This window comes from Malus sylvestris, chromosome 15, assembly GCF_916048215.2.
Source record: "Malus sylvestris chromosome 15, drMalSylv7.2, whole genome shotgun sequence".
NCBI classification, from domain to species: domain Eukaryota; kingdom Viridiplantae; phylum Streptophyta; class Magnoliopsida; order Rosales; family Rosaceae; genus Malus; species Malus sylvestris.
In genome coordinates this window covers 19,520,296-19,588,972 of record NC_062274.1, presented here as the reverse complement: position 1 = coordinate 19,588,972, position 68,677 = coordinate 19,520,296, and the positions used below count along the sequence as shown (strand labels likewise).

The 68,677-nt window shown below is 38.5% G+C and overlaps 3 protein-coding genes and 2 pseudogenes across 3 annotated transcripts; 1 reads left to right on the top strand and 4 right to left on the bottom strand.

Moving 5' to 3' along the window:
- Positions 1 to 19,419: 19,419 nt before the first annotated feature.
- Positions 19,420 to 25,575, bottom strand: LOC126604898 (la-related protein 1C). Its single transcript, XM_050272222.1, has 6 exons — positions 24,713 to 25,575; positions 23,749 to 24,262; positions 23,521 to 23,671; positions 23,320 to 23,410; positions 20,786 to 20,857; positions 19,420 to 20,578 (listed from the first exon to the last, which is right to left on the bottom strand). The coding sequence occupies exons 1-6, from the start codon at positions 25,247 to 25,249 to the stop codon at positions 20,354 to 20,356; spliced, it is 1,590 nt and encodes a 529-aa protein (XP_050128179.1). The 5' UTR covers positions 25,250 to 25,575; the 3' UTR covers positions 19,420 to 20,353.
- Positions 25,576 to 43,573: 17,998 nt separating this feature from the next.
- LOC126604904 (uncharacterized) lies at positions 43,574 to 52,443 on the bottom strand (annotated as a pseudogene).
- A 462-nt stretch (positions 52,444 to 52,905) lies between these two features.
- LOC126604903 (uncharacterized) lies at positions 52,906 to 54,727 on the top strand. Its single transcript, XM_050272228.1, has 6 exons — positions 52,906 to 53,224; positions 53,292 to 53,378; positions 53,842 to 53,892; positions 53,982 to 54,075; positions 54,199 to 54,283; positions 54,415 to 54,727. Exons 1-6 carry the CDS (start codon positions 53,024 to 53,026, stop codon positions 54,584 to 54,586), a joined length of 690 nt encoding a protein of 229 aa, XP_050128185.1. The 5' UTR covers positions 52,906 to 53,023; the 3' UTR covers positions 54,587 to 54,727.
- Positions 54,728 to 54,769: 42 nt separating this feature from the next.
- Positions 54,770 to 56,644, bottom strand: LOC126604902 (peroxidase 64-like). The gene is made up of 4 exons (XM_050272227.1): positions 56,338 to 56,644; positions 56,053 to 56,241; positions 55,464 to 55,626; positions 54,770 to 55,391 (listed from the first exon to the last, which is right to left on the bottom strand). The coding sequence occupies exons 1-4, from the start codon at positions 56,545 to 56,547 to the stop codon at positions 54,997 to 54,999; spliced, it is 957 nt and encodes a 318-aa protein (XP_050128184.1). The 5' UTR covers positions 56,548 to 56,644; the 3' UTR covers positions 54,770 to 54,996.
- A 3,259-nt stretch (positions 56,645 to 59,903) lies between these two features.
- LOC126602773 (uncharacterized) lies at positions 59,904 to 63,128 on the bottom strand (annotated as a pseudogene).
- Between the last annotated feature and the right edge of the window lie 5,549 nt (positions 63,129 to 68,677).

Sequence of the window (68,677 nt, the reverse complement as noted above, 5' to 3'; positions counted from 1 at the left end):
ATTCCCGAGTCGATTTCATCCTAAAAACCTTGCAAAAAGACGACATAGAACTTCAATTTCACATCTAAGCTTCGATCTAGAACATAAAAAGAAAAACCCGAAGCTTACCTAACCGGAGAAATTGAAGGAACTCACCGGAGCAGGTGCGATGGTGTGCGTGTGGGTCTCGGTGCAGAGAGAAAAGAGAGGTGTATGTGGGTCTCAGTGCAGAGAGAAAGGAGAGGGAGGAGCAGAAGGCCGTGGTGTGTGTGTGGGTCTCGGTGCAGAGAGAAATGAGAGGGATGAGCAGAAGGCCGTGGTGTGTGTGTGTGGGAGAAAGGAGAAGAGAGATCGAGAGATCTGTGTGTGTGTGTGTGTGGGAGAAGGGAGAAGAGAGATTGGAGAAGGGATAAGAGAGATCGAGATATCTGTGTGTGTGTGTGTGGGAGAAGGGAGAAGAGAGATCGAGAAGGATCGAGAGAGAGAGAGACAGGGGTCGTGTCTGCGTGTGTGATGTTTGTGTGCGTGTGTGGTTGCGTGCGTTGTGTGTGTGTGTGGGTTCCTCCTGTCAGGAGGACACATGACTCACTCAGGATTCCCGACAACTTTTACAATTATTTTGACAATTTCAGACCACTTTTACACTTATAACTTGTGTTCTTTTCAGACCATGGATGGTGGTTTCATTCAAAACAGTGTGCCGATATTCTTTCAAAAGGTGGAGTATCAAAGCCATTCAGAGCATTTTCGTTTCTTCTTCTTCCCTTACCCCTTTCAAAGCTGCCACTGTGATATTCTTTCAAGAGGTGGAGTATCAGAGCCGTTCAGAGCATTTTCGTTTCTTCTTCTTCCCTTACCCCTATCAAAGTCATTCCAGATCCATTCCAGAGCTTGAACACAAAGGGTTCCATATTTAAAGTAAGTTTACAAACTTATATTTATATTATTGTAATTTATACAACAACAAAAAAAATTTGTGTGGACTCGTATGTTATTTTTTTTAAGTAATTAATACTTGCATGTTAGTTTTTGTAAGTAATTAAGTAATGTTAACAATTACATGTTAATTTTTTTAAGTAATTAAGTAATGTTGTATAATTATTCCCTAGGATAATTTTAATATGTTTAATGTTATTTATTATTTTATTTCCCTTACCATTTTCAAAGCCATTCCAGATCCATTCCAAAGCTTGAACACAAAGGGTTCCATATTTAAGGTAAGTTTACAAACTTATATTTATATTATTATAATTTATACAACAACAAATAAATTTGTGTGGACTCGTATGTTAATTTTTTTAAGTAATTAATACTTGCATGTTAATTTTTGTAAGTAATTAAGTAATGTTAACAATTACATGTTAATTTTTTTAAGTAATTAAGTAATGTTGTATAATTATTCCCTAGGATAATTTTAATATGTTTAATGTTATTTATTATTTTATTAATATTAGGTTTTATTATCAAATTGGATTATTATTCATTAATATTAGGTTTTTTTATTATCAAATTGGATTATTATTCATTAAATTAGATTATTATCAAATTGGATTATTATTCATTAAATTGGATTATTCATTAAATTGGCTTATTATCAAATTGGACTATTCATTAAATTGGATTATTATTCATCACTATGTTTTATATTAGGATTATTTTTTTTATCAAATTGGATTATTATTCATTAATATTAGGTTTTTTTATTATCAAATTGGATTATTCATTAAATTGGATTATTATTAAATTGGATTATTATCAAATTGGATTATTATTCATTAATATTAGGTTTTTTTTATTATCAAATTGGATTATTCATTAAATTGGATTATTATTAAATTGGATTATTATCAAATTGGATTATTATTCATCACTATGTTTTATATTAGGATTATTTTTTTATCAAATTGGATTATTATTCATTAATATTAGGTTTTTTTTATTATCAAATTGGATTATTCATTAAATTGGATTATTATTAAATTGGATTATTATTAAATTGGATTATTATCAAATTGGATTATTATTCATCACTATGTTTTATATTAGGATTATTTTTTTATCAAATTGGATTATTATTCATTAATATTAGGTTTTATTATTCCACATTATTTTTTTAATTACTTAAATTTTTACAATCATTTTCTTTACTTCGTATTTAATTCTTCTGTAGAATAACTTTATTATTTAGGTTCTCTTATATAACCGTTATCACTACTATATTTTTTGGCCAAAAAATATTTGTCTAATTTTCATGAAAAATAAATGTAGGTACGTTTACGATGTCCAGTGGAGCTACTAAACGTGATCCAGCTTGGGAACATGGAGACCCAATAGACGGAAACAAACATGGCACAATTTGCAAATATTGTGGTCGGGTAATGAAGAGTGGCGGAGTGACACGACTTAAGTACCATCTTAATGGATTAGATCTAGCAAAAAATGTCCAACGATGCGATAATGTCCCCCCAGAAGTGAAGGCATTCATCAGCACATTATTAAAAAATAAAAAACAGCAGAAAGAAAAGATAACACAGGGAATGGAAAATATTCGAGCTAGGCTACGGGGAGAAGTCTATGGCCAAGCGATTGACAGTGATGATGATGGCGATGAGGACGAATGTGATGATGACATGGGACCTGAAGAACGACGCAGTTTGAAACAAGCATTACGTGCCTCCAAACAGTCAGCATGGGAAAGAGAACACCTTCATAAAATTCCTAATAGAGCACAAGGTTCCGGGACAAGTGGTCGTGCACAAATGAGACGGGGAGGCAGTCTTAGAGAATCACAACCAAGACCACCAATAGCCCCAAGTTTATATAAGTCATCCAAAGCACGTCAAAAGAGTGTTTGGAGTTATTTCACTGGAGGTAATGTGAAGGAGGGAATGGGGCGTCTAATTAGCAAGTTCTTTATCTATGAAAATGTCCCTGCTGCGAAGGCATCATCACATTATTTCAAAAATATGGTAGTGGGATGTCAACAGGCCGGTGTTGGAGTACAACCTCCCACTCCTTATGGGATAAGAAACAAATATTTGGATATGGAGTATAAAGACATTGGCGAGTATGTTAACAAGTTGAGGTCCAAGTGGGAAACTAATGGTTGCACAATCATGTGTGACGGATGGACCGGCCTGACCAGATTGTCTATTATAAACTTCATGGTATACTCCAAGGGAAAGACAATTTTTTTGAAGTCTGTTGATGCTTCAGACCATATAAAGAACTACAAGTATATTTACAAATTATTGAGGGATGTAATCATGGAGGTGGGAGAGCATAATGTTGTCCAAGTCGTGACCGACAACGGTTCTGCATTTGTCAAAGCTGGAAAAAAGTTAATGAAGCATCATAATGTGTTTTGGACATCATGTGCAGCACATTGTATTGATCTCATGTTTGAGGCAATGGGGAAGAGAGAGAATGTTGCTACTGTGGTCAAAAGAGCTAGAACAATCACAAATTATATTTACAATCACGGTTGGTTGTTGGCAAAGATGCGTGAATTTTGCAAAGGAGAAATTATTCGTCCAGCTACCACTCGATTCGCCACCAACTATATTGCATTAGACAGCCTACTTAAGAAGAAAGCAGGGTTGAAACAACTATTCACTAGTGACGATTGGGCCAACCACAATTTGAGCCGCTCAAATACAGGTCGTATGGTGGAAAGTATAGTGCTTGATCATGCTTTTTGGACTCAATTAGAACATGTGTGCCAAATGTTTGAACCTCTTTACAAAGTTTTACGAATCGTTGACACAGAAGTGTATCATACTATGGGGACAGTATATGAGTTGATGCGTGTAGTGAAGGATGAATTGGAAAGAAAACATGGTGCAAGGTGGGTCATAAAGATAATTGAAGACCGATGGTATAAAACATTATACCACGATTTGCATGCAGCAGGTATAAATTATGTCATAATTTGCAATTCATTTCTTTAGTTGCATAAGTATTATTTCTCTTATTAGAGTATGTGTTTCTTTGAACAACATATTATTTGAATCCCCGATACCAATACAGACCCGGTGTTGGAGATGATGGTAACCTTATACGTGCTGTACATAATGTATACTCTAAATTAGACCCTGCATCACCAGCAGTTGGCCAATTTGGAAATGAGGTATACAATTACTTAAATTATAATAATTACTTTGTTGGATTAAACTAACATGATTTATTGAATTCAGCTAACATGGTTTAAAGATGCAAGAAGAACTTTTGGAGAACCAACATCAGTTGCTGCTCAAACAAATATGTCTCCTAGTGAGTATAAACATATTTCACTATAAGTTTATAATAGAATTTGTTGGAGTTATTAGGCTTATCAACATTGTTTTTCATTGTAGCTGAATGGTGGATCATGTATGGGATCGATGCACCAACTGTGAGAAAGTTAGCAATCAAAGTATTATCACAAACAGCTTCCTCATCTGTTTGTGAAAGAAATTGGAGCACATTTGCACTCATACACACAAAGCAAAGAAATAAGTTGGCTCATAGTAGCTTGGAAAAATTAGTTTATTGCTACTACAACATGAAGCTTCAAATTCGAGATAAGGAAGCAGAAATAGATCATGTCGACCGTGGTGACCCACTAGATGTGTTTGATATTGTTGGTGAAAATGATGATACATGTGGATGCAAATTTCTTCCTCCTCGATCTTGGACGATTTTGCACCTACAAAACAATTAACACCTTAGGTTAAGGCCAAGAGCCTCACGCGTCCACGATGAATGGGGGGGGCTTTGGCCGAAGAACCTCTGATGCCAAAGTTAGAATTTAGAGAGAAAGAGTGTTTAGAGAATTTTGGGATTTTTGCCAAAGTGTTGGAATTGGTTTTTTGGTAAGAATGAGAGTATATTTATAGGGATAGGGGTGGCTAGGGTTTTTTGGGTTTAATTTAGGTTTAATTAGGAGTTACCAAATAATTAAAAAGGGAAAATGGTGGAAAAGGTAGAGAATATGATAGGCTCTTTTTGGATGGGAATGGCCGACCCTTGGTGTGGGTATAATGGGTGATTAAATTAGCCTTTAATATATTGATTATATTAATTGGTTGAGGATGTTATGGAATGTTTGAAATAAATGGCTAATTGAATAAGGAAAAAATGAGGTAAAAACATATATGGAATGAAATAGGTTTTGAATTGTTACCCATTTTGGGTACTCCTGACTTGGTTGATGGATGATTCTCCACTGCTCGCGTGTAGGAAACTCGGTATGCCTCGAGGGTATTTTTGTCCTCTTTTGTCCAAAAGTCCACGTGTCGCCTAGTGAATATTTTTGGCTCCACAAATGCCCTCACACCTGTTGGGTTGCTCGCGGAAAAGGGCAGCAGGTGTAGAGATCTTCTTGCTTTAGGAAACTTAAGAATGCTTCCTATTTTGATATTGATTCTCTCTTTAATAGGAAATTAGATCCTTCTAGGAAAAGGAAATAAATTTCTCTCAAAGCCTATTTAAGTCCACCTTAAGTGGGTTATTAAATCAACTTTGGAGAGCGATTTATTCTACCCTACAAGAGAGAGATAGCTTAGAGGATATTTGTTCCCCCTCCTCTAGCAATCTTCTACATCTTGCCCGTGCAAAGGACCGTCTTTCGTTGCTTTCTTCGTCTTCTTCGTGCTGCACCAATGTAAGAAAAATTTAATTTTTCTTGCCTTATTCTTGGATAGTGCTATTGCGGGGTAGCCGTCGGGGTGGTGCGGCAAGTCAGCTGGTAGGGGCCAGGAGCTGGCTCGGCATGGGTTGAGGAGATGTCGTGGCAGGGACCACTGCTTGGGTAGCTTGGCTTGGCTTGAGCCAAGGGCAGCTTGTGCAGCTGGGGTCGAGGATTGTGGCGCTGGGGCGCAGTGCTAGGCGAGCCGCATGGCTCATGTCCTTTGGGCTCTTGGACCTGACTCGGGCCAGGCTGGCGATTGAGAGAAATAAGGAGATTGCGGGTCTCATGGGCTGCTGGAATGTTGGGCATGCAGGCCTCTTGCCTGCTAGAATGCTGGGTTGAGCTCCCCTGCTGATTACCATGAATGTCGTTGGCTGCTTAGTCCTCTTTGTTGAAAGAAAGGTGGGCTGTTCCAGAAAGATGAGGTAAAGAGGATCAAGGCGGATGCATTGGCTCGTCTGATCGCTGTCGTGGAGCTTACTATGAATGAAGATGGAAAGCAGAGATCTTCCCCGCCTACTCATGAGATGCCAATTAAGAAAAAACTGAAGACTTTTTCTGCTGCTCATGAGGGTCCGCTTGATACCGAGAAGTATGTGATTGACATGACTTCTTCCAAAGGGAAGAAAAATAAGGCTGCTAGATCTGAGCATGTGGCGTCTTCCATGTTGAGAATGGCTAGTACAATTGTGGATAAGATTGCTCAGCGTAAAGGTTTTATCATGCCCCCAGTGCCGAAGTCTGTACCAAGACGTTCTTTGGGAGCCAAGTCCGGTTCACCTTTGTAGAGACTTGCTATTATGAAGAGTGGTAAGGTGGACTCTGCTGCTAAAGTGGCGCCAAAGCCTGCTCCCTTTGCTGCTAAGATTGATTCGCCTCAGATTCAAGATCTTAAGCTTGCAATTTTTTAGCTTCGTTTTGCTACTTATGCTAAGAAGGGAGTGGATGAGCTTCTCTATTTCTCCGGAAGACTTGCTTGCTTTTACTTTTAAGGCTTCCATTGGTGAAGTAGTTGGAGAAGTTAGTGCCCAGACTGGGGCAGCTGGGGGTGAAGCGCCGGATGATGCCGCTGCTAAGAGCGTTACGGCTGTTGAAGGTGTGGCGACCGAGTAGTCGTGGGATGTCCAAGCTACTGTAGTGTAGTATTTTAGGTAGCCTTTAGGATTTTCTTTGTTTTTCCTTGTAGCTTTTGTTTTGCTTGAACTCCTTCGGCCTTTGCTAGTTGTTTATAAACATGTTTTCCTTCGTTTTTCTTCATCTTCACTTCTTTTGTTCATGCCTTAACCTTTAGACTTGATAGACCAGTGGCAGGCATGCTACTTTTTTATAAGCAGACAAACTCGCGTAGCCTATGCAGCCGTAGGTGTTGGTGTAGAACTTTGCAAAGTTGTTAACCATAGGGTTGGCAGCCGGATGCCTTACTTACAGAAGCAGACAAGTCCGCGTAACCACTAGGCTGTTAACCTTGACTTTCTTCAATTCCGTAGGTTGCGTAGCAAGTATCACAACACTTTAGGACTTGGTGTAGGTTGTTCCGCGCTTGGCAGAGGTGAAGCTTATCGACTACGTAGCATGTCGGCAGTGGATAAAACTTCGTATATGCGCGCTAGCTTGTTTAACCTTTCACAAGAATGTGCGGTTGTATAAGTCTAGTGCGGCTTCACTGCTCGAAGGGCAAGCCGTAGGCAGTCTTCCGGAATCCGTAGGCTACCTTAGTGCACTCGGTAGCAGCTTTAGGATTCCAGGGCAGCCGTCCATCGGATGTACTGCGTAATGTGCCATCTCCGTCTCTAGGGCCCGGTTCCCCACGGATTAGGCCAAGAGACCCAAAATCCTTCAGTTAGCTAAGCCTTGAAAAAGACCATTGCAACTACTTCTAGGAATCCCGGCGTAAGCCATCGTGCATCTAGTTATACTAGGGCAGCCAGGCTCATCCACGTCTGGATATTCGGAGTGTAAAGTTTATCCTCCCGTCTTGGAGAGCTGACCCATATGGGTGTCGGAAAATTGGTTTACCCTCTCGCACTGGAGAGCATGGTTGGTCCCTCGGAGGGCGCAATTCCTGCGATGAGTCTCTAAGAAGGGCGCAGTCTTCTTTTGAAGTGCATGAGTGATTAGTTGTTGTAAGCATGCAGCTAAGCCAAGTTGTGATTACTTCTAAATTCCTCATTGAAAAACGAGTGAAACGAACGAGAACTTTAACTGTAAGGTAGGAACTGTATAACAACTGGATAGTCCTCAGCTTGTGAGGTGGTGCCCGTCGAGCTTATTGAGTCTTCGGGTTTTGATGTAACGGGAGGTCACACATGGTACTTCTTCAGATTGTAGGCCATCCATTTCTTTTCAATCTTTTTGCCGCTTCATGGTGGTGAGGGTGTAATTACTCTTGCCCCCTACTCTGCTGATCTTGTACGGACCTTCCCAGATGGGATCCATCTTTTTGGAGCCTTCTCTGCCGGCAGTGATGAAGGCTTTTCTGCATCGTCGACATGCAAATGCCAGAAGTCTCCATCAGGTGGAGTAGGCGCAGCTAGAGTGTGCTCGGCTACTTCTGAGGCATCGTTGGGCCGCTCTGTTGCGTCACCTAGGCTAGGCGTGAAGACGCAGTAGGGAGCTGTGGAGATGGGGCCATGTCATACGCAACAGGAGATGCTCAACTGCCGGTATTGGGCCACTCTAGAGTTGAATCATTGAGCAAGGGTCGGCTAGGGCCGTGTGATGCGCAACAAGAAATGGTACTCAACTGCCGGTACATGTTGCTCCTATGTAGAATCTTTTAGGGTGACGAGGACAAAACTTGCTTTCGAGTGTGTCCTTCCAGTGTTGCGTTCGTCAGAAAACTTTACATCCGCCAGGGTCTACGCCTTTATCGTCGCGCGTCTGGATTGGGCAGAATAGTACGTCATTAGGATGATTGCATGCGTTTGAAAGTAAAACTTGTGCTTCTGGGTTGCAACAACTATCGCCAAAGTTAGCTTTTGAATTTTTAATAACATCGAGGAGACCTTTTGAACTGTAGAATACAGGTAACTGTGGAATACAGGTAGTCGGGCCCCCATCTCTTCTCGCATGATGGTAGAGCTTATTGCTACTTTAGATACCGTCAAACATGTGAATAAGTCATCTGCTGCTTCTAGGGAGGTGATGTTGGGTACTTCTTCAAGTCCTTGAATGTGCATTGGCGAGCCTCATCCCAAAGTGCATACTTCTCTGCCAAAGTAAAAGAGTCTACCAGAGTTAGATCTTCTTTCATGATCAATTTTCCGAATAGCGGGTGGTCTGCTGGAAGTCCTTTTTGGAAGGCTGCTCTAGCTATCGAGTCGTTGCATCCGACTATTTTTGCCTTCTCTACTTTGAACCTTCTCACATAGTCGCGAAGTGACTCCTTTGGGTTCTTCTTGACGTTGAACAAATGATCAGATTTCTTTTTGATCGAGCGATAGGATGAATATTCTTTGGTGAAAACCAAAGAAAGTTCATAGAAATTCCGGATGGATTGTGGCGGCAGGGTGTAGAACCAATCTTGCGCCTCGCCTTGTAGAGTGGTGGCGAATATCTTGCACATAAGCTCATCGTTGTTTCGATAAAGGATCATTGTGCTTCGGTAGCGCTTTAAGTGTCTCTCCGGGTCTTCATCCCCTTTGAAAGATGTGAAATGTGGCATGCTGAACTCTCGTGGAGGCTCTGCCTGCTCGATCTCGTCCGTGAAGGGTGACCTGTTTATGTTGGTCATGTTCCGTCGTAGTGCCTCATCGGTGACCTCGTTGCGTTGGAAATCATGCAATCGCTTGGTCAAGAGTCTCTCTACTTCTTCCTGAATTTGCCTTTGTTGGGGTAGCAGAGCTCTCGGCTGCCCCCAGCCATGACTTGCTGGTCTAGGCTGCTCTTCCATGTGTTTGGCTCGTCTACGCCGCAGATGCAGTGCATGTGGTGCGTTCCTAGCAGGCGAGCGAGTTCTTCGCAGGCTGCTGGTTGAACTTGAGCTGGATTGAGTGACTGCTTATCTCCGTCCGTCGTGCTGCCTACTCTGATGTGAGGTGGATGATGCTCCTTGTGGGCTTAGCCGCGAATGAACACTTTGTCCGGAAGGTTGCTCATGTTGACTATCGGAGTGTGACCCCAACCGTGAATGTATGCTCATCCGTGGGCCTAGTCTAGAGTACACGCTCCTCCGCGCGCTAAGACGGGAGTATACGCTATCTCGAGGGCCCAATCGGGAATGTACACTGCCTGAACGTTCGGCTCGTGGTTGGTCGAATGGCTACTTACCGGGATGCTGCTGGAAAGGTTCGTCTGCCCTTGTCCTACTTCGGGATACCTCGTCCGGGGCACGTTGGATCCCGATGCGTTGCAAAAGTTGATTCACCAAAGTTGTCTGTTGTGCAAGGGCGCTCGTCAACTCTATGACTTGTCGAGACAAGTGTTGTTCGCCATTTGGATTGGAAGAGCTTAGAAGGAATGCGCCTCCTTGGGCAGTGGAAATGTGGTAGACTCCGGGCACGAGATTTGAATTGGGAAATGTCAAATCCGCGAAAAAATATGGTGAGAATGCCCCCGGCTCGATGGTAGGTCCGGATGGTTGAGATAGTCTTGGGTCGACTTGGGCTGCTTGGAAAACCACTGGAGCATGATGGGCCGTGAGAGTGGGCTGCTCGTCGGGAACAAGCTGGGTCACGAGAGCAGGCTGCTCGGCAGGAGCAAGTTGGGCCGTGAGAGTGGGCTGCTCGACGGAAGCAGGCTGGACCACGGGAGTGAGCTGCTCGTCGGGAGCAGGCTGGGTCACGAGAGCAGGCTGCTTGGCAGGAGCAGGCTGGGCCACAGGAGTGGGCTGCTCGACGGAAGCAGGCTGGACCACGGGAGTGGGCTGCTCGTCGGGAGCAGGCTGGGTCACGAGAGCAGGCTGGGCCACGGGAGTGGGCTGCTCGACGGAAGCAGGCTGGACCACGGGAGTGGGCTGCTCGTTGGGAGCAGGCTGGGTCACGAGAGCAGGCTGCTTGGCAGGAGCAGGCTGGGCTACGGGAGTGGGCTGCTCGACGGAAGCAGGCTGCTCAACGCGCGATGCATGTGAATGCGAGGCTTGGGCTTGGGTCCATGTAAACTTGGATGGCACGGCTTGGGTCGTGGTCTTGGTACCGTGAGCCTTGGATGGCTCGGCTCGGGCCGTGGTGAAAGCTCCATGGACCTCGCCACGAATGGCTACCGAAGTAGCCACCGCGGTGGTTCCCATGGTGGCCGTGGTGAAGGCACCATGGACCTCGCCGTGGGTGGCTACCGAGGTAGCCACCGCGGTGGTTCCCATGGTGGAAACTCGTGGTGGTGATGCTGCTCCCCTTATTGTCGCATTTTGCCTCACGGATCTCCGCACTCCCATTTCTTAAACACTAGAATTTTCACTTATGGAATTTTCTAAATTTCTAGCCATTATATTTTGCTTATACGTTTTATCAAAGAACCTTTGCAAATAAAAAATTCTAATAATAATAACGTATGAAAAATATTCAAATGGACTAGAAAATAAAGAAAAAACCTTTTTTGTGCGAGAGTCTTCTACGAGTATGGATTTCAACTCTCAATGAAAGCACCAATTTGTGGATGCAAATTTCTTCCTCCTCGATCTTGGACGATTTTGCACCTACAAAACAATTAACACCTTAGGTTAAGGCCAAGAGCCTCACGCGCCCACGATGAATGGGGGGGCTTTGGCCGAAGAACCTCCGATGCCAAAGTTAGAATTTAGAGAGAAAGAGTGTTTAGAGAAATTTGGGATTTTTGCCAAAGTGTTAGAATTGGTTTTTTGGTGAGAATGAGAGTATATTTATAGGGATAGGGGTGGCTAGGGTTTTTTGGGTTTAATTTAGGTTTAATTAGGAGTTACCAAATAATTAAAAAGGGAAAATGGTGGAAAAGGTAGAGAATATGATAGGCTCTTTTTGGATGGGAATGGCCGGCCCTTGGTGTGGGTATAATGGGTGATTAAATTAGCCTTTAATATATTGATTATATTAATTGGTTGAGGATGTTATGGAATGTTTGAAATAAATGGCTAATTGAATAAGGAAAAAATGAGGTAAAAACATATATGGAATGAAATAGGTTTTGAATTGTTACCCATTTTGGGTACTCCTGACTTGGTTGATGGATGATTCTCCATTGCTCGCGTGTAAGAAACTCGGTATGCCTCGAGGGTATTTTTGTCCTCTTTTGTCCAAAAGTCCACGTGTTGCCTAGTGAATATTTTTGGCTCCACAATACAGAGGGTAACCAACTTTTTCAATGGATTAGACCTCTTCATTTAGATGATGATGAAGGTAACCCAGCTCCCAGAGTTGCTGAAGAAGCACGTAATGAAGGGATAAATGTAGAAAGAGTATTAGAGGAGGAGGTGGGATCTAGCAACGCTAACTCCTTGGAAGAACTTTTGCGCCCAAGACCAAGAAACACTGGAATTCCACCTTCTTCCAATCCTACACAACCACAACATCGTGCTGATACTAATGATAGCTCTAATACAAGATCAGGAGACTCACCTACCACCGGAGGTGGGAATGATGAAGGGCATAATGGAGCTGGAGGTAGTGGTGGTGGATATGGAAACTATTATGGACCACCTCCCAGACTTATGAGCCCCTTCACTGGTGAGGCAAACTTCACGCATGCAACACAGGATGATGACCATGGCAGTAGGCGGGCAGGACCAGGAATTGGTGCCATAGGGAATGACTATACTCGCAGAGAAAGAGGCAATGGGATTTTGTCAAGTCAAGAAGATGACTCGTTATCTAGAACTTTGGATTTTGTTGGAGTGGGAAGTAGTAACTATGGTAATACTCATAACCAACCATTTCCCTACCCTTCATATCCCATTCCTGTTGGGATGGAATCGAGCGACTCATGGAAACAATCCGAGACTCAATCTTCAAATGATTTTGCTTATGGACAAGGTCAACTAATCTCAGATCCAAATGGGTGGCATGTTAACAATTACATGCAAAACTATTTTGGGGATTTATCATTTGATAACTACTCTTCACAATACACTCACTCTACACATAGAGATGATGAAGATAGTGAAACTTTTGAACCTCATAGGAACTCTATGTGGTACTAAGTCACTCATGTATCTTACCATGCAATGTATAAAGTGTAAAATATTGTACTAATTCATTATATATAAATAATTATGGTGTGTTTAGACTTCTTTCATTAATTACTACATATTTTCTACACTCACAATGTTTGTCAGCTTGCTATATAATCAACTTGATAATGTTAAATTCATCATGCAATGTATTTCCTTCCAATTTTTTGTGATAAACTAATAGATAATTGACTAAATAAACATCCTGCAAAGTTTCAATAAAAATTTCCAAGTTTTTCTTACAATTTCCGTAGTTTCCATGTAATTTTTATCGATATCGATATTATCCCGATATTTCCATTGATATTTCCGTGTTTTCGAATTACCGATATTTCCAATATTACCGATATTTTCTTCCTTATCTACAACCGACGTGCTAAAGGATGGGATCATGCACTGTTCACCAGGTACTGGATTTTGAAAATAACAATCTCAACCAACCAAATAAAAACACCAAAACTTTAACCATGTTCCACCCATGCCGAAGTCGGTCAGAGAAGAAAGATTGAGGGATTGATCTGAATTTTTGCAGAGTCTAGTCTTGGAGTTGTAGACATCTGTCACCACAGTATTTGCTCTGCCCCAAACTATTTCACTTCTCTTTTATTTATGGCCACTCTGACCTTACTGTATGTAAATCAGCCCTTCTCCTATCTTCACGACCCACCGCTCTTCGTTTCGGTTTACTCACTCAGTTTTCTGTTTTTTTTTTTTACATTTTTTAAAATTTTTTTTTTTATCATTGAGTGCTCCGGAGTACTGAGGATGTTTTGAATTTTAATTTTATATACTAGATAAATACTCCGAAGTTGCAAAAAATATCCTATTTTGTTATGTCACCCTCTTTCAAAGGTACCTCAGACCATCGGGTAAGACCTTAATTGATTACATAACTATTGTATCTCGTGTAAATAATATAAACGTCGTGACAAGTTTTTTAATAGCATTGTATCGTTAACGTGTAATGTCACGATTACGATATGATTTTGTCATTAAACTCGTTTTCCAGACAATTATACAGACCTTTGGCCCATTCGATTTGAAAGATGGTCTCTTGCAATCAGTGACATCACGTGATAACTATAAACGAACATACAGTATATTTGATACATAATAATCATTGTTGGTGTCACTGGAATAAGATATTAGTATCACGAGAGTTTTTCTCCTTCCCTTTCTCCTCAACATAACCAAAACCAAACTAAAAGGAAAATGGTTGTATACAACTATTCTCTCGTTGATAGAGAAATTCTTATGTCCTCCGGGTGGATCATGTCACCGATTCTGCCACACACACAAAAAGCGGGACTTTCATGTATCAGGATCCCACACGCCGTCCTTCTCATTATGTGTGTGTGGCTAAACAAGTTATTTAGTTCATGTGTCGAAACTCCCAAAATTTTTCCGTGTGATGACTGGTGACATAATTGTTGTGCTTTTATACACAAGTAGAAGCGAATTCTAACAAAATACTATGTCGTAGGTAAAAGTGAAGAATCCAATAATCTCAAAATAAGAACATAAGATATTTAACATGGTTCGGTATAAAAGCCTACCCAAGGGTGAAGCACGGCGAATAATTTCACTAAATAAACGGAGGTTATAAAAATAGTGTTTAACTATCACAACCAAAATCCCACAAATTATAAACTCTAAACGAAACAAATAAAGAATCCAAAACAAACATAGGAGATTCTTCCAAATTGTTCTCTAACTCTCAAACTCACATATTTACTCACTAACTTGCTAACTGAATGAGTCATGGATTTGCCACGCACTCATGATTCCAAAAAGTGATCTCCATCCAAAGTCAAAAGAGAGAAAACTCTTTAAACTAATGTGTGAGACACACAAAATAAACTAACCCTAAGGTCCTTTTTATAGTGCATAAAACTTTGGTAACAATGAGAATCTTAATTCTAATTGGAAGTAAACTAAATCCTAATAAGAAAAATGATTAACAAAATCTATCTACCAAGCAAGAAATTTAACCAATAAGTCAATTTCAAACTTAAATAGGGCACCTAAAAAAAACAGGAAACACAAATCTAATTTCTGTCATTCTAATTTTGAACTGTAAATGACAACAACAATGGAAGAAACAAACTGAAGACTAGTTCCTGCATTGTTCTCTAATTCATCCTATCCTATTATGTGTAAAACTTATTTCTTCTTTTGTTTTGGTAATTGTATAACGTTGAACATCTGCGGCTTTCAATGGTCTTTTTTTCCCTAGCTAGCTAGAAATATGCACGTACCATTACCATTTCCTGCATATGCAAACCCTAACCATATATGTATGACAATTCATTTGATGGAGAAAACGAGGGATCTTTCCCATCAAATTCTAGGGATCCGAAGATCCGAATCCTTGAGATTTAATTCAACAGCTATAATTATTATAAATTTTAAAATAGCCTCTTATTGTAATCGTTGGATCAAATTTTAAAGATCCAAATATCTGAATTCGTAGGATTTAGTAGGAGAGATCTGGATGGATCTGAAAAGGTGGGCGTTGCATGTATTAAGGGAAACCAAGAACTTTCTACGTTATACAACCAATATAAAAAGGACACCTCATTGCTAGGGTTTTGATTTGATGGAGACTAGTGGGCGTTCCATATTTGAGTTTTTTCAGAAAAATATACATGAATAAATATATTCAAGCAAGTTCTGAAGAGATTTTTCAGTATTTCCGTCACACGAAGTAGCACATCATGTGTCCTTATATAAATGTTGGGTTATATGTGTTAAAAGGTTAATAACTTAAAAATTAAAAATTTCCACCACTTACATAAAAACACGTAGTGTACCATCCGTATTCCCGTCACAACAAAAAATTTTCCCAAGTTCTGATATATATTCTGATTCCCTGTTGATATCAATGTGACTGATTTGTCAGCATCTCAGCCTACACTACGTACTCTCATAGGCAGTAGAAGAGGAACAGTCTTTTAACTCCGGGTTTTTGGATGCTGCTTTTGAGCTCAACTGGCACAAACTTCAATTCCAAATTCATATCAGTAGACTGGGAAAAAACGAAGATATGTACTTTCGTTTTTCATTGTTTATGGGCAACTTCCAGTTGTAATTCTACCAGACCAAATCCATGAAAACCGTTGCCCTTCTTTTTGAGTTTAGGGTTTTGGGGGAGGAACTGGAAACTTTATAGCCATTTCGTGCAAAAATGCATGGTTGGTGCTATGATAAACACGCGGGCTAGCACTTGACGGGCTTTCCCCTTTCCATTGTCTTCCACTTTGAGTCAAATGTCCTGGAGATGTGATTGATCCCTAATTATGGCAAAGCAGAAGATATTATCGAGTACGGCCCAAAAATGTCATGAAAACTGTGTAGCACTCGTGCACCAAATATTGTCCGATCATCTATCTTTTATTAATTCGTAATTAAAACATGAGGAGTTAGAATTGGATTCTTGTTGTAATTGTTTACTAAAATTATCTGAAATCAAAGTAAAAATAGTATTGATTTCGTATAAGTTATTTACTAATTTATCGGAATTGGAATACAATCCAATACAATTACTAAAATGCCCTTATTGAAAATAATAAATTGTATTATTATTTATATACTAATTAATTAAAAAAAGGAAAATTTTGAAATATATCTAATTTTATAAGTCTATTTTTGAAATAGATATAATTTTTAGTGACTTTTGACTTTGAAATAGGTTCAATTTTTAATTACTTTGAACCCATATCAAAATACTCCTAAAAAAATTATTTATTAAAAGAGAACAAAAAATTAAATAAAAAATAAAAGAAACCCTAATCAATCTTATCATTTTCTCTTTCATCAAAAAACAAAAAAAAACAAAAAGAATTATATTTCTGTTCATAGAAACCTACTCCACATCGCCACCGTACCGTAACCATCTCTCTCTCTCAATCCATTGCATTATGATTTCAAGATTATCTGTTTCAAGTTCACGGCATCTAATGGCAAGTGGATTTGGATTGGGTTGATTGATGGCTTGGGGTGGTTGCGGTGATCAGGGAAGGAGTGGCACTGGACAAGGGCGCTGGGCAGCAGAGGATGGATCTGCTCTGGTAATGTGAAGGGTAGTGTTGGAATTTTGAAAATGAAGTGAGGGTATAATTGGTTGAAGATTTGGATTCCAGATTCCCCATAACACCTGGAATTGAACTATCACCTACATCTAAGGAATCCAATTCCACCAATACAAGGCGTTGCATTCCAAAATTTGTGTGGGGTCCACTACTTTTTTTATTCCTCAATGTTTAGTAAACACCGGAGTACTTCGTAATCTGAATTCAATTCTATATTTTCATTCTGATTACGGATACGGAAACACATCATAAGTTAGGATCATAGGGAGGGAGCAGAACTCTTAGCCTTAGTCCAGTAGTATATCGCTCTTTTTCGTAGATTTCCGCTACCAAGCATGTCAATATAGTTATATAATCAGATTACCATTATGGTTATAAATATTGAATAATCGAATATGCCACATAATCAAACTTTAAATTTTCTCGTTGAATATTAAGCTGGAATTATTTTCACTTGTGTAGTTTATTAGGCCTTGCACTTGTTACTAACAATGTGCTTTTGCATTATGTATTGAACTCCAACAAGACTAGCTATTTTAACCAATCGTAATATGATATTGTTTTTCAACATGGAATGAAGGGGAAGGCGGGCTAAAAGGAGGGAGGGAGGGAGGGTATAGAATGAGTTAGTTTTTAGTATCTTTAAATTTTAACTTTGGTTAAGCGTCTCTCCTCTTGGCCTCTTGGTACATTTAGACAATATTAGTTTAGCTAAGCTTTCGGCTAGTCTCTTGGAGCAACAATCTCAAGCATTTTGGGTAAAGACATAAGCAATGGTTTAGCTAGTCTGTTGGAGATACTGATGTACTCAAATTTGTTGAGAAATTGTTCACTCCGTATTTAATTTGTCTTTTCTTATCTTCTTCTCTCGTCATTATAATTAAACAGCCCTTGATTGAGATTGCGATTTGTTTTATTATTAATATTCACGTTTGGGTTGCAAATAGACCTATTTACCAAAAACAAAAAGTAGAACCTCAATTATTTATTTCTTACAAGAAAATTTTCAATTAAAATTCTTTTTATCGAAAGACAATCTCTGGCGAAAAGAACTGCAGGCATGATTATGCTCTTAAAGCTTCTTCCTTCATCCAGTCTTTTCAATCCATGAAAGAAACTATTCAGACTCTAATAGACCGTCTCCAGCCTAAAGTTTGAGGACGTTGGGCCCAAAGTCCTGCCTAAAATTTAATACCCAGGCCCGCATTTCTTAAGGGGTGAATGGTAACTTTTGGGGTGTCAAAAAATGGTTTTGTTTTTCTTTTTAACAAACAGTAGGATAACTTAGGTTGAATCCATATAAATTAGAAGGGAGAAAAATTCAAACTTGGGTGCAAATTGAGAAATACATTCCTCTAACTAACTTAGCTACGTCCAGATCGGCGAAGATGAAAAATATTAGTGCATATATCAATCCAACAAAATACCATGAAAAGCAGCTAACTTCTTTTAACATCATGATGATTTGATTAACTGTCCCCAAAGTGCTTTTGTCCACCAAAGGCTTTATGCACAACAAACCTCTTATCACCTTTTTTTTTGGTCAAGGTAAATTTTATTACCAACAAAGTAAATGTACACAAGCAGAGACCCAATTACAAGAACAGTATCAAAAAAAAAAAAAAACAAAAGATCTCCAAAACAAAACAAAACAAAAAAGGCTAAACACAAACCCTAGCAGCTTGCGACCCCCGCCCCGGACGCAGCACCGCAGATCCACCAATATGAACCAGCATGAGATCCAACCAAACGACGCCCCAAAAGTGAAGGGAATGAAAGAAAATAAGGCTCCATCGTTCTCCATTGAGCACCACCACAAAGATTGCAGCCGCAAATCAAAGAAGCATGAGGTAATTCACATTCCGCAAGACACAATGCCGAAAGGCAAACGGGAAGCTGGTGGTGTGAACTCCTGAGTCGGAATTCTACACATCTTCCGATGGACCAGCAACTAATCGCGGTAAAGAGAAGTGGATGCAGAGCAAAATTGATGTTGGATCGAGGAGGCATGGAGGCAAAGGTATGAATCAGATTGATGAAAAACATGGAGGTGAACGGCATCAGGGAGTGGAGGACGGAGTTTGGAGCCAAGGACGGTGAAACCGAAGACGAGCAGTGTAGGACGGGAGATAGGAGAGAGTAGGGTTAAACACAAGCTAAAGCAAAAAGGAAGAGAAGGACCACCGATCCTAGTCATAGACATGGCCGGCAGCTGCAGAGAAGTTACCGGAATGGGAATCACTCAAAAACAAAGGTGAGAAATGCACTCAATGAGAGAGGACTCTAACCAAAACAGGAACCAAGATAAATTGAAATTCTTTGAAAAAATAATTAGAAACCAAATTCTAATTGCTGAAATGATAAAAATCAAACACTGATGACAATCGATTACATATTTGACGAAATAACGAACAAATATAATCAACATACCGAAATTTGATCATTTCAACATAGAAAAAGCTTTTTCAAATTTTTTTTTTCGTGGATAAGAAGCAAACATGAGCTCAAGCAACGGGAATGTAAAAAGGACTACAAAGGAATTAAATAAATACCATCTGGTACATTTAATTAAAAATATAAAATATAATCCAATGATCCAAAGCAGGTCAAAGATCCCACAAGAGCTCCAAAAGTGCAACAAACATGAACAACCAACCCAAATCCAGATCCGACCTGGACAACACTCACCGGTTTGTTCCACCAGGAACTATTTATGCACTAAATCCTCAAATGCTGAAGATTCATAGAAACGTATACATTATGTCAATTTAATTCTAAATATATAATTATATGTGAGAAAATATCAAGAGAGATCCTCTTCCCATCGATAACTAGGCCAAATTTGCTGTAGCACCATCCAGCGGGAATCCGGCAAATGCCACCCTCTCCCCTCATTACGCGGAGGCAAACCCCCAACACCTTCATCCATCCATCCATCCATCACGCTCAAAATCACATATTCTCCTCCAGAAAATGGAGGTTGTCTGACCCCAGAGATTGTAAAAACCAGCTGAGGGGGCAGTATGGGGAAAAGACAGCAAAAATTTCCCCAAAAGAACACCAACCATGCCAACATAAAATTTAACAGGAGTTAAAAAACCGAAACAAAAAAAACAAAAACGTACAGCAATCCCAATAAAACTCATGCTACTAGCTTGAGTTGTCAACGTTTAGCATTTTTTTCCTTCCCCAACTAGTCTTTTGCTTCTGTTCCTAGATGCTTCTCTTTTTCCCCATTTTTGTTTCTTTCTATTTGCCAGGTGAGAAAGCCCGTTTCATCATGCCAAGGCAGCAGTACTATTTTCCAAAAAAAAAGAAAAAGGAAAAAAAAGAAAGAGAAAACTAGATATTCACCAGCGTGTCTTTTAAACCTCTCTTCCCACAAGTTCATTTCTCTCCACGAGTGCGCATCGTCAGTGCACATCCATGCCTCATACTCTAATTTATTGCTGAAATAGAGCGATCAGCACCTGCTTAAACACCGAATTGACCTGTTCCATCACCACTGGATGGCTGCGGCTGATTATTGTTCTCAACATTGTTGTTAGTGGTCTTCTCGTCCAGTGCAATACTTTGGATATGAGCTGACAGCGTATCCGGACCGGAGTTTCCAAGGGCTTGAGAGCCTGAGGCATTTGGAGGCTGAGCGGCTGGCATTACCCATCTCTCCCAATCATTACGCCGCCTTATTTTATCACCCTAAACACCGTCACAGCACACAGCACAAGATTTGGCATCTTATCAGAATGTCATATAACACAAAACAAGTAACACTTTTAACTGTATATTAAGGGCTGGGTTGGACAGAGGGTGCTGGAAATGAAAAGTTGGGGGAGGATATTTAATACCAATACAACGATACTTTTTTCTTTTACATGATTACATAATTATGGGTTCAAGAATTACCTGTATTTCCACAACAGTTGACATTCTCATAGCATCCAGTATAAGCTGAATGTTGTCTGTCAAACTCAGAACCTGAGAAGGAAATAAGAAATTAAAACATTGACATTCTCATAGCATCCAGTACAAGCTGAAAGTTGTCAGTCAAAACAGAGGGGCTTGGATATAGGGATATTACGGAATTTTTAACCTTTGATAGATTCCCGCTTAATCACATACATAAAACTACATTTTGTCCAAAGGTTCCTATGATCTACCACAAATGGTTCTTCTGCAAAAGTCAGGTGGTATTTGGATTGTTGACCATGTTCTGATGGCTGCTTAACTTGGCACAAATGGAGAAGCTCTAAAATGCAAGCCAGTTATTATCCACACAAATACCACATTTTCCCTTTTGCAACTTGACAAAAAGATGAGAATTATAATTTTATTACAAAGGTGGTAAATGTCCTCCTTTCAATTAAAAAAAAGAAAGAAATAAAGATGCAATTCTATTCATTTATCTAGAAAGTGAAATAAAGTTTTTATATTAAATGGATATTTATATAAAGTGAAGGATTGAATGCACAAATGTATTCATAATTTCATCAATAATATTAACTTTGAAACCATGATTATAATTCCTAAATATACATTTTTTAAATCTAGTGAAACATTAAACAATCAAAGCCCGAGCAGCAAACTTAGTTTAAGTAGTTTGCTCAGCAGGTACAGTTGAAAATGAAATAAAACTGGCACAGAAAGTAAAGGACTTAATCCTAAATTTTTTTAGCAGATGTTGAAAAGTCTGCAACACACACCTCTGTTAAAGTTTTATGTACAAAGACATGGACAACAGTGTACAAGCAGCAGAATACTGTTAGCATTTCAGAAAAGAAAAGATAGACTACCACATTGTTCAGAGACAAACGACTAGAAATACGGCTATAGTATAGAGAATTACAGCCTAAAGTAAATCACCGAGAAGCATATACTTGTTACTAAGGTTCCAAATTGTCAACTTTGATTCATTCTTTCACCAATTATACTACCTAAGTTTGTAGTAGGATAGCTACAAAAGAAACTAGTTTTCTAGTCTACAGACCAAAAAGAAAGACAAACTTTATGAGATATAACATTGAAGATGTGAGTTTTCTATCCAATTAAATTTTGATATATCTGGGCTACGAAGTAAGACATGGGCATAAATTTTATATTTCTCAATAGATAATAATAGAGAACAGACAAGGAGTACCATGCCAACGTTCTTATTAGTCATCCATAATTTTATAATTAAGTGTTTCTCATAGTGCTATTGCAAGACTGGAGTGAAAAAGAACAAAAGATACTTCTCCACGTTATTCTTTTTTTCCCATTACAAATCCAACGAACAGAGAAGACACAATGAGACAGTTATAATCCAGTCTGTTCTCAAGACACATAATATGCAATTTAGAAACAAGAATACCACAATGAGCATCTTGATGATGGAAGTAAATAAAGAATGAAACACATTGTACAAAATTGATTGGAACCTAGTATACAATGTCAACAAATAAGATGTCAATGGATATTAAGTAACTTCACCACTCATTACATGCGTATGACAAAACCACAGAAAACTTAGGTTTGTTGGTCACAAAAGGACTATCCTGTAATTTCACATAAGACAAGACTCGTGCCAAACTGAAGGTGTAAAAGGGTTCACATGGCAAGTTCATGTGGGTCAGTAGGAAAAAAGGGTTTGTTGAGTTGGATGAAAAATATTTTCAATTCTTAATCAAAATATACAAATGATACATAAGGCATAAATTACCTAAAGTAGTACATTTGGTTCCTATTAAACTCAAGACTCTTATAAAGAGTGCATTCACAGCAAACAAAGTGTTTAGGGAGCCTAAAAGGCTTAAAACACAAAGAGAAACCAAGCATCAAGATGACAAAAAACTTGAGCAGGAGACTGACACCACCTCAGACAAGAGGAAAGAACATCACACAGTGCAGGATGTCCTTAAAATATTGCCTGCTAACAAATTTTTTCTGTCGCACATCAACATTTGCTTGATACCTGCCTATAGCTTATTTTCATATATCTAAATCAAGGTATATATGTTTAATAATTTCTTACTTCAAAACATGTACATATTATCCCATGTCAATGTAAAGATAACCGACAATAACAAAGAATAGCATCCCATACAGCACCACAGGACAGCAAATAAACGTTGACTAAAAAAAAGGAACAACAAACAAAGTGCTATTATACTTGGTATAAACTGTAAGTAATATTCCTTGTGTTTTTATTTATTTTCTCGTTTATTCATTTACATTCTTTAAATGTATAATTCAAAGTGCTTGATCGACAAATCCCAATGACAAACATAACCTACACATCACCAAGAATTGCAACAAGTGAAAAACATAAAAGTTAATCTTGAACATATAACATAAATCTGTATGCATAGATACACACAAATATGATATGTATATGCAACAAAAGACTAGATCATTACCACAATAACTAAAATCCACAAAGAAAGATTTCCCAAAAAACTCACTTTTTTGAAGCCTGCTATTAATTTAATACGAACCCATCCCTGGTCATCCATGTTCCGCCTCAAGTATGTATCTTTAATTAAATTGTCATTACTGCATTAAATGAGTATAAAGGGAAAAGAGCAGTTAAAGTTTCAAAGGAGCTAAAAGGGAAATGATGATTAAGGATCTTATGCAAATAAACACAAACAAGAAAGGAGTACCTGAAATAATAATCTATCTGATTAATGATTTTAGTATGCAGCTGAGGATCTGGAGCAGGAAACATCATGGGATGTCTCAGTGGTGCAACAAAAGGTACAAGTGGCTCATGCGGTGAATGTGCAACATATACCAGTTGATGAGGTTGCATATCTGAAAACAGAAACACATTAGAATAAAGTCGCAAGTTAAACGCATACAAGTTCTATTTGAACACGCCTGGTGTTTACCAAACCCTATAGGACCACCAAAAGCCCTCATCTGCGGCTGGTGAATAAATTGGGCAGCATTAGGCGGTGGTGGTGGAGGTGTTTGGTGAGGCCTCATCATTCTAGGGACACCTCTTGGAGAATGCATGTGGTTGTCTCTATTGTTAAAATTTCGATGACTGTTCCAATCTTGATTTCCACGGTCCTGATCCCGCCTATAGTTGTGATGAGAACCTTCTCCACGAGGATGTGAACCACTATTTCGGTTCCTGAAGGAGTTACGTTGTTGCGGATGATCATTATTGCTGTGAGATTGCGACCCAAATGCATTTCTATGGGTATGCTCCTTCAGAGGCGGGTTACTTGAAGGCAGTTCACCACCTTGACCAGCAGATGATTGATGCTGGGGAGCACCACCATTAGAGGAGGCATTTGCATTATTTCGTTTCATCGATCTCTGGCGCATAAGTCCAGTATGGTTTGGAGTAGAAGGATTCCCTTGCTTCGGTGATGAGATAGTTGTGATTCCAGTTCCCTATGCCAACCACAGCAAGTAATATAAATGTACATATGCACATAGAACGCAAACAATCCAACATACTGAACATCAAATAATACAAAAACCCAAAGTCATCATCACTTTACGTTATTATGCTCCAACATGGTGAATCATTTTCTATACATAAATTTTATTTTAATGTCTCGAACAAGCAGAACCAACTCTTCACTCCACATTTTCCTTCACTATTTCAATGCATAGGAATCTTTTGATTATCCATTTACCCAAAAGTTTTCCTTTTATTTAAAAAGATTATGCATCTCAAAATTTATCAGCAAACCACCATTTGAATACAGAGAGCTAATACTGCATTTTTTTTATTATAGTAAAATTCAACTAAAATTTAGCATTCAGCGAAAAACCAAGTGTTATAGTTTTAAATTTTCCCAGCAACCAAAAAATAGCAGAGAGATTCAAGAAAGAAACCTGCGGTACGGAGACAGACAACAACGAGGGTTCTGATACACCTTTGAGAGATTCAGAAGACGATTTGGTGGAAGCCCGAGCCGACTCGGACAAGGCAGGCCAAGACACAGCTCCCATTACAGGCCCAACCTCGACAGCCCCATTAGAAGGCTTGTTCCAAGCTGGCCTCTTACCCGCATTGCCGTTATCTGATCCCTCACCCACCGACTCCTCCACCGGCGGAGGAGAAGACGAATTCGACTGAGGAGCCGAGTTAGACTGAGTCTGATTAGCCGAAAAAGAAGAAGGAAGGGGAGGAGGTGCCGCCGCAGCGACAGCTGGCTCAGTCACAGCCGCCGATGGCGACGAAGGAACGGCCGCGATCGGCTCAGATTCGCCGCGGACGATTTGAGTCCAAGGCGACGAGACTGACCTGGTGGGGCGCCGCGATTGGGTCGGGCTGCTGACACTCTCGCCAGCGTTACGCGGCGACTGCAAGGCCGGAGACGGCGCCGTTTCGGGGTTGCTGCTCTTGTTCGTGGCGTTAATCGCAGCCATAACAAGAACCAAACAAAAAGGCTAGGGTTTGCGAGAGCCGCGATAGATACAGTCGGCGAAATCGGAATAATAAAATAGAGTGATCAAAATTTCTGAGCGATAAGGGTTTCGAACAATGTGCAAGTTCAAAAATTAGGGTTTCCAAAGATTTGGGACGATCGGGATCGCGGAGGAGAGAGAGGGGGCCGAGGGAGGGAGGAGAGAGAAGGGGGAGGAGGAGCGAGAGAGGGTCTCTGGAGATTTTCTCTTCTTTTGGGTGGTGTGTTTGTATTGTTTCTTCTCGGCTATTGTGCCTTAGTTGTGCTGCCGCGGTACCTTGGATGCGCAGGTTTTAGATGACGATAAGATTACTTAAATACCCCTGCCGCGTAGCCGCGGGGAGGGGCTGTGTATGTTTTAGGTCATCAAACACCTGAGCGACATGGGATTCAGAATGTAATTACGACTGTGACTCCTTTAGCTTTTTACTGCGTTTACTTTTACCATTAACCTACATTGCTGATAGTTACAGTTCCACGTGGAAGAAACTTTGAGCTCCAATAGGATTCTGCCATGTGGCGCAAATACAGCATGGAATATAGATGTTGGTGTTTGGGGTGTATCTCATTTACATCTCAAATTTTGGTAACATATCTTTACTTTAATATCTTCCTAATTTAAGAAGATGATTCCCGTAGGGTGTCATGTTCTTGTCGATCTACAAGTTGATCAAAGTGTAGAATGATACGTAATTCAATAATTTATACTATTAATCATAAAAGTATGCAAATTCCAAATCAATTTTATATTCATACCATTTTGAAGTTGTTCAATGTGTTGCGACTAAAAATGAATTGGAGTCAACCTTATTAGATTCAGATGGAAATTGAACGCCTTGTTGATTGGGCTCAAATTACTCTTGAGCAGACTTTACATATTCAATGTGACACAATGAGCCAACCAAAATTACATATTTTAAATGTGGGCTTCAAGCCGCTCCAGCCTTTTTCTCTCTTGCAGGAAGCCCTCAAAATCTTAGCCCTCGCCGTCGACTCCTTCCTCTGGTTGGGGTTGGCCGACATCCCCTTGCTGCTATCATTTTCTTTCACCTTTCTAGCCCGTTACCCACGCCCTCAAGTCCTCCTCGTTCCCCATTCGCCCCTTTCTTTCTTGATGCATCCCAGCTCACTACCCACACCCTCAGGTCCTCATCCTTCCCTATTTCAAGCCTTCATTTCCATTTCCTTTTTCTCCTCATCCTCTGTTTTTATTTTTTCCTACGATGCTTTACTTCTGATTTGAGCTTTGTCTCAACTTTCTTGAGCTTTGTCTCAATTCCCTAAGCTTGTCTCAGATCAGAACCTTCAGACACCTCTCTTGCTCCGATGCTTTTTTTCGTCATGTGTCCTCAACTACCGACCACTGCTACTCGGCTCCGGGTGCTTCTCTTCGGCGATGCGCTTGGGTTTTGGGTGGCTGTTAAAGTGCATTTTGCACTATTTGGCAGGATTATGGGAGCGCTCACTGCGCGGGTGGCTCGCTCATCCCCATTTTCCGTTGATCCAGTTGCTTTGTTTGGTTCATTTTCTTGGTGGTGGTGGCCTTGCAATGGAGGCGCGTCATGTAATACCCTGAAAAATTAAAATATAAATTAGTTATATTTATGGTTATGGTTATGAAACTCGAATGGGGAAAATGTGAAATCCCACTTCCGGATTTTATTATTATTTATGTCGTATAATTTTTCGTTAAGTGGGAAACGACGAAAATGTCCCATTTTTTGTTAACATAATTATACGAGGACGTATTTTATCCTCATATATTTTATCATATTTCTTGATATATTTGGATAGAACTTGATTTCACGAGTGTGTAGGCACAAACCGTTCATGAAACGAAGTTATAACGAATAAGCTATGAACGAGCAAAGTTAAGGACATTTTGGTAATTTAACCTTCTTTAGAAGGCTCCAAATTTTCTAGAGCCATGTGATATGCCACGTGTGTGGCTGGGATGAAAGGAAAAGAAAAGAAAAGAGAGAGATGGACGGCTGGGATGAGAATGAGAGAAAAGAGGAATGAGACCGGCCAATCAGGAAGAGAGGAAATGAGGGGAAATGAGGGAGAAGAAAAAAAGGGAACTGAACCCCTTTTTGACCCACAACCCGACTCGACGGGTTCCATGGCATCCGACACCATTTCCTGTGATTTTCCGACGAATTGAAGCCACTCTCACCACCTAGAAAATATTCGACAATCCTCCCCTTTCCAATTTCAACAAAAAATCAAAAGTATTGGCCTCGGTTTCATGGGAAAAAGCCTCGGTGGGTGCGGTGGGAATCCTGGCGGCGATTCGCCGTTTTCTACAACCCTCCCCATCGATCATCACCATCAAAATACCTCCCTTCTGAAGGAAATTTTGTGAAAAACATGTTCATTTGAGCAACATCTATAGCATGCAATTAACAATTAAAAGGCGGAATCATGCTTGTATGCACTTAAAAACAAAACATTAACCATGAAATTCAAAGCCTAGTAGATTGGTGAACCTTGACTCAACTTAAAACAACATTTGTTAGTTGAGAAATTATACCTTTGTAGATTCCTCTTTGCATAAGCAAAGGCTAATCACCCAAAGAGAGGGCCTTCATTCCTTGCATCTTAGATCTATGGATTTGGATGGATGAAATGGTTCTCCAAGTTCCCAAAATTGAGAACCTCTAAGTCTCTTCACCAAGGTTAGATTGGAGAAGAAATGAGTGACCTTAGAGTAGTAGGATTGCTAGCTAAACCCTCCAAGGAGGCTGGCCACTTTAGAGAGAAATGAGAGCTTATGTTCTCATCCTTTTCCCAAAAGAAAACCCTAAATGAATTTTGGCTATAAAGTCATATTTATACCTTTATTCATTGGAGTTGCAAACTTGTAATTAAGTCCAAAACCCACTCCTTTAACAAAATGGCCGGCCATAGGGTTTCATTGGGCTTTTAAGGCCTTTGTGAATTATTTGTCATTAAGTTGTCATACAACTTAAGTCAATGGGCTTGACGTTCGAAGCCCATTGGGCCTTGAGGCCCAAAACTATCCCGAGGTCTTTAACGAACTTATTCGTTTGATTAATTAACATATTAATTAATCATTGCCATAAATAATTAAACCATTTAATTATTCTTACTCATCTCCATTGTTTCTTCAATCTCCACCTTACACGGTGTACGATCCATTAGGTTCCTTTTAGCAAGGCAGTGGGCGATTAAAACCATTTCAAATCGATTGTGAATTGAAACTTACTTTCAATTCTCCCTTTAGTGATTATACACGTTTAGGGCTTCCACAAACCATGAGTGACACCTAGTAGCATATCATGGTTACCCAAGCTAATCAGAAGAGGTGGAGAACCTATTCAGTTTAGGATTACAAATGCAATACGGTCTTTCTCTAATACAATACTCTTGACCACATTGTTTGGTTTGATAGTTTATTCATGTCTACTATCCAATGTGATTCGTGTGCTTATATGATTACCTTGAATGTAATTTGGAACGACTTCCTAAATCTCATTTATACTCTGGCCAGAGATTCTTAATCATATCATAGAGTATTCTCCCTCAAACGGTTTGAAGGTTAGAGATCCCTTGTTGTGCATTCACTTGCCTCCATGGCTAAGTGGCTTAACCCCAACTATGCCATGGACACCCTCTGACGGGGTGACTTTGACATAGTCAAAGATCAAGGACCTAACCACAAGACAACCATGATGCCTCAGGTCAAAGGACTACTTTGCATTATCCCAACCATGAGTTCTCATGTGACATGAGTATGAGAACTCCTCGTTGATCGTGTTCAATGGACTCATTCGCTATTGAGCACCTACGTACTTGTCTTGGTGTCAGTCACACCAATGACTCGAGACCAGTCACTCTCCATGAGAGAAAACATAACACATACTGATCTTAACGGACTGTCAATGCCCAATTGGCAGTCCTATGATCAGGAACGTTTAGGATGTGTCTACGAAAGAATGGTCTCATGAATCTAACTTATTTAGATCGCATTCTCCCAATCACATATTCCTTGGACTTATCGTTTAAGCATATAACATTTATATAAGACGGCTTAAAACAATAATCTATGCCTCTTGATATTAAACTAGATTAGTTTAACATGTGAAATGTCCGTAAAGTATCATCATATGATTGGTTTTAGGGCACATTTCCAACACCTTCAGCTTAGGAACAATGCCCAAACATTGGTTGGAGCGTCAAAGTCGATTTGAGAACAAATCAAGGAACACCCAATTCTAGGGTTCCGGTGGATCAAGGCTGATTTCAGGCGGTTCCCGGCCGAATTGGACTTCGGCCCAGGTATGAAAGTTGTTCCCCTTGGCTTGTTTTACATTAAGTGAAATTTGGTAATTTTTGGAAATAGTTACATTTTTTCGGCGACTCGGGGCGGCGGCGTATGGGTTGAGACCCCACCTACCCTTCCTAGACTAATTTGAATACCCTGATTCCATATGTGATGTTCAATTGACGAAATTTCGTCGTATGACTATAGTTTTGATAAAGATCGCCACTTGGACATTATATGAATCAACGATCCGACCGTTAGATCATCACCAAACTTTAATATGTAATAGTACATAATATTTGAGGACGATAGGAAGTTACGGATCGGGAATCTGATGTACGGATCTTCCCGAATTGGATTTCTAAGTTTGTAAAATCAAACGTTGACTACCACTTGAATTTGTGATTGGCGGAGATCCAACCGTTGGATCATAATGAAATTTTAGTATGTTGTTCTAGAGGTATAATGTGGATGTTGAGAAGTTACATATCATAAATCTGATAGGCGGATATTTCAGTTTAGATTTCTAGGGTTGTGAACCCTATCATTGATCTTGATCGACGGTTGACTTTTTATAGTCAACCAAATCGAGTTTCTAGGGTGCTGTTTATCTTAGAGTGTTGTTGACATTTCATGAAGCTTGGTGGGCTCATTGCGCCGACGGGTGTCTTGTTTTATGTATGAGTGATTATAATATAGGTGATTTATATTGAATTGTTATTTTATTTTATTATCATTGATATATGTTTGTGAATTGTGAACTACGATTGGCTTGATCCCTCCAAAAGGTAGGTAGTCTAACGAGAAGTTAGATGCATGCATAAAATAAATGAGATTAAAATTTTAGTGGAAAATCGTCAAATTGAGAAATGTTAGAATGGTTAGTAACATAAAGGGTGACTGTGACATTTTCAGCCTACCACTAAAGGTAAATTACGAAATAAATTGGCGGGGTGTTACAACTCATATTTAGTGGTGGCTGCTGGTTTCCTCTTTAATTGTAGGGTTTATGTTGTTTTTTAGTTTGGTCATTTTGGGCTTTTATGTTGTATTTACTTTTTCTTGTTGGGCTTGTATTTATGTTATGGAATGGCTTTTGAGTAGGTCTGGCAAACGGGTCATGTCTATCGTGTTCGTGTCATTTTCGTGTAATACCTGTTATCTTAACCGTTATAACCCGTTAAGAAAAATATTTTTTTTTTCTTTCTTAAATTTGCACATACCACACATTGCCACATAAATATTACTTCAAAACATTAAAACACATTTGTCATTTAACTATTACATCTACACTCGAAAATAAGAGTCTAATAAACAAACATCCATACACTACTAGTCTATTACAAAATATTAAATGTGCAAGGATATGCAAAATGAAAGAGTTTTTGTTTTCAAGGTTGTGAAGTCTTTCTCAAAAGCTTAAACCTAATGGAACTCAAAGCTTGCATGTTATTCCTTTTACAAAATCCTCAATTTTCATCGATCATCATGACATAAGATTTTGTGGTATCCATTAGTTTAAATATTTTAAATTGAAAATCGAATTTATTCATTGTATTCATATAGGGTCAAGGAGTGTAGTTGTAAAAAATCATCAAAATCGGAGTTAAAATAACCGTTAAATCGTGATTTTTCGTCTCGAAAAGTTTTGTCCCGTTACTTGATCTCTAAATGTTTGTTTTTTACGATTTTTGACGTATGCAATCTTGAAGCATATACAAACAAGTTTGACGGTTGGATCGTTGAAATTAGTTTCGTAGAATGTGTATCCTATCAAAACAATAGATTCATTAACACTTAAGAGTTTATTTATACTTTCGTTAAGTATAACATAAGATTTTGTGTTATCCACCAGTGTAAATATTTTAAATTGAAGATCGAGTTCATTCATTGTATTTATATATGGTCAAGGAGTGTAGCTGTAAAAAATCATCAAAATCGGAGTTAAAATAACCGTTAAATTGTGATTTTTTGTTGATAACCGTCGAAAAGTTTTGTCCTGTTACTTTATCTCTGAATGTTTTTTTTTTGCAATTTTTGGTGTATGCGATCTCGAAGTATATACAAACATGTTTGACAGTTGGATCGTTGAAACTAGTTTCGTAGAATGCGTATCCCATCAAAACAATAGATTCACTAACAATTAAGAGTTTATTCATACTTTCAACATAAGATCCACTAGTATAAATATTTTAAATTGAAGATTGAGTTCATTCATTGTATTTATATAGGGTCAAGGAGTGTAGCTGTAAAAAAACCATCAAAATTGGAGTTAAAATAACCGTTAAATCTTGATTTTTTGTTGATAACCGTCGAAAAGTTTTGTCTCGTTACTTGATCTCTGAATGTTTGTTTTTTGCAATTTTTTACTGATGTGATCTCGAAGCATATACAAACAAGTTTGACGGTTAGATTGTTGAAATTAGTTTCATAGAATTCGTATCCCATCAAGTTCAATGGTGTATATATATATATATATTAAGTAGATTTAAATTTATATATTTTGTACGTATAACACTTAAGAAATTGAATGATATGTATATTAAAGCTGATCGAATGGTCATCAATTTTTAATATTTAATTTAGGGGCTTTTAGATCTAGCTCCAAAAACATAGATGGTTTTTAAGAGTGAGTCCAGTTATTTAATTACATATTTTTATTTCTTTTATACTCATTTTATGTTTTTAAAAAATATTAAAAATCAATTAAAATCTTCTAATATTATGCATTTTTCAACTCCAAAAAATTTAATTAATATCTTACAACAACAAAAACTAATATACTAACATAAATTATCTACAAAACATTTTATCTTAACTCAAGTAACAAATATATGAATATATCTTATACCTGTAAGCGAGATATAAAACCTAACTAAAAGGTAGGAAACAAATAATATACCTACAAGCAAGACACAATAATTTGTAACACGTTGATTATAAAAAAGAATCTGTCATATAGATACATAAAAATAATTAACCTATGATATAGGTTGATTATAAAAATTAAAAATAAAATCTATAAATGTAGTTTACAGCAGGAGGAAGAATAAGAAATAACAAAAAAAATAAAAATAAAAAGAAATAATCAAAGAGATAATTATGAAGAAATTTGATTTTTATAATAAATCTTATCATTGAATAGATAATTATTGATAATTAAATAATTAAATTTAAGGAATTGGATTTATTTTAATAAATTGGATTATTCCTACTATTTGGCTAAAAAAATGGGACTTATATCAAGTTTTCCCTTTAATTTAATATATACATATATATATATATATATATATATATATATATAATTATGATAGTTTTTAGGGAACTTTAACGAAAAGCACCCGGTACTGTTCACTTTAACGAAAAACCACATTTTTACACTAAAAAGTCAATCCTGGTACTATTCACTTTACCCTTTATTTTGTCCTTATCATTAAAATTCAAAGTTTTCAAACCCTTTTCATTAATTTTCCTTGGTTTTTAGGGGTATAAAATTGTTAAATTAATATATATATATAATTATTATAGTAGTTTTTCTAGGGTTATAAAATTAATTTTTTGCTTATCGTGTATCGTGTTACTCACATTTATACCTGAACCAACCTGTTATCTTAACAGGTGTTTATCGGGTTACCCGATAACGACCTAATTCGTTATCGTGTCGATCCGAGCACCTATTAATTTCGTGTCGTGTCGGGTTATCGGGTCGTGTTAGGAATTGTCAGACCTACTTTTGAGCTATCTTTTCCTTGTACTAATATCTCTACTAATTAATAAAACACTCATTGTCAATCAAAACCCTATCAAATTATCAGTTTAACCCATTTAATTAAAACAAAACATGAATAAGAAATATGGGGCAGAAATGTAATTTCACACAAACAAATTTTGTTTTTTTTTCAAAGCCTCACCTACTGTAATCCTAACATATCTCTAATAAAAAATAAAAAAAATAAAAACTTCCCATTCTCATATTCTCCATCACTCTCTTCTTCTCTCATTCTATTTCAAAAACAAAAATAAAAAAATTTCTCACACACTTTGTGTGTGGCTATATGCTAGTGTTTATTTAATGGAATGAAAGTAACTTAGTTTGACCGAAAAAGAAAGGGTAAATTACATAGTAGCCCCTCAGGTTTGAGGTCTATTACAACCTCATACAACAACTTTAAAACATTTCACTTTTATACATCCAGTACCATTTTATTTCAAAATAACACATCCGTTAGATTTTCCATCCATTAGTCTATTAAATGCTGATGTGACTACTACATTTATGCTGATGTGGCTGCCACATGGAAAAAAAATTATTTTTATTTAAAAAAAAAACCTAAATCTTTTAAATATTAAAATTAAAAAAAAAAAAAAAAAACTAGAAAATCCCAAAACCCAAATCCCTTCCTTCCCCCTACCCTTTCTGCAACTACCAAAATCCTCTTTTCTCCCCGCAACCCCCAAACCCATATCCCCCATCTTCATCTTCTTCCCTGCAACCTATAAATGATAACCCCCCCACCCCACCCGCGTCCCCCACCTCAAAACTAGAAACCCAGAACACCCCCCCACCTGCGACCCTCCCTCCATTCGCACCCACCCTCTTTCCTTCTCTACACACCCCCACTCTCCTCTACACACCCCTCATTCCACGAACCCGGTGATGGCAAGACGAGATCTGGGGTTTTTTTTTTTTCCTGGGTTACGGGTATGGGGTTGGGGGAAGAAGATGAAGATGGGGGAGAAGAGAGGGGAATAAAGGGGAAGATGGGGGGAAAAGACGAACCGAATGAGGGTTTTTTTTTTCTTCTTCCTTTTTTTTCTGGGTTGCAGGGAAGAAGATAAAGATGAAGGATATGGGTTTGGGGGTTGCGGGGAGAAGAGAGGAGGATGAGGGAAGGTTTCAATTTTTTTTTAATTTTTGAATTTTAATATTTAGAAGATTAAGGTTTAAAAAAAATTATTTTTTTGCCACGTGGCAACCACATCAGCACAAATGTGGCAGCCACGTCAACATTTAACAGCCTAATGGATGAAAAATCTAACGGAGGTGTTATTTTGAAATAAAATGGTATTGGATGTATGAAAGTGAAATGTTTTAAAATTGTTGTATGAGGTTGTAATAGACCTCAAACCTGAAGGGCTACTATGCAATTTACCCAAAAAGAAATGTGGGCTTCAATTCCTTATGACCCAAGTGACTTACAAATTGGTGGAGTTTCGAACTCAAGACGCATGGGTAGTAGACCACATGCAAAAGGGTTGTTGAAATATCTCCACGTGTTATGCTGTCAATTCATTAATAATACGATGTGTGCTTACTCTTACTCATTAATACTGTGTTTTATATTTTTCTTATAATACATAAATGAATAAAAGTTTACGCAAAATAACTTTCAGCAAACTCTCAATGAAAATGTCACATGGTTTCAGGTTTCGTGGTATATAATACCATACTTTTTTTTGTCAACAATGTACTATACACGTTATGCCATGTATTTTAATCCACCTCAACCTTTGCTTTTAATCCTTTTAAAATCTCCATAGTTTTCCCAAGGAAATAGAAAGTTAGAAACTAGAGAGCAAGAGAGGAGAAGAAAAAAATGTCCAAGGACTAGGTGGAACCTCTACTCGTTCCTCTCTTGGACATGGAAGAGCTCAAAAGCTGGCCGTTCTACAGAGCTATGATAGTTGCCACGCTTCTCTTCCTCTCTGTCGCATTTGCCACGGTCATCGGTCACTAGAAGCATGCCGCCCAGTGCGATGGTGTCGGCCTTCTTGGCATTTCTTGGGCCTTCAGCGGCATGATCTTCGTCCTCGTTTACTGCACAGCCGGAATCTCTGGTAGAATAAAAATATCACAGTCCATAATTATACATATTAACTTTGGAAATGTTCTCGTGATTGTTAGTTAGTACTTAGTAGGTAAGAACTTTCATAACATAACATTTGAAGTACTAAATAACCGTTAATCTAGTCTGGAATTTAATTAGAAATGTTAAAGTTTTAGCTCATGAACAAAAAAAAAAAAATATATATATATATATATATATATATATAATTTTTTTTTAATGTACAAGTGAAATTAGTGGTAGAGGAATTGAACCTCAAACGCAATTACAAATACTCTTAACTAATTGAATGATAAGCCGCTTGCAAAAACATTACCTCTTTATTCGACTTGTTATGGTGCCAAGTTGGCAGTATAATGATACATAAAACGATATAAATCAATGGCGATGAGTTTATAGTTTAATTGGTAAAGAGCATTCGCCTTTGCACTCGAGGTCCCAAGTTCAATTCTCCCTTATCTCAATTTCAGTTGTTTAAAATAAAATGAAAAATGTAAATTCACATCTTAGGGCTTTTGCGTAACTTGTCCTAAATCCCTCATAATATATAATAAAAAATGTTAATTCAAGTCCATAATGAGTGAGCAAACATTAGGAGTTATTTTTTTTTATTGAGACGGCCACACCACTATGCGACGCTACTAATTCACATGTTATAATACGAGTGGTAACACACATGACAGTCATAGAGAAAAACTACTCTAAATTAATGTTTAAACACTTTAATATATCTTTAAAGCCACTTAGTACTACGGTCTAGTGGTATTCCTCTTTACCGGTAAGTGAGAGGTCTTATGTTCGATTTTGGTCAAATACGAATTTGAACCACATTATTGCTATCCCATTGTGAGGCTAAACCCACCCCTCCCCTTAGTGTAGAATATATATATATATATATTTATATAACAGGAGGGCACATCAACCTAGCCGTGACTTTTGGGCTGCTAGTAGCAAGGAAAGTGTCGTTGGCTCGAGCGGCGGCGTACACGATTGCGCAATGCTTGGGAGGCATTTACAGCGTTAGGTTAGTGAATGCTTTGATGGAACATTACTACTACACGCATGGCGGTGGCCCCAACTCAGTGGTACCTGATGACTCCTAAGGCACTCAGTGGCGAAGCCAGAATTTCGGGTTAGTAGGGGCCTCTCACAAATATTTAAAAAAAAATTAAATCGATAATAGTTACAAAACTGTTAACCAAAACATCATAGTATATATATGAAAATTAACCAAAATTCAAAATAACATAGCATTGATAATATTACATATTCCTAATAATTAAAATAATTGTCCTCGACGAGTTTTCATATTTTGAAACCGTTGAATAATATATATATATATATATATATATATATATATATATATGCTAATTTTACAAACTAAAACAAATTAGGCAATAGTTAAGAGAAATTGCAAGACATCAATTTAATTATAATTTATAAACAAAAAATTGTAAGAGGAATTGAGAGTAAAATACATACTTTGGGTTGTTGACCAATTAACAAAACTTCAATGTCTTTTATTTGATGGAATGATGGAATAATGAAATTCTTTAATCTGCAAAAAAAAATATTATTTGTTAAATTAATTTACAATTGTAGGTGACAACATATATGAATTAGCAAATTGCAAAAAAATTGAAAATGACAACTTTGAAGATTCGAAGTTCATACCCTTGAGGATCATGGAACTTGAAGACTGATTGAAAAGCAATACACAAATATCAACCCTAACCCAGACTGGCAGACTGTAGTCGGCTTGTGACAGCCCGTCCCTAATTTTAAGAGTTTTTAAAGTTTTAATAAAGGATTTTACAAAAATGCCCTTTGAGGCACGCACATTATTCGAGGTTAATCGTTGTGTTGTGCCATCTAAGATTTGTTTTCTTAACATATCCTCGTAGTACTCATCGCTACGGACGTGTGGGCGCTGACGGTTCGTGATTTGGAGTTATATCGAAAAAGTTATTAACGTTTGAAATTTAGGATTTTAAGGAATTATAATTTTAGTAAAATCCAGAATTTCTTTTATGAAAATGGACGGCCCAGATTTAATGAAGAATGAAATGGATGCCTTGGATGTAAGAGAAAGAAAATAAAAATAAAAAGATGAAAGAAGGTTTTGTGTGTGTGTGTGTACGTGAAAGGAAGAAGAAGAAGATGGAGGATTGGGCAAAGCTGCCCAATCGAAACAGGAGAGAGAGAGGAGTTGGGCCAACCAGAAAGAAGAGAAAGTGGAGGACCAATCAGAGGGAGAAGAAAGGAGGAAAGGAGAGAGGGCGAGAAGCGGAGGAGAGAAGGAAGGAAACGGGTTTTCCCCCAACCCGTTTACCTGCGCACCCACCTCCATTTTTCCGATGATTTTCACCAGATATCTCACGAATTGGATCAAGGTACCACTCCCAATCAACACCTAGGCCTTCCCTCTTCATGTTTGAACCCAAAAATCATGAAATTTGATGGTGATTTGGTGAAAACCGCACCCGTGGGTGCCGCGACTTTTTGTTCAAATTGTTCAAATCTTGAAATGTTTTCTTTCAATTACTAACACCATTAGCATTCCCCTAGGATCTGGAACAAAGCCCAAGCATTGGTTGGGACGACGGAATTGATTTGAAGGTTGAATTGAAAACACCCAATTCTAGGGTTCTTCACGGTTTTGGTGAAATTGGAGCTCTTCCAGGCCAAATTGGCCTTGTCCACAGGTATAAAGTTTACTCTACTCGTTGAGATCTTCAATTCTGTATTTTTTGAGAATTTTTGGAAATAGTTGGATTTTCCGGAGAGTCGGGGCGGCCAACCACCACCCGCGGCGGCCCGTGCGGTGGCGCATGGCCAATGGCCCGCCAATATCATTCTTGGCATGTGTTTAAGGTTCTGGGTTCAGTTTTGATAATTGATGGACGTAAATTGAATAATTGAACCTATGTTCGTTACGATTCGTGGTTAGGTGAAAATGTGAATTGACGATCCGACCGTTGGATCATCACCAAACTTTGATACGTTGTAATACGTAATATTTGAGGATTATAGGAACTTACGGATTGGGAATCCGATTTACGGATCTTCCGGAATTGGAGTTGTAAGTTCATAAAATAAAATGTTAATTGTCACTTGGTTTTGGAAATTGACGGAGATCCGACCGTTGGATGGTAATGAAATTTTAGGATGTTGTCCTAGAGGTATATTGTGGACCTCTGGAAGTTATGGATTTGAAATCTGAGTTGCAGATCTTCCGGATCGAACTGCGTAGTGATGTGTTTTATATAAGTTATATTCTATCGATATGATTTCTGAGGTTGGATTTGATCATTGTTCTAGGCGCTGATCATCATGACGCCTTGATGTGTTGTGCTAGGGAGTTGTTGGGCGAACTCCAGGTGAGTGGGCAGTACTTTCTATTTATACCTATATACTATGAATTTTCCCAGAAATTGAGTTTTAATGAAAGTATGTTTCTAAAATGCCATGCATGCATAATATGAATGATATGAACGATATGAGTTATATGAATTGATAATTGATGCATATATATATGTGAATTGGTGCTGTGGACGCACATGTAAGTATCAGGTGAGTTTTATATTATTCATGTGAATCATTGATGATGTATATTATGTTGATAGCTCATAACCTGCAATCATGGTGTTAGTGCTTATATTATTCACCTCGCACCGCACGCTCACCTTGGATCCAAGTAAGTGCATGTCGTACAGACCATGAGAGGGTTCTGACATGTCGTACAGACCATGAGAGGGTTCCGACTGATAGGTGACCTTAGATTATGTGCACAGATTATTGATGAGAGAAGCACTAGAGCGTATTATTACACCATTCATGTCGTACAGACTACTTCAGGTAGTTCCGACTTATATGCAGTGTAGTGCCGTACAGGTCACCGAGGTGACTCCGGTTGGATTGGATGTTGAGCTATAGAATTAACCGTACAGGACCAACTGCAGGGTCTCCGGTTAATTCATCATTTCACCTGTTACATTGATGCATCATTCATTCTGTTTTTGAAATTATAACATGGCATACTTTCTAGTTTTTGAGAAAAATTGATGATTTGAGATTTATGAAAAGTATTATGCTATTATGCTATTTTCTGGGAAAGTATACAGGTTTTACAGCGAGGGGTTAGAAATGTTTTAAATGAAAAGTTTTCGAAAAACTTTGTTTTATTGACCCACTCAATTTTGTTTTGCGCCCCTCCAGGTTCTAGATAGCAGAGCTTTGGTGGCCACGAGGAATCCAACGGTGTTCTGACAGAATTCACAAAAGTAGGACTCACCATCGGGTGTTTCATCTTAGTAATTGTATTTTTAAAGCTTCCGAACTGTGTAAATGGTTACGTCACTCTCACGTGACGGCCAGCATGCCCTCCTTCGGGACGGGGTGTGTCAAGGCTAGAAACTTGGAGAATAATGAAATACTAATTTTTATTATTGGGAAAAGAAATATAAGTGTTGGAAGTTGGAATAGGTAGGCTTTAGGGTTAGACTAGATTACATAAATATCTTTAAAATATTTAAAAAGGACCGGATCTTTTGTCTAGGAAATTAGAATGGTTGAAAAAATCATGGAAAAGTGATAAAAAAAATAAAAAAATAAGTAGTACTAATTTGTTTTTATAAACAAAAGTAGGATGGGCCTAAGACTACTGTGGTCCTATGGTCCATCCGCCCCTGAAGGCACTGCTTTGGGAGCTGAGATCGTTAGTACTTTTCAGCTGGTTTACATTGTCTTCTCAGCCACCGACCCCAATAGCTGCACACGCCACTCCCACGTGCCTGTGAGTAATGACTTCAGTTTGCTTCACCATAAAGTTTAATGCTATTGGGATTATGAGTAATCCTCACATATGTTATGTTTATTTTTATGATCAATTACCTGTGTGTCTTAAAGTATTTTTCGATCATAGATACATGTAACTGCCGTAATAAAGTCTTGCATGCATTAATAGTCAAAAAATCAGCGGGCGTGAGTGATCCTAGTAGGAATGCACCTTATCGATGGGGTTGTGTGGTATTTTCCATATAAAACTTTTTAAACTTTTCTAACACTTGGACGAAGTGTTGAAAGCTAAAAGATACAATTTAAAATTAGTGGTATAAAACAGTTTTTTACTTCACTATTAGTCAAGTGGCTGTTCTTGTCTAGAAAAACCTACCCATCACATGTTGTGTACACCTTTTTGTCATCGCATATCACTAATTATGTGATGAGAGAGACATTGAGAGGTGTATACTGTTGGAAATTATATATTATAGTATAAAATATTGTAATATATAATTTTAATAATTGAATGAAAAATAATGTTAACCATATTTCTTAGAAATGTTATGTTATTTAGGTGCATTCCCTTATTAAATGATGTATACTTATAGATGAAAAGTTACATCACTTTAACAAGAAGTACTTGGGGTTTATATAAACTCATGAAACCATCATCATTAAGACAGAAAATTAGAGTTAATTTTTACTCTTCAGAAATAGGGTTTCCCCACTTTGTTTCTCAAATGTTTCGTGTGTCAAATTCTGAGTCGTGTCTTGAGAGTATGGAATATATAAAGTTCGCCAGAGTCCGAAGATTGAAGTGCTTTGACTTCGGATTATAGATTGTTGAATCTTGGGAGATGGACGCCTACCGAACTACAAGCACAAGAGTAGAGGCGAAATTCTATCTTTGGGACATTGCATTTATGCAAGCCTCAATCTCCAAGTTTGTCAGTTATTCTAACTTTCTCTCTAGTTGTTTATATTAATCTCATATATAATTGATGTTGTGAATTTCTTTATGATTATTATTATTGAAATTCTTGTGTTATTTTTCATATTTTCTAATATTGCTCCAACATATACAACGTGTACCTATGAGAGTTCCTATCATTTTTCTTAGGGGCATTTCAAGTAGACTACACAAATTCCAGTCAAATCCTCAAATAACAAAGACAAATTTGAGTGAAGCCAAGTCAAAAGCACTCTGCTTGGCTTATTTTGTTACGTTTTTAGGACTCCAAAATCACTTGTTCACAAGTCACAACAATGATAGATCTTGTAATGTCAAGCTCTTAAATCTAGTTCAAACAAACTTTGATTCATGGCCAATGGATAAGCATTCACGATAAACGCGACAAATAACAATGATCCCTGATACTTATATGCAAAAATTTCAATTCTCTATTGATTTCTCTATGAAGACAAAAGTAAAAGGCCAAAGAATCCAACTACAAGAAACTGGGATTGTAAAAGAGAAGGGAGCTTGAGTTCGAGGTGATTACTTCACAGTTGAAATGGGAAAATTATAATGGAAAAAGTATGATGGGGCAAGGAATGAACCCAGCAAGCAGGTTTGCATCAATATGCTTGGAGTGAATAGCTTCCATGCTTATGACAACTAAATCCAAATTCAGGTCATCAACAACCTCGCCAATGATGGTTGTTGACTTGTTCCCTTCCACAAGTCGCTCTAACAGCTTGTATTCTTGGAACCCACATATCAGTAAATATAATGGTAAAAATAACGTTAGTGCTAAATTTGTTGTTATATGCATCTATAAATTAGTAAGTGTTTGGGTTAAAACTTGAACTTTGGGCTTGAAAGGTAGTTAGCCCAAAAGGAGGTCCAGAAGAAAGGAAGCCCGAGGCTTAGCCAAAGCCCAGAAGGCGGAATAGGCCTTTTTCCCGACTAAGTGTAGATCACTCAAGCCACCTGCTCACCTATCTAGGGGTCAAGTGGTGTAGACTAGCTAGCTAATCAACCCAAAAGTACTTTACAATGGCAGGATAAGTAAAAAGCTAATGAGTCACTACCCTTCAGAGGCATTCGGACAAGATCAATACTGCAGGCAGCCAAGCCAAATCGTCTATAAAAGGAGAAAGAAAAATCAAAGATAATGACACTCAATCAAACAAACAAATACACAAACTCTGCTCAAGCCAGATTTGCATACGAAGCTGTAGTCAGCACCAAGCCTTCATCCTTTTCGGGATCAACCTTCACCAAAAAAGCCATTGTAAAAGCTCTGCTACCTTGTTTAAATCTTGCTGTAGTATCGATTCTCTCCTATAAACTCATCTCCCAATCTCCCCTTCTAGCATTCAAACCCTTTGTAAATCACAAAGAGAGGAAGTTGCAAGACGATTAACCTTACCCGACAAGGTGAAACCTTGCCCCGACCTCATTTGTTTTAGTCTTTTCATTCATAAATCTAGTAATATGATGTATATTTCCATCTGCATCCAAGTTATTTCTAGCCAATTTATGATTAAAAGACTTCTAAGTTCTAACCATTCGGGCATACAAGATTGATAAATTAAAAGTCATTGGTCTCAAGGCATAAAAAAGAACTTTATGTGGATTTAACCCATCCACGACAATCCTTGATAACAAGAAGTCTGAAGTTACTTAGGGCGCAAGTAATTAGCTTATTTTCTTAGTTTTGCTTCTGTTATATCATGATTACCACAGAACGCTTGAGTATAGAATTAATTCTGATGGGAAGCCTCAAGGCCTATACCTAAGGCCCGACAAAGGCACCTATCTGAATTCGTTCTGCTCTACGGGCTCGGGCGATTAAAGTATAACAGTTGTGATACTTCCGCAACAATGAAACAACCAATATATGTTCGAGTACTTGGTTAGTTCTGGTTATAAGCCTCAAGGCCTACACCTAAGGCCCCACAAAGGCACATGTCAAAATTAACTTGTTCTCTCGGGCATATATAATCAAACAACTTAACATCGGTTTTACATCTGTCATGCTAAAAATGGCAGTGACACGCCTGAATACTTAAAGTTAATTTTGATTGTGAGCCTCAAGGCCTACACCTAAGGCCATACAAAGGCACCTTTCAGAATTAACTTTGTCATTCTCTTACAGCCCGCCAATAAGTAGAAGCCCGACAGACGATATCAACCGGCGCCAACCTCTCGGGGAGCTGTGTGCTCGTTGGCTAGGAAACGTCCCCACTGGATATTCTTCCAGACGAACAGTAAGTACATAAACAACCAAATTGTCTAACAAGTATAATGATGTAACTATAATTTCACACACCCTATTTGACACGCCTGACCCTGATATTCACCAAACACCAGGGTAGGCACATGCTAGCCAACACCCGAAAGTGACGAAGCCATGTTAGGATGTATGAGAACCAAAGAATATAAATAAGAGTTATGAATTTGAATTTAAATTTAAATGTAACTAGAACACTAAAATATAAAAAAAATACAAAATTGAATGAACGAAGGAATGGGTCCTACATCGAGAGGACTTCGAGATGCCGATGCGGAAGTGCCTTGACACCGGGATGGTACGCCTCGATTTTAAGTCCTGAGGGGGCGCAAAACAAACATGAGTGGACCAAGTTATATATAAATAATACTGAAACAATTTTTCAACGTACTAACCCCCAAAGTTTTATGAAAACTCAAAAGCATAATATGTAATAGGTTTTTCTGAAAACCCTATCATGCCATAAAACTTTTTATAAAACATATCTCGTATATAATGTGCTAACTAGTGGTATCAGCATCGCCCATACGCACAGAACAGTGCCCTACACATGCCCGCCCGAAGGCAATAGAAGTATCATCTCCCATACGCACAAAACAGTGCCCTACACACGCCTGTCCGAAGGCAATATAAGTATCATTGCCCGTAGGCAGAACAGTGACCACTAGCTAAGCACAAAACGTTGGATATAATCTTTCCAACATAAATACATATATCTCAAAAGCATCTTCATAGCATATAGTCATCCATCATATATACTACAAAGAACATAAGTTCGATAAAGTATAGTATTCCAAAATATTCTCAGTAAAGCATGATAATCATAAAGTGTAAATCTAATTTACTCATAAAACATAACCATTAAACCATATTTTTCATGTGTGCATTTCTACTATTAAAATATGCATTTTAGAAGGGGTCCACTCACAGATAATTCGCTGCCGAAGAGCTACGCAAACAAGTGAAGCACAAATAATTGCCTCTAAGCACATAAATGGTCCAATTAATAGAACTATAATCAAACGATTGAATTTAGGAAAACAGATTCAGGATGTCGAAAGTAGCCTATGAGAGGTCTCATCTGAAACCTGAAAAAGTCAACTTTGACCGTTGACCAATCAACGGTCAGCGTTGACCGAGTCAACGGTCAGACCGGGTCAACGACTGGGTCAGGTTTAATCCAGTTTAGGTCTTGGGCTTAACGGGCCAGGTTCTAAGGCCCAAAGGCCTTGGTTCCAAGGAACCATACCGCAAGGTTCACTGGGCCGAACACCCGTTTCACACGGCCCGAAGGCCTAGTTTGGGTTTGGGGTTCTAATGGATCCGGGCCTAGGGTTTTGGGTTAGTAAATTGGGCTGGTGCCAATGCTTGGTTGGGGTTGGGTTTTCAGGCCTAGCCAGTTTCTTGCCGGGGAAGAAAGTCGAAGCTCACCTAGCTTCAGTCGACGGCAAACCAACTCCTTAGGGCACGATCTAAGTATCAAAATGAAGAGTGAGACAAGGGGAATAGTTTTCTTACCTTCGATACATCGTGGAGTGATCGATGAGTTTGAATTGAAGTCTAGCTTATTGCAATACATTCCCAAGTACCATAGGCTGTCCATGAAAGATCCAAACAAGCATCTTAAGGAGTTTGAAGTGGCATGTTCGAGTATGACACCCATCAATGTCGATGGGAATATTATGAAGATGAAGACTTTTCCATTCTTTCTTTTGGAAAAGACTAAAGATTGGCACCCGAAATCGTCACTTCTTGGGAAAGCATGAAGTGAGCATTCTTAGAAAAGTTTTTCCCAACTTCGAGAGTCATTCTCTTGAGGAAGAGAATTAGTGGCATTCAACAAAGCCAAGGAGAATCATTTCCAGCGTATTATGAGCGTTTTAAGACTCTAGTTGCATTGTGCCCTCAACATCAAATGAAGGAGGAACTTTTGCTTCAATATTTCTACGAGGGACTCCTACCAATTGAGAGACGAATGTTAGATGCTTCAGCGGGAAGTGCTTTGGTTGACAAGATTCCAGTTGCTGCAAAGATCTTAATTGCAAATCGAGTCTTGAATGCACAACAATATGAAGGAGTTGGAGGAAGAGACACCCCACGACATCAACAACAAGTGAATGAGGTAAGAACAATTTCTGAAATTCAATCTTAATTAGCTAACCTCACTATGCTTGTATCTCAGGTTGCCGAAGGATGCAAAATGCAAGGAATTACACCAAGTGTATGTGAAGTGTGCTCTATGCAAGGACATCTCAATGATCAATGTCCTCAAGTGATAGAGAATGGAGGATGAGAAAATGCCAATGCCATAGGTTATCAAGGCCAAAATCAGCAAATGAATGATCCATACTCAAATACATACAATCCGGGATGGAGAGACCACCCAAATTTCAAGTGGAGGGAGCCTCAACAAAGAGGATTTCGATAGCCACCCCCTGGGATATATCAAAGGGCATTTGCACAATCTCAACCAAACTCAGGTTCACTATTTGATAATGATCAAGCTATTCAATTACTAACTTCTATATCGCAGAGATTACAAAATCAAAATAATCGAATAGCAAATCAAGACAAGGAGATGAGTGACACGAAGAAGCAAATAGGGCAGATTTCAGAGTTCCTTGGGCAATTTAAAGAACAAGGCAAACTTCATAGTTCAATCGTTATGAATCCAAAGGGAGACTTTGAAACCGCCAAGGCCATCACGTTGAGAAGTGGCAAGCAGGTTGGAACCGACCCACAACAATCCAAATCAATTCAAAAGGAGGACGAGAAGTTGTTGCTTGAAGAGGAGGAAGAAGTCAAGCCCACGACAAGGGTAGAAAAACCCTTGTCGTAGCCCCCTAAAGCTTTTAAGCCATCCACCACAGGTAAGGTTGTTCCAAATTTGACTCATTCTAACCATATTCCACCTTTCCCTTGCAAATTTATGCAAGTTAGGACCGAAAATGATGAAAAAGACATCTTAGAGACTTTCATGAAGATGCAAGTCAATATTCCATTCCTTGATGCAATAAAGAAAAATTCAAAGTATGCTAAGTTTTTTAAGAAGCTTTGTACAACAAGGAAACAGATTTCGGAAAAGGACGTGGTACATGTAAGTGACAACGTCTCTGCAATGTTGCAAAGAAAGCTGCCACCTAAATGCAAAGATCCAGGTAGTTTCATTATCCCTTGTGTAATTGGTAATACAAGGTTTGAACATGCTATGCTAGATTCAGGTGCATCAATTAATGTCATGTCATATTCTGTTTATGCATCTATGAATCTAGGAGAGCTTAAAAATGATGGTGTTATTATTCAATTAGCCGATCGATCTAATGCATACCCGAAATGAGTGTTGGAAGTTATTTTGGTGCAGGTAGATCACTTGATTTTTCCTGCAGATTTCTACGTGCTTGACATGGAGGACTCAGGCCACTCTCCACCATCGCCACTCTTACTTGGACGACCTTTCATGAAAACTACCCACACCAAGATTGACGTGGCCAATGGAGCTTTAACTATGGAGTTTGGTGGTAATATGATCAACTTTAAAGTTTCTGAATTTATTAAGAATCCTAATGATGTTCATCCTTGTTTTATAATGTGGAGTGTTGGCAAAACAAGGATGAACATCATTACGATTCTTAACAGATTCAGAAACTTTAAAGTTGATCATATCATCACCAAACTCCATAGTTAAGGCTCTCTTGGCCACGTCAATCTTGGTGTGGGCAGTTTTCATGAAAGGTCGTCCAAGTAAGAGTGGCGATGGTGTAGAGTGGCCTGAGTCCTCCATGTCAAGCATGTAGAAATCTGCATTAAAAATCAAGTGGTCTACCTGCACCAAAACATCTTCCAACACTCATTTCGGGTATGCATTAGATCGATCGGCTAATTAAATAATAACACCATCATTTTTAAGCTCTCTTAGATTCATAGATGCATAAACAGAATATGGCATGACATTAATTGATGCACCTAAATCTAGCATAGCATGTTCAAACCTTGTATTACCAATTACACAATGGATAGTGAAACTACCTGGATCTTTGCATGCAGCTTTCTTTGCAACATTGCAGAGACATTCTCACTTACATGTACCACCTCCATCTCCGAAATCTGTTTCCTTGTTGTACAAAGCTTCTTAAAAAACTTAGCATACTTTGAATTTTGCTTTATTGCATCAAGGAATGGGATATTGACTTGCACCTTCCTGAAAGTCTCTAAGATGTATTTTTCATCCTTTTTGGTCCTAACTTGCATAAATTTGCGAGGGAAATGTGCATTGGGTGGAATAGGGTTAGAATTAGTCAAATTTGGAACAACCTTACTTGTGGTGGATGGCTTAGAAGCTTTAGAGGGCTGCGGCAAGGGTTTTTCTACCTTTGCCGTGGGCTTGACTTCTTCCTCCTCTTTGAGCAACAACTTATCGTCCTCCTTTTGAATTGATTTGGATGGTTGTGGGTCGGTTCCAACCTACTTGCCACTTCTCAACGTGATGACCTTGGCGGTTTCAAAGTCTCCCTTTGGATTCACAATGATTGAACTATGAAGTTTGCCTTGTTCTCTAAACTGCCCAAGGAACTCTGAAATCTGCCCTATTTGCTTCTTCGTGTCACTCATCTCCTTGTCTTGATTTGCTATTCGATTATTTTGATTTTGTAATCCCTGCGATACAGAAGTTAGTAATTGAATAGCTTGATCATTATCAAATAGCGAACCTGAGTTTGGTTGAGCTGTTTGTTATTAAGGTTGAGATTGTGCAAATGGCCTTTGATATATCCCAGAGGGTGGCTGTCGAAATCCTCCTTGTTAAGGTTGTTGAGGCTCTCTCCACTTGAAATTTTGGTGATCTCTCCATCCCGGATTGTATGTATTTGAGTATGGATCATTCCTTTGCTGATTTTGGCCTTGATAACCTATGGCAATGACACTTTCTCATCCTTCATTCTCTATCAATTGAGGACATTAATCATTGAGATGTCCTTGCATAGAGCACACTCCACATACACTTGGTGTAATTCTTTGCATCTTTCGGCAACCTGAGATACAAGCATAGTGAGGTTAGCTAATTGAAATTGAATTTCAGAAATTGCACTTACCTCATTCACATGTTGTTGATGCCGTGGGGTGTCTCTTCCTCCAACTCATTCATATTGTTATGCATTGAAGGCTCGATTTGCAATTAAGATCTTTGCAGCAACTGGAGTCTTGTCAACCAAAACACTTCCCACTGAAGCATCTAACATTTGTCTCTCAATTGGTAGGAGTCCCTCGTAGAAATATTGAAGCAAAAGTTCTTCCTTCATTTGATGTTGAGGGCACGATACAACTAGAGTCTTAAAACGCTATAATACGCTGGAAAGGATTCTTCTTGGCTTTGTTGAATGCCACTAATTCTCTTCCTCAAGAGAATGACTCTCGAAGTTGGGAAAAACTTTTCTAAGAATGCTCGCTTCATGCTTTCCTAAGAAGTGACGGTTCCGGATGCCAATTCGTATAGCCAATCTTTAGCCTTTTCCAAAAAAGAAAATGGAAAGGCCTTCATCTTCAGAATGTTCCCATCGATATTGATGGGTGTCATGCTCGAACATGCCACTTCAAACTCCTTAAGATGCTTGTTTGGATCTTCCATGGACAGCCCATGGTACTTAGGAATGTGTTGCAATAAGCTAGACTTCAATTCAAACTCATCAGTTTTTCCTTGGGCAGCCACGAGATATGGAATGCAAAGGGGCACGACATTGTCCAACCCCAAGGCTGAAAGTTCTTTGATTGTACGATTGTCCGCTGTCATGACTTGTTCTTCTTCTTCTTCAAATTCAGATCCGGCCTCTGAACTTGAACTACGTGGACAGGTTCTGGTTGCTTCCTCTTTCTTCTCAAAGTTCGTCGAACACCAAGATGTTTGCACTAATAAGTTAAGAACTACGAGTCATAAACTAGTACCTGAAACAAGGAACAAAAACAACTTAGCAACCAAGTAGGAGGCACGGCAAAGATAGACACAAACACACACAAACACACGAACACACTTTGACACTAAAAGAAAACACAAAGACACGACACAAACAAAGGAGATTAGCAAGTTTGCTAATCCTCGACAACGGCGCCAAAATTCGATGTGAAATTTAACTAACACACAAATTAAACCCTATTAAACATGTAGTTGTAATATGAAGCAAGTAGGGATCGTTCTAGGCCGGAGATTAACTAGGGATGCTAATCAACACAAATAAGACTCAAAAACACTAAACTAGACTCTATATACTTAAAGCTAACTTAAATGACTCAAAACCAGTGTTCTAAAAATCGGCCTAGGCGTTGGGCGGTGGCCAACCGCCGGGATTAACGCAAAATCGGAAGAAAAATCGGGACAAGGATTAGGCGGGTGCTGAGGCGGCCCTTGGGCGGCCTAGGCGGGCGACTGGGTGGCCTAGGCGGTCTGGGAATTTCAATTTTTTCTGTGTTCGAACTTGAGAAAGGATGAATGCTTCTGGTTTTTCTAGGCTTCTGGTGGTCTGTGTTCGCGAAAGAGGAAGAATATGAGAGAATTAGTTTCTCTCTCTTCTTTCCACACCCACCCACGTGATCTTGTAAACTTTTTTTTATTTTTTTATTTTTTTTCCATTCAAATGTGGACAGCTAGCCTTGACTTTTCTTAAAGAAAAAAGGCTGTCAGACTATTTACTTTTGTGGCATCAAGTGCTATGGATTTTTTTGTAGATAGCGATGGAGCACTCATCTCTTCCTGGACAAAGGGCAGACTAGCTGCCATCTACAAAAAATTAATAGCCTGACAAAAAATTATTTTTTTCTCATTAAAAAAACATTGATTGTCAAGTTATCAGTTCATAGCATCAAGTGCTATGGATTTTTTGGACTTGTTAGATACACATTTTATTATTCTTTTACTATCTTATTCAGAGATTTCATGTAAGTATAATTTTTTGTAAGTATCAGTATACATTTATTTACAAGATATATAAGAAATTTACCTAAATCCGCCTAGGCGCCTGCCTAGCCGCCTAGGCGCTAGGCGCCAGTCCGCCGCCTGACTAGCGCCTAGATTTTTTTAGAACCTTGCTCAAAACAACAACAAACAATCAAAAACTCAATTCTAGACCTAACAAGGGATTTTGAAGAAAATAAGACTTAACTTGACTTAAAAGATTAAAAGAAAACAGATTATGACTCAACTAACAAGACTTGGCTGGGTTTAGCTCGAAAGTCACGAGGGTTCGCCGGAGCATTTCCTAGGTTTCTAGGCTTCATCGAGCTTCATAGAGACGAGGGGGAAGGAAGGGAGGTTCTCGCGAGAGTGATGGTATTGGTGCCGTCGTCGGGGTGCCTCGATTTGGGTGTTAGGGTGCCTTGGGTGTCGTCGAGAAAAGGAAAGGGAAAGGGGTCATGAGAGAGAGCTAAGAGAGAGAGTGTGTTGACTCGGGGGAAGGGAAAGAGAGAAGAAGAGAAAGATGAGAGACTGCCACGTGGTAGCCAAGGAAGAGAGGGGAACCAGGGGACCAAAACAGGGATGGGCTCCTTGGGCACACCATTTATCACCAAAAAGCAATATTTTAAACAAATAAAACCCAACCAAAGTGAAAAAAACGGGAATACCGTTTCGTTTCGTAAATCACAGGACGGGTTGTCACACTATTCTCTTAAGTAGTACTTGGTCAGCAATCGGCTACAATATTCTTACAACACAATCATACATGTTGGAGCCATCTACGAGGCCAACTTTCCCAGATTCTTCTATTGTACTTTCAAGCGTTTTTTGACAAAAATAACCAAATTTAACAAGATTTGATGCTTCATCCCTTTCCTATTACTTGAACCCCGTCAACCATCAGAATTACCAACTAGAAAACCATCGCTTTCCTCTTCTTTTTTTCCCTAATGAAATACGACTCCTTTTCATTGTCATTCTGCTCCGTTGTTTTGATTCAGTCAGCAACATCAACACATCAACTTATTGTGAAAAATTGCATCTTATTGCAATACACCTATGAAAACTCAATCGACATAACTGAATCGACACAATCATATAATATCTATGTTTTTGTTCTCTATTAATCAATCAGCTCTAACATTTCACATTCCCTTTACTCGTGTACGATAAATATTCAAAGTTGTAATATCCAAATTCCACATGAGACAATACACAAACCTTCAGAGAGATGCCAGCGGATAGTCGAACCTTCTGCTGTTCATCGATCACTGCAAAACAACACAAAGTTATATATTCCTACTCTACATTTACTGAATCAATTCCAAAAAGGTCTGTACAGTAACGAAAAGCTCTATATATAAAGCTTGGTTTCGACACCGTAATACACAATGTAAAAACAGAGAGAGCAATTCTCATCAGTAAACATACCCACAACCGTAATGTCAGACCCATACTTCTTCGCCAAAGCAGCAACAGTAGCTATAGCCTGTAAAAAAAAAAAAAAATCAAACTTTTTACCTGGATCATCACACAATGGCAGCCACGAAAATTACCCAGGTAGAAAAAGAAGGAAAAATTACCTGTCTCGTGCCCTCGGAGAGATATGGGTTCCCATCGGTGATGGGCAGCAGAAGATGCTTTGAAGTTAGTGAAGGCGTCCGCAGCTGAACTCGCCTGATACTCCTGGGGCTCCACCTGCGCCGACGGCGGAGAACTGTAATTACCTTTATGCCCTGGAATTCGGGACCTTAACAACAAGGAGAGATTGCGAGGTTTGAGAGGAAGAGAAATGGAGGAAAAAGAAGGAGGAAGAGGAAGAGGAGATTTCAGAATCGAAGTCTTTGGGTGCTTTGAAGTTTTGAGAAGAATGGATATTGGGTGGTGAGCAAAAGCCATAGGAGGGCTGGTCGAGATCCGAGTTGTCGACCTCAGCGAGTTCACTCGGTGAAGCAGAGGAGGGAGGAAGAAGATTCGGGCTGCATGCTTTCGAGAAAGCGCCATAAAAAATTGCCTTCAAAAATTGGTTTTGCCTTTGGGTTTTTCGGATAAATTTCATTGAGCCTTTTAAGTTGGGCCTGTTAAAGGTGCTCCACTAACAGTCCTGGACAGAAGGAATATTAACATGCATAAAACATTAGGAAAACTAATGAAAAGGGCTTGAAAACTTTGAGTTTTAATGATAAGGACAAAATAAAGGGTAAAGTGAATAGTATCAGGATTGACTTTTTAGTGTAAAAATGTGATTTTTCGTTAAAGTGAACAGTACCGGATGCTTTTCGTTAAAGTTCCCTAAAACATTCCTTGACAGCTAGGTTAGCACGTGAAGATGTATCGTTGTTCTGGACAGCAAGGGCACATGCATCATGGATGTGGACAGCAAGGTCACTGCATGTGTATTCTGACTGCTGCATCGTGGACAGCAAGGACGCCACTTCCAATGCTTTTGTTTATTGCATGTGTGTGTAATAAAATGTATATAAACTCTGCTGCAATTGTAGCAGAACCTTAATTCAAAACATATATTGGACCCCCAAGTTTAATAGGGCCTGTGGGGATTTAGTAGGCCCATTTTTGACAGAGGCTTCTCCAACCCAATTCGTTCCCTTACCAGACTTTCGCTGCGGCAGCAAACTAGCGAGTTATGGAAGGAAATGACTCGCCCGATATGTCGACGGTATCGCGTCATCGTTTCGGGGACGACTCGGAAGAACCGGCCTTCTCCGTCTCCGTCATCGAGAACATGAAGGAAGAGTACGGGCTCTTCGTGTGGCCCTGCAGCTTAGTCCTGGCGGAGTATGTTTGGCAACAGAGATTGCGCTTTTCCGGAGCTAGCGTAGTCGAGGTAGTACTGTTAATCTTAATCTTGTTTTAGTAATTAATTAATTAATCATTTCTGGTTTAGTTTGCAGCTTGGCGCTGGAACTTCCTTGCCCGGTCTGGTTGCCGCCAGAGTTGGTGCTGACGTCACTCTCACTGATGATTCGAGTAGATTGGAGGTATTGAAATTCCAATCGCATTGGCTGTTTTCTTAATTTTGATTACTTGCTAATACATAATTAGTGTCTAATTTTTTTGATTTGCTTGAAAGCTCAATGTACTTTTTACGATGGTTAGAAAGTATTGGGCTCGAAGGTGTGTCTTGCGATTTAAATTGAGGGAGGATTGGATCATCAGAAAGCTTTTAATCGAACGGGAGAGAGGGAGAGGGGGGATTTGCAATTTTTAATGCGTTTAAGGTCCTATTTTTGCGAAAATAGTTTAGTGTTTTCATTTGTGCTTAAAAGTTCATCCGAAATCATTTCTGTTTTTCGTCAATTTTGATTGTTTTATTTCAGAAGTATGATTATCGTTATGAACTGCGTGTATTGATCTCGATTGAACCCTCAAATTGATAAAGAATCCTCGTTTTCTTTACTACCTTAGTGAACTAGACCAGACTTTGTTGTCTTGAATCTGCAGGTGCTGGACAACATGAGAAGAGTGCTTGACTTTAATAAACTTGAGTGCAAGGTAATCGCCATCAACAGGCTAATCGCCGATTCTTGTTTGCACATCACCTGATTAGATGATGTTAATCTTGTCTCACTTCAATTTTCCAGGTAATGGGATTGACATGGGGAGCTTGGGATGCATCAACGTTCAGCTTACACCCCAAATTCATTCTCGGGGCTGATGTATTATATGATGCTACTGGTAGGATTTTAATCGACTTTAACTTTTATGTTTCACAATTTGTTTTTTCTTTGTTTTTTTCATTTCACATGCCCCTCTATCACTGAACTTAAGCTAAATTAGGATTTAATTCTCCTTGGTAAGCCTTTGATGACCTCTTTGCCACCGTGACATTTCTGCTCCAAAATTCTCCGGGGTCAGTCTTCATAACAACATACCATAATCGAAGGTATTTCACCTGCGTGTGCTTCTAATGCTGTTCTAACTTTATAACATGTGCGCTTGTAGTATGCAGATAGCGCTGTAAATGACTCTCTTTCACTTTTATTACTCTTTGAAAGCACTTCTTGTAACATGCAGCGGGCATCGTCTTATTGAATTCTTGATGGTCAAATGGGGATTGAAGTGCTTGAAGCTTCTTGACGCCTTTTCGTTTATGCCATCCTACAAGGCATCCGGGCTACGTGGCAACCTTCAACTGGCAGAGATCGCTCTGGATAGCGAACAGGCTGAGACAACGGTTTTGCATTAGCATTTTTGGGAGTTTGTGGTAATTCTGCCACTCTTGCTTGCATTGTAAGTTTAGTCCAGTTGACCTGTACGACCATTCTGTAATGAGCATCGTATGTTCATCTCATTAATGAAAAGGGTTGAAATACACCGATTTCATGCATTGTCCGGAGACTACTTTAAGTTTCAGACAAGAAAATGCGTCGCCCTTCAACTGAGTACTTCGTATAAATAGTACGATTTTTGTTACAATTTATAACAGAATTTTGTTGTAACAAGATCCTTTCAAACATTATGAAACGCAGCACACGAACAATTTTCTTCACAAATCTTTCAAAACTCGAAAGTTAATGATAGAGAACCACCTACTTGATGGATTTCCCAGTTCTCATGTTTATACAATCGGCTACAACTAAGCTTGGCGGCCCTCGTTTAATTTACTACCCTGCAGTCTTTCCTGATCTCTTGTCCACCATTAAGGTTGCTCATCTTTATCATAGACATCACGAAAGCATCTGAGAACGCTTGGTTTGAGGAAGCAAACTTAGTAACCAAACCTTTAGTCCGTGGAATACTGACCAGAGCTTGGTCCGAAGAAAACAAGCTCTTTCCTTGGAGGATCAACTTGAAGTATGTATTATCAAAAATTGTAGAAGAAGAATCCATTGTGGCACCGGCATTCCTCGGTCTGTTCTTGATGGGACACGTATTCCTCAAACTTGCAGCAAAGTATGGGCGCAGTGTTGGATCAACGTCGCGTGTGGCATTGAAGTTGTAAATTCTGTTTTGGAACGATGAGCAGTGGGCGAACCCTAGAGTGTGCCCTCCTGCAGATGCATCCGAAGTTACTCTCTTTCGTTTCTTCTTCGATAACAGCAAAAATGTTGAGATTAGTTTACCTGAAAGAGCCACCAGGTCATTCAAGGACAGACCTCTCTGAAAGAAGCTCTGCTGCAGTTGAGATATGTTGAAGGTTGGACCCGGCAGTTGCACGCTTTCACTAGCCTTTGATGTTCTTCCATCTTTTCTTCCTTTCGGCACGGCCCAATTCGGACCTCCGGACTGTAGCATTGATAACACAGTCAGAAAGTACAAAAAGAGTATACAGCTATGTTGTTTTACTTTCGGGAAATATGTATAAAGAGGACCGTGAATTATATACGGTATATGACTTATTTGAAAATACTTTTTAAATAATTGAAAATGCTTTTAGAGAAAATATTTTTAGGTTTCAAAAGCATTTAAGTCCTTTCAGCAAGAAGCACATAAGCACTTAAAATGGTTTTCCAGAATTCACTTATATTTTTATTTAGGATTATTCCAAAAATGTTGTTCTAAAAAACGCTTTCAATCATTTTAAAAACATTTCTAAATGAGCTCCTATTGTCTATATAGTGTGTCTAGTAGTTTTGTTTTTGATTAAAAGCTTGTAAGCGGTTCTGTTTCTCATATTATGCAACAGAATCTCCCTAGTTTCGACAATCTTACTTGCACAACAGCATCCCTTGCTGCCAAAGCCAAGATATCAGCACATGAAACAACACCAGGGCAGGAAGCCTCCACTTGTTTCTTTGCATTGTCAATGACATAAAACGCATGCAGAGAAATATTTGGTGGCCCATCTTTCTCTGCTTTGTTGCCTCTGGTGGAGTCCAACAGCACAGATGCATCACAGCCCTGCAAACAAAAACAAATACTTTTGAGTTAACTCAATCAACTAATCAATGTGTTTACGCTTTCGAAACAGCTTGTACCAAAAAAATATTTATTTACCCTTATGAAACAGTCGTGGAAGTGCATCCGGAGCAGAGCAGCAGGGACAGTTCCGTCGTTGGCTTTCCCCTTCTTGACGGCATTAGAAACAATTTGCTCGACATTGGGACAGCTCTTGTCGTAGTAATTCAAGCTCAGTGCGTTTGTCACTGCGGAAAATACCAAAAGGACGATGAAGATTGAGCTCAATAATGCAGGATTGAAAGCCATCCTGAGAGATTAGAACAACTTTCTTGCTTAACCCTGCGTAATTTAAGCGTGGGACATAAAAATGGATTAGGGATGGTATTTATAGAGAGGGAGAGAGAGAGAGAGAGAGAGAGGGGCTGTTACTGATATGATGGTGGCCCTAAATAATGAATCAGTTAAGTAAGTATGTCTAATTAAGAAGTAATTATGGAGGCAAAGGCACCTCACTACAAGACAATTGCCATCACATCTTTCTTCTGCACCTTTAAACCTCGACTAAAATGTTCAACGACATCCAAGTTCGAATCTCTGTTTTCCTACCGATCAAAACATATCGCAAAACATGGTTTGTCTATTTTTACGAATCAATTACCATCATCTTGTAAAGTGAATTCAATAATTTTATTGATTTCAAGGTGTTAATGATCAAACATGGCACATGATTATTGACTTTTAATGCAATGAGTTAATTATGAGGTTAAATAATTTAAACACACGAAGAAAAAAAAACCAGAAGATTCTCAAGAACAAAAGCAAAGAGGAGATTCCGCAATGGAAAAATTGTTCCAATCCAACAATTAAAACAAACATTCTCCAATTTAAAAATCAAATAAAACTCTTCTGCATGGTTTGGTAGGTACTCCTAATCCTTTTTATTTCTTTTTTAAAACCTGCATGCATCAGCATGCTACACCAAACAGTTATTCTCAATTCATCAACTCATTATTTTTCTTCTGTAACCTCACGAATCCGCATTCAAACACGTATCACGGGTTTTCGGGTCGATCCAGAATATCTGGTCCGTGCTTCGGTCTCGTTTTAAATAATTTTGCCTATTTAACAGGAAAAAAATAAGGAATGTGTGAAGTGGTTAGGGTTGAGACATCAAAAGTCGTCATGTCTGGGAGAGTCAATTAGCTTGCGTTCAAAGTCTCCAGCTTCATTAGTTATGTTTGAGACATGATTAACTAACTTTAGTTCAACCCAACAACCTTGTATCTCAATTCTGTTTAGTTATTCTGAAATAATTCTGGATGATTTAGGTGAGCGTTGGATCACTTAGCTAACCTAATTTTAGCAATCTGGGAAATTGAAAAAATAATGGATAAATAATTTCCCAGAAATGTTGTTGCATTGGATTGGGTTTGGATTGTAATTCTGGGACTTAATGGTCGGTAGAAATCCCAACAACTTCACCCAAACGAGAGATGGGAATATAATACCATCCAAATTGGTTAGGGTTTATCTGTTTGGTGGGTTTAGTTTAGTGCCAGTCCGACGCAATGCACGCATGTCAAAATTAATTAATAGTAAGTAAACCGGCACATTCTGTTTTTTGCGTAGCAGTCTAGCAGGTAGCAAGGCCTTTCTAAAATAGCAAACGTAATCATACAATTGACTATCGACCAGATAAAAAAAAAATCATACAATTGACTAAACCGACAACTTTTTTTTTTTTTTGGGAACAAAGATGAAATTTTATTAGCAACTCCACAAACTTACAGTTTACAATACAAAGACCCAAAGACAAATAAGCACAAGCAAAAGTGGACCTGCCAAGCTAACAAAAAAGGAGTCCAAACCATGAACAAACCAGAAGAAACCCGAGAATTCTATTGCCAGCGGCTCCGCAAAAGTGCATCTCGACCAGCCAAGCAGCGCCACGCCTATCGTATCATCCTGCTGCGAGCAACTCTCCGATCGTAGCCACAAAGTGAAACATGCATGTGGGAGTCCACGAGCAACGCTGCCAATAAAGATAGAAAGAAAATGGTGGTGTTATGAACAACAAGCCGGTAGGAACACCGGAACTCTATACACCCCTTCGATGTGCAATAACAAATTGCGGTAATGACTGACTGCAGATCGAAGTGGATATGGTCTAGGAGAAGGGACGCCGATGGGGTGTAAAGAATAAGCCAAATCAAAATGGAGAGCAGGGGAAAAACAGCAAAAGGAAAGAAGGGAGAAAGCAAAGAGAAAAAGGAAAGGACTACCACCGACCTTGGCCGTAGCTAGGGTTGGCGGCTGTAGAATTAAAAACACCCACGCAATAGGTGAAAAGAGCTCTCAGGTAAAGAGAAAGTCTCTCACAGGAAGAAAAAAATCTGAGGATGACAACTGTTTCTTTGCAAAGCTGGAAACTGTTTTTTCATAAATTTTTTAAGAAACAGTTGTTGGTTCTATCAAACTTCAACTTATTTATGATATTGTCATCATCCAAATTTCAACTTGAATCACTATTCATCGGTAAAACAAAGCAAACTCATTTGACTCTTAAAACAAAGCACTTACAAAGCTTCAAAAACCCTTAATTCGTTCTGCTACAATGAAATATACTGATAGTAAATACGTATGTAGTATATCTTTTCACTGTGGTTTCGTAGATGATCAATTTATATACAATTACGTTGTGCTTCCGATCAATTTGCTAAATATGTATTATTGCTTAACAGGTTTTGACATCCTTCCAGATAATAACAACATTGGTTAATGGACACAACTAGAGGTGGGAAATTTTGCCATAAACCGATTTATCGACCGAACCATACCTGTCGGTTCATAATGGTATGATATAGTTTTGGCATTTTTTCATAATCAATTAGCATTTTACTGAACCGACAATTAATGGCATGATTTTAGTAATTGATTTTGTATGCCGGCAGTATGACATACCTACCAATATATATATAGTTATTTTTGGTATTTTTTACATGCTTGACTCCTCAGTTTTAGGGTTTAGAAAATAAATGACTCCTTAGTTTTAGGGTTTAAAAAATATATGTATATGAATATGATTCATGCCATAATAAATATAGAAAATATTGTTAACAAAATTGATAGCATGATGATTACTAATACTATATATACACATATATATATATATATATGATTTTGAATGTATATGTGTTGCTTATGTTTAGGATAATCAACCGTTAGTGCACAACATGGATTAACCCAAAATGAACCATGTTTATACCATACTTAGGGCATCCGTATTTAGATCTAGTACAAATACTCGGGGGACTTAAATGTAATTATGTAATAAAGGAAGGGGCAAATATGTAATAAGTGAGGAGCCCTTATTCTATAAAAAGACTCCTCACCCTCACAATTGGAAGAGACTAATTCTTAGGCCTAACCCCTCATCCTCTCAGAGCTCTCACTCTCATAGTTAGAGCTCTCTCTCTCCCTCAGAAATACAATATCAATGTGGACGTAGCCCAAATCTTGGGGTGAATCACGATACATCTTGCGTTATTTACTTTCTTGCAGATTCACGGTCAGATTTACGTTGTTCCAAGACCTCCGGTTTTGTGCATCAACATTTGGCGCCGTCTGTGGGAATCGACATGAAAAGCTATGTCGGTTCTCTCTCAATTTTTCACCTTCGCCATGAATCTGCAGAACCCAGAACCTCCCTGGGCTTTTCCAGAAAACACCCACAAACACAAAGCCATCATGTCATCCCCTCTCTCTTTCTCATCTTTCTCTCGGTCTCTGCCCATAAAAGAGTCCCAAAGATTCCCCTTTTTCTACTTTTTAAAGGTCTTCATTCTTTTTTCTGCAGCAGTTTTGCTTTCTTCTTCCCCACTTACGAAGCTGCAAAGAAGAACATAATCCGCGATTCAATGTTGAATTAATCCAATTATGTGATTAACCTTGCGATTCAGCATTTGCGTTCGCAAATGATGTCTCTGAGGCCAGTTCCTGAAGATCAAGGAGGATCTTCTTCCCATTTCAGAAAATCCCCGCAACCTACGTCTTTGTTTCTCTCTCCCTCCGTCGTTGAGAAGCAGCTGCAGCCATGGCGGAGTGCTGAAGGAAAATAATGAGATTTATGTGGGATTTCTAGTGACTAGCATGCATATACAAGTCAAAATTCATATACATACGCAACGGAATCATGTTATCACATAATATCAAAGCTATAGTCATGCAAATCCCCTTCAAGAAGCATAAGTTTATATAAGATGCATCAAAACATTTTATTGAAGAACAAAGTGTAGGAGTAGATTTATACCTCTTGATCTAGACTTGAGACCAAGGATAGACCACCTCCAAGCCCTTTGTTGTTGGAACTCCTTGAGCCTAGCCTCCCTCCTTGCTTCCTCCACTTTGCTAGAATGAGTGCTCCTTGGTTCTCCTTTAGTCTCCAAGATTGAAGACCTCTAAAGATCCACACCCACTAATGTAGTGAGATGAATGGAGGAATAACCAAAGGGAGATAAGATGATTAGCTAAGACTCCCCTTTGGTGGCCGGCCTATTGTGTTTGAGAGAGAGATGTTTTCTCCTTTTGTTAAATCAACACACAAAAAACCTAATGAAACTTTTCACTATAAAGTTCCTTTTATAACACAAAGAAACAAGTCAACAACTTGACTTTCTCTCTCCCTCTCTTTGGCCGGCCCTTTGTGTTTTGTTTTGGGCTTTGGGCTTTTATCATTTCAAGTCATCATATGCTTGAATAAAAGCCCAATGGGTTTAGGCTCAATGGGCCCAAATAAACCCGAACTTTTCTTTAAGCCCAAAACGATCTTTTATCGCTTTTATGATTTCTTTAGACTTTCTAATTAATCACAACACTTAATTAATCCAATTAATTATTTCCATCATCCATTAGTTGTCTCACTACAAAAGTGTATCGGTGTACAATCATTTTAGGTTCTAATTAGCAAGGCAGTGAGGTGATTGACACCAATCCAATTGATTATATTTAATCCAATCACTTAGTGAATTAAAACTTACTTTTAATTCTCCTTCTTCTTTGACGACTACTTATTTAATCATCTAGAAGAACTCACAAGCCATGAGTGACACTAACCATATATCATGGCTACCCAAGCTAATGTAGAATTTGTTCGGAGAACCTATTCAGTTGGAATTACAATGTAATTCGATCATTCTCTAAAACAATACTCTCAATCACACTATTAGGGTATGGATATTAGGGCTGGGTTCGGTTCTTATCGGTTCGGTTTTTTTCCAAAACCGAAACCAAACCGAAATTTCGGTTCGGCCCAAATTTTTTTCGGTTTTTTTCGGTTCGGTTTTTTTGGTTCGGTTTCGGTTTTTTTTTTATTTATTTATTTTTTCCTCCAAAAAATGCACATTATTCTTTTCGGTCTCGTTCAACAATGGCGCATTTTTCCCTTCAGTCTTGTTCATCAATGTCGTGTCCTGCACTTCAAACTTGTTTACGCTTAACGAAGCATTTTTCTCTTCAGCCTCGTTCAACAAAGTCGCATTTTTCTGTTCAATCTCTTTCATCACAGGCCATTGTTGCTCTTCAATCTTTTTTTCGCTCAATTCAGCATTTTCGTCTTCAGTCTTGTTTAACAATGGCATATTTTGCTCAACAGTCCCGTTCAGCAATGATGCAGTATTTCCTTCAGTCTTGTCCAACAATGGCGCATTTTTATCTTCAGTCTCTTTCATTAATGGCCATTGTTGCTCTTCAACCTTGCTTTCGCTCAACGTAGCATTTTGCTCTTCAACCTTGCTTTCGCTCAACACCACCTCTGTCTTGTTCATCATCATCTGTCTCATTCTCCTTCCTCTGCATCCCGCTAACAAGTGAATTAGTCCCAGAAAAGCTAGAAGCCTATGCACAAATGTAGTTAATATCAGCCATCTAGATTGCTTTGGAAATGGTAAAATAAGTAACCATATTCAGGTTAAAACTTAAAACCAATTGAAGAAGCTGTGCTAAACACGTCACAAAGAATCTGTGCTATTGAGTAAAATAAGTAACCATATTTCTGCTGCTCGTTCAGAAGCACATCAAACAACCATGTTTGTTATATATTAACCATGTTTCTGAGTTCTGACCCTTTAGTTTGTTTATTCACATCAATTTTCCCACTTAAATTTTCACAAGCCATTTCATTATTTTGTCCCTCCCTCACCTCCAAAATCTTCCTCTCCGCTTCCATTTTAAATTTACTACCAGATGGATTAAACTAGTTATTCACAATCTCAGACACAACAAACAACAAGTAATCTGCAGCAACTCATAGTCTAAATCTAATAGTCATAAAGCTACACTTGCATAACCAAATCCAGGCTTCAGCAGCAGCATACCCAAAACAAATTAATCAAACCGTATGTACTCTCACAAATTAATCAAACCTCAACTAATAGTCTAATAGTGTTCATAAATGAAGTTACCTAACCAAATCCAGCATACCCAAAACAAATTGCAAAACCATGAAATTTAGAAGCTACAGATCAAATTCATCAGAAGTTCAGAACCAACGAAATTGAAAAAAAAAAATCTGCAAAACGCATCATGGGGTGAGAGACTAACCTTGCAAAGGAGGGGATTTGTGGGTCGACACTTGAGCCTTGAACCGGCGAGAGAAAGTCGACGGCGAGTGAGAGGGATAAGAGAAAGATCGCTGAGAGACGGCGACGGGGATGGGTGCTGGAGACGGCGACGGCGAGTGAGAGGAAGGGTTGCTGCAGGGTCTGCACGCTCGCAGCCATGGGGATCGGTGCTAGAGCTTGAGGGAGGACTGAGAGAGAAGAGGGGACGAGAGAGAGAAGAGGGAGAAATTGGAGGCATGGAGGAAGTCTGGAGGTGTGGCTGCGCAGAGAGAGATGAGGGGAATGACAAATAGAAAAAGTGTGGCTGCTAGGGTTTTATTGATTTGATTATAAAAATTAAAAAAAATCCCAAAATCCAGGGGGCGTGAAGAGGGTTCGAACCCATGCGCTCCACCAGCTTGGAAAGTTTCACTAACCAACTTCACAACAAGTTCTGTTTTGTTATAATTGTATGACTAAACTATTTATAAACATTGCAAAAAAATAATTAAATATATATATCGGTTCGGTTTTCGAACCTCAAAAACTGAAACCGAACTGGGCAGATTCGGTTCGGTTCGGTTTGAAAGTTTCGGTTCGGTTTTTTTTTCGGTTCGGTTTTTTTCGACTTCGGTCCGGTTTGGTTTTCGGTTTTTTTCGGTTTTCGGTTTTTTGAACCCACCCCTAATGGATATATTATGTCAAACCCCTAATGTGATTATTCCATGTTATATGATTCAATTGAGTCGTATAGGAACGCTTTCCTTTATTACGCTCGATACTTCAGCCGAAGATTCCCGAATCATATCTTAGAGTATTCAACCTCTCATAACGAGGATTAGAGATCCCTTGTTGCGCATTCACTTGCCTCCATGGCTAAGTGGCTTAACCCCAACTATGCCGTGGACACCTGCGGATGGAGTGAGTTTGACATAATCAAAGATCAAGGACCTAACCACAAGACAACTATGATGCCTCAGGTCATATGACTACTTACATTATTCCAACCATTAGAGTTACTTGCTTGACATGTGAGTAGACCTTCATGCAAGTACTCTCGTTCGATTGTGTTCAGTGAACTCATTCCCTTAATGAGCACCTACATACCTGTCTTAGTGTCACTATACGAATGGGATGAGACTTTCCATCCTTCCAATTGAAGGGGACATAGTATGTATTGGTCTTTGCATTGTCAGTATCCCTCTGACAATCATATGACCAGGAACCTTTTTGGACATGATGGTTATGTGAAGAAGGTCTCTGTAGTCTAACATCATTAGATTATTTCTTCCATCGATCCATTGTCCATGGATTCACTATTTAGGACATATATCGTTTATTGAGATAGTCCTAATTAGTATCTTTGCCTTTTGATGTATAAGAGTCATCTATACATACATTCATTGTCCTGAAAGATTTCTTCCAAAGATTGACTTTTAAGGCACATTTCCAACAATCTCCCACTTGCACTAAAGTCAATCACTAGTGTATCTCATAGATGCTAGTTGAGTGAACTTATGCTCGTAGGTTAACTTGGTTATGTATTAATCCTTTTTATTTAAAAGGGATTTACTTATCAAATGTTTCTAAAACATTTGATGATGTCTCTTTCTTGTGTTCAAATACTTTGATGAGACCTTGATTCCATAGCTTGAGCTATCGCCCCATTACGTCGTAGTGTCCAACTAACGACCTTATGGTTTGGATTCAATCATTGGTTCTATAAGAACCCCTTCTATTCAAAACACCTTTTGAAGCAGTTTCTAAAACAATATATCGCCATATATTTCGTTTGTATACTTTATACATACTTTGCTCCAACCTTGAGACTGTTGTAATACAATACTAACAATACATTCATATGATTAGTACTTCATCCATTATGAAGTTCCATTTGTTAAAATGAGTTATTTTCACTTTGGTTAATAACCTAAGTGAATGCACGCTTCCAGAGTTATACTCTGATGTTCCTTTCTTAAAGGCAATAATACTCTATCAGTTGCTATGGTTCTGATCCTGGGCTATAGTAATATCTTAAAGTGACAACCCCTGTGGTTTTTCACCTTTGGATATCATCTCACAAGTCCATACATGTGTCCCTTTTGTGATTTTATGACACATTCATTATAAGGGTTATGAAAGTGATTTTCTATCATATAGGAAAACACCTTCTCAAATCTTCAACATTTGAGATTTAATTTCCCCATTAAACATTCTTGAGATAGCCTTGCTATATCATTAAGTCCAATTTCAAGTCTATACTTCAAAATTGACCGTGTCACAATTTTGTCATTTTTAGTAACATCTATGTTTTATCAAGTCTATCAAATAGACTTTATTCATATCTTGTTGCTCAAAATATGACATCACTCCCACTGGCCTTGTTGTAACTTAGCATTCATTCAAAATTTAACACTTACATTTTCTTGATTTGAATGCATATTGCTCCCACTAACTTGTCTTGGATCTATTGACAATCATTGAGATCCATTAGCTTATTTGATGATGTCTCAACAATTTTGGTGCTATCAACAACTCTGGCTAACACAAGTTATTTAAACGAACATACACAAAAGAATTCCTTCTCAAGTAATTCCATTTGAAATGTGTGACTTGTTTTATCAAGTCTATTCATTTAAATTATATGGTGTCATACACCATACTTCAAGTTTTAGTCATACTAAGACCTTTAATGTAGTCATATAAGAATTATCCAAGTCTTTAGTGGAAGCATGGCTCATACTAAGGATATAGAAACTCAACCATTCCTTCTAGGTGGTTGATATAATTCTTTATCAAAACTACATAGAGCGTTATAGTTACAAGAGGTGCCGAATTTGGATTGTCTTGTTGTTAAACCATATGTTGTGACTCATTTTGAAACTATTCCCTTTTGTTTCATCAATTTGTCCATATGCTTTGTTATTAGCTTGTTCTCATAAAAGAGAATGATGGACAACTCCCAACATATAACCATTTTATGCTAGGTTGACGAAACCAACATTCATAGACTATTCTTTAGAATGTTTACACAACATAGAATTTTAACGTTTTGAAGAGCTTGAGTCTTTTAACAATTAAAATTACAAACTCTTAATAATAGTGAAGTACTATTATTAATTAGACAACTATAAACCAATCATATTCAAGTTTATATCCTTTTCTCACCTCCCACTATTTCTCATGACTTTAATGAGAAATCACTTCATACATTCAAAATGTATAAACGTGGAGTATACGGGTAGAGGACATTGTGGAGTAGCTTTAAAACCTTTCAAGCTCATTTGTTTCAATCTCCACTAAGTCGATGTCTTGCTATTAAGTGACTAAAGTCTTTAAACATTTCATAGATTTAGACACATCATTCTTGGTTTAATCACTAACACACTTGACATTTTAAAACAATTTTAAGAATGCCCAATTAGTTGTTCAAAACTACTAATTGAATCAAAAGTGATCTTGATTATTGTGGTTAAGTGATAACCATATAAGAAACGTTTTTCTTTATTATTTATATCATTATAATGTGATCTTCCTTTTCTTCAAGAAAGGAATCTCTAGACCCTTTTCTTCAAGAAAGGAATCTCTAGACCCTTTTCAATTCATATAGAACTCATATGTAGATAATTGGAACCAAATCTAAAGATTCATTGTATCCTTCTATGTCCTACACGTGAGATCTATCCATAATTGATAAGTCTAAAGTTTGGATATCGCATTACATAAGTGATATAAATCTTGTATCTCAACTAGGATACAACAAGACAATATTCAATTCATAACACTACTTCGAGGAAATAGTATAGTAGAAGGCATTCATCACATTACATTGATATGATAATTCAAACATTCATAATGTTTAATACAAAAAGAATTAGCTCTATACATTTAGAGACTAAGTATATACCTTCATTTAGGCACCAATAGTGGTCTTCCATCATATGAAGCCACATAATAAGTTCTTAACAAAATAAGAAAGTTTAAAGACTATCTTTAAGTGCCTAACAAACTTCCTAAGTAGTTAGAAAAAATGTGGTGGCCGAACCCTTCTCCAACCTTTTCCTTGCTTGTTCATCTTTTACTTGGCTCCTCCACCTATATACAATTATATAAGTGATTAGCTCTTTATATCAAATATAAATATTTAGAAGATCTAACAATTAGAATTGAAGATAAGAACATAAACCATACCTTGTGGCTTGTCCTTTAGAGTTGCAAGGTATAACCTGCAATTCCTCTTCCAATGCCCCTCCTTTCCACAGTGGTGGCAAGTCCCCTTGGGCTCCTTTGATTCTTTTTGCTCACTCCTCCTTGCGGCTTAGGAGTGGGTGACTTCTTCTCCTTCCCTTTGCCTTTGCCTTGCAGCTTGGCCTTGGAAGATGATGGCTTGTTGTAGGCTACTGCAGCAGTCCTTACAACGTTCTCTTTCTTCATAGTCTTCTCAGCGGTTACTAACATGTTTAGTAACTTAGAGATAGTACTATCCACCTTGTTCATATTGTAGTTCATGACGAACTGCGAGAACGAATCATAAAGAGAAGCCAAGATGAAGTCCTGGGCCAATTCCCCGTCAAGTGGAGTACCTAGGTTTTCCAATTGTTCAATGAGTCCAATCATCTTCAGTACATGTTGATGCACTGGAGCTCCCTTGACCATCTTGATCTTCACAAGTTCACTGATAGTGCTAAAGCGACAGTTGCGCGTCCCTTCACCATATAACTCCGTAAGATGGAGTATAATGGAAGACGCACTGTCCATGCCCTCGTGCTGTCTCTGCAACTCCTCATTCATGGAAGCTAACAGATAGCACTTGGCTTGTGTATCATCCTCAACGTGCTTGTCATACTTAGCACGTTCATCCTCAGTGGCCTCAGGGCCAAGAGGTATGTGAGGTGGAGCCTTGTCTAGTACGTAAACAATCTTCTCTAAGGTTAGGAGAATCTTGACATTACGATACCACGATGGGAATTTGTGCCCCTCTAGGCAATGTTTGTCGAGTATTTTCGCGAGTGTGCTTCCAACCATATCTAAATACATAAACAATAAAATAAATTAGTTTTATTATTGATTAAGTCAAACGATTCGGGTCTTTAAACCGAATGACACCACCCACCATTTTTGGCAAATTCCATATCCCTCAAGATGGAATCCGGGAGATTTCAAAGAAAGCTCCTAGCGGGTTATGGGAGGCTCACTATTACCAAGTCCACCTCACGATGATACGATGTCGGCTAGCAAAAATAATAATGAGATGGTACAATTACCCATTCACAACAACCTCTTGTGATTACCCATCTATTTGGCCTCTAGAGAACAATGCCTCACAATGATATGATGTTGGCACCATTTCTCTTAGTTAAGTTTTGTCCCACCATGCCGGTTTAGATAGGGGTCCAAGTATGACCTCACGATGATACGATGTTGGCCACACTAGTTGCCTACCTTAACCACATCAAATGTTTAAATAGACTCCTCCTGAGGATAAGCACGCATTTTGCACTTCCCCATGATAGGGTGAAGGCGGTGTACGAGTCATAAACGATTGGAGCCTACCATGGTGGAAGGCCACGAAGAAGTGTTCAATAGCACCTCTCCGTTTTCAACTTAATATTGTATGTTGGTTGAGGGATTTTAAGGTCTCATCATTTTTATTTATTTAATCACATTAAAATAAATTGTGTCCTATTATAACTACTAGTCCAAAGTTAATGAAATAGTAGCATATGATATACCCACTATTCGTTTTCATAAAACAAATCAATATCAAAACATTTTTCAAAATATTGGAGATATATATAACTACTAATTGTGTTCATTATAGTTTAGTAGCATATGATACT

Coding starts and splice junctions, on each gene's coding strand:
- LOC126604898 (XM_050272222.1), bottom strand. CDS start 25,249: ATGGCTGCGATTAACGCCACGAACAAGAGCAGCAACCCCGAAACGGCG. Junction 24,263..24,712: donor TGTCTGTCTCCGTACCGCAG/GTTTCTTTCTTG, acceptor TGGTTGGCATAG/GGAACTGGAATCACAACTAT. Junction 23,672..23,748: donor TGGTGGTCCTATAGGGTTTG/GTAAACACCAGG, acceptor TTCTGTTTTCAG/ATATGCAACCTCATCAACTG.
- LOC126604903 (XM_050272228.1), top strand. CDS start 53,024: ATGGAAGGAAATGACTCGCCCGATATGTCGACGGTATCGCGTCATCGT. Junction 53,225..53,291: donor CCGGAGCTAGCGTAGTCGAG/GTAGTACTGTTA, acceptor TTTAGTTTGCAG/CTTGGCGCTGGAACTTCCTT. Junction 54,076..54,198: donor TGTATTATATGATGCTACTG/GTAGGATTTTAA, acceptor CTCCTTGGTAAG/CCTTTGATGACCTCTTTGCC.
- LOC126604902 (XM_050272227.1), bottom strand. CDS start 56,547: ATGGCTTTCAATCCTGCATTATTGAGCTCAATCTTCATCGTCCTTTTG. Junction 56,242..56,337: donor TCCACGACTGTTTCATAAGG/GTAAATAAATAT, acceptor TTTTGTTTGCAG/GGCTGTGATGCATCTGTGCT. Junction 55,627..56,052: donor CAAGGGATGCTGTTGTGCAA/GTAAGATTGTCG, acceptor TCAATGCTACAG/TCCGGAGGTCCGAATTGGGC.